General features: G+C 36.0%; 1 protein-coding gene across 1 annotated transcript; it reads left to right on the forward strand.

Moving 5' to 3' along the window:
* The first annotated feature begins 30,535 nt into the window (after window positions 1-30,535).
* On the forward strand, window positions 30,536-31,267 carry LOC131876710 (uncharacterized). The gene is made up of 2 exons (XM_059222172.1): window positions 30,536-30,926; window positions 31,110-31,267. The coding sequence occupies exons 1-2, from the start codon at window positions 30,536-30,538 to the stop codon at window positions 31,265-31,267; spliced, it is 549 nt and encodes a 182-aa protein (XP_059078155.1).
* Window positions 31,268-72,089: the final 40,822 nt, after the last annotated feature.

Here is a 72,089-nt window from a genome sequence, read left to right on the forward strand (position 1 = left end):
AGGGAGGTGAATTCACTTCTGATGAATTCAATATGTACTGCAAGGAGAACAAGATTAAGAGGCAATTTTTCTGCCCCAAGGACACCACACCAGAATGACATAGCAGAAAGAAACAACAAGACTGTAGTTGAAGCGGCCAGAACTATGTTGATCCAAGGAAATGTTGCTCACACATTTTGGAGAGAAGCAGTGAGCACTGCAATCTATACCATGAACCGAGTACTCATTAAGAAAGGTAAAGATAAAACCCCCTATAAGTACTGGAACGAGATAACTCCTAATGTGAGTTATTTCAAAGTGTTTGGGAGTAAATGTTATATTAAGAGAGGTGAGCACCTGAGTAAGTTTGATGCTAAGTGTGATGAAGGAATATTTCTGGGATATTCCACTAAAAGAAAAACTCTCAAGTGCTACAATAGGAGGACTTTGAAGATTGTTGAGAGTATCAATGTCAGGGTTGATGAATCCCCTAAGAAGCCTGAGAAAACCAACAACAACCAAATGGAAGATGAACCGGGTTTAACCTTCTGGGAACTGGTTAAGAAAGAAACAAGTGACAAACACTACAAAGATCTCAGTGTTTCTGTACCGGGAGAAGCTTGAGAGGGTGAAGAAGAAGATGAAGTAGAAAAAGAAGAGGAAAAGCAAGCTGAACCAGCTACGGTCATTCGTAGGTATGTAAGACTGCATCATGATGCGAAGCTATTCATGGGAGACAAAGATGCAAGAATACTTACAAGGAGAAAGGTGACAGAAAATTATTGCATGATTTCAGAATTTGAGCCTAAGACCACTAGAGAGGCACTTACCGATGAAGACTGGATAAAGGCAATGGAAGAGGAGTTGGACCAGATAGAGAAGAATGCAACATGGTCCTTGGTACCCAGACCGAAACACAAGAATGCCATTGGTACCAAATGGGTCTTCAGGAATAAGCTGAATGAAGAAGGCACCGTGGTAAGGAACAAGGCAAGACTTGTATGCAAGGGATATGCTCAGGAAGAAGGTGAAGACTATGGAGAAACCTTTGCCCCAGTGGCTAGATTAGAAGGCACGTCCGAATGCTACTTGCATTTGTAGCATTCAAGGTATTTAAGGTATACCGGATGGATGTGAAGTCTGCCTTCTTGAATGGAATCTTGGAGGAAGAAGTGTATATTGAGGAACCAGATGGGTTTTCTTTGTCAGAAGATAGTGACATGGTGTGCAGATTACACAAGGCCCTGTATGGATTGAAATAGACACCAAGGGCATGGTACGAATGGTTACATTCTCATCTTGTGAAGATAGGATTTCAGAAAACAAGTGAGTATAGCAACATCTACTTGAAATATGAAGGTGATAAGATTCTGATATGTGAAGTATTTGTAGATGATATAATCTTGGGTGGAGATGATGATATGAGTCATGCATTTGCAGATGTGATGAAAAAGGAGTTTGAGATGTCTTTGATTGGAGAGATAAATTTTTTCATTGGTCTACAGATTCATTAGATGAAAGAGGGTATCTTCATTACCCAGTCCAAGTATATCAAAGAGGTATTGAAGACCTTTGGCATGGAGGACATAAAACTGGTTGAAACGCCGATGGTGACCGACTGCAAATTAACAAAGGAGGATGATATATTGTGGGTGGATGAGGAGGAGTACGGGTCAATGATCGGTAAGGTGCACTATGCGGTGCACAACAGACTATATATTTCTCATGTAGTTTGCATAGTGGCCCGTTTTCAGAAGAGTCCAAGAGAATCCCACTTGGTAGTGGTAAAGAGGATTCTTAGATATCTAAAAGGGACAGTTGATTATGGATTGTGGTATCCATACAATGGCTACTTTGATCTAAAAGTGTTTGCTGATGCAGATTGGGCAGGTAATGTGGACGACCGGAAGAGCACAACCAGTGGAGCCTTCTTCCTTGGTGGAAGACTAGTCTCGTGGACAAGTAAGAAGCAAAGTTGTATTTCCCAGTCTACAGTTAAAGCGGAGTATGTGGCAGCGTTTATGAACTACACTCAGGCAATCTGGATGAAGCATGTACTGGATGGCTTTAAAGTGACTCTATCTGAACCGGTGAGTATTTTCTGTGATAATACTAGTGCAATCGATATTTGCAAAAATATGGTATTGCATACTAGGACAAAGCATATTGAGTTCAAGTATCATTCTTGAGAGAAAAGGTTTAGAATAAAGAGGTTGTATTAGAACATGTTTCCAGTAAGGAGTGCAGCTAGCAGACACATTCACTAAGCCCTTACCGAAGACTACATTTACCTATTTGAGAGGTGAATTGGGGGTTATGCCCCTTCATGAAGTAAATTAAAGATGTGTGCACCACATCAGTCAGGTACTATCATGTCAGATCTTACAGGATTGATGTGTTGAAGGATGCTACTCCATAGGGGGAGCAACATACTGGAGCTTGGAAGCTTGTGCCTCCACTTTGGCATTGCTGTCAAAGGGGGAGAAGATATCTGATGATGAAGATATATGGGGGAGAAGATATATGGCAAAGTGCACACTGACCAGTCCAAGTGGTGGTGGTGGTGATATTTTAAGTTGAACCAGTATATGTTGTTGAATGTTTAACTGATATATGTTGTTGAATGTTGAACTGGTATATGTTATTGAGAATGGTGCAGATATAGAGCAATGATACACCGAGTATTGCCATCAATGCCAAAGGGGGAGATTGTTAGCATATGATGAAGCGGTGATAATGTATGTTGTCATTGATGTCAATAAGTGCTCAAGCAGGTGAACCGGTATGCACTGGAATGAAGATCAGAAGCGGTTATGGTCAACAAGATGAGTGGACCAGTGTCGGGGTTGACTAAGTGTGACTACCGGTTGGTAGTCTCAGTTCAGCTCTAGGGTTTCAGGTTTGGCTTGTGTGGTGCAACCGATGATCTTTTGTGATGAGTTAGTTAAAGAATAAGGATAAGGATCGAGATGCCACGTCAGCTGTGTTTGTGTGAAGGATTTCTTTGAGGATCTTGCGCGTGAAGATCGAATGCATTGAATGTCTACCTCGGGAATGTGTGTTTTTCTTAGCGGTATGTGAAAAGCGCGCAATGGGTTACTATTTTCCAGATGCGGTGAAGATTGGACGATGCAGAATGACTTGAGATCTTTTTTAGATCATTTCATTCTATGCAATGTATTTGACGGTCAGGATTGGACTGCTTGTAATTGTAAACCTAAAATGTTTAGGGTTTAGGGTTTATGGTACCGACCTAATTGTAAACCTATCATGGTAGCCTTCATAGCTAACTTCGCGCACCCAGAGATCTTAAATGGTTCATTGGATTTTGATAAAAAAAATTACTTGTCTTTGTATGCGACTTAACTGCTTATAGCTATTGATCTGGCTTCTGGGTAGTAACGATGCACATTGTGGAATCAGTTATGCAGACAAAGGTCAAAAAGTACACATTTCAATGTGTCACCTACCTAACTAAAGATGTTCCAGTAACCGTTAACTGAAAATCGCTAGTACTTGTTGACAAATATCCCAATAGTAGTGCACAAATGTTCCAATAGTGGTACACAAATGGGACAAATGTTCAAATAGTTGTGCATAAATGGGTCAATTAATTACAAAAAATGACTGGCTATTGATACAAAACAATTTTATTAATGGTGTTTTCACTATGATGACTATTGGGGGGTCAACATGACAATAAAATGATGGTTATTGGAACTATGTTATCTATTGGTGCTCTTCCCCTAATTCTATTCTATAAGGGAAGAAATCCAACATGCTACGTAAGGATTAAATCCAACATGCTACGTAGGGATTAAAACAACTCCCCTACAATGCGGCGTCAAACTGATTTGTGAAGCCGCCACCGTCTCTTTCACATGCTCTGTTTTGAACTCACTGGTTACAACTTTCAAAGTTGCGCTGCCTTTCCAAATTCACTCTTGAATTTTGCAATTTTGCAATTTTGCACCCTCTTTCTCTATGTTTTACGCCACTCAGTTTCCTTCAATTTAATTTGTTTGCGCAGCAATCTCTGGAGGCTAAATAAAATGTATCGCCCTCCATTCTCTACTGATTCTATCTATCCATCCCCTCTGTTTGAATCAACCCACACGCTTATTCACCTATGTCGTTGTGATTGCAATCTCCGCTTTAAATCTACAAAGAGGACTCCATCGTAAGCAGGATACTCCCTCTCTTCACCTTTTTAAAGAGAGTTGCGAACTTTCATTTCTTTCTTCCAAGGTGGTGCCTCTTTGTTCAAAACCTCTGCATTCAGGAAAAGCCAAAAGTCTTCGAAACATTGTGCTTAGCCTTCTTTCCACGATGCTCGTGAATCAACTTAGGAGCAGGTCATGGATATCCATCAACTATTATGACAGGCATGTATGCAAAATATGCAAGCATGGGCAAGGCACGTGGACATAGTTCCTCAAAGTAATGTTTGAGGCGGCTCTGTGAAGGCACTACTTTGAAAAGTATAAAGTTTTTTAATAATATTATACTAGGGAAATGTATTATTAGTCCCGCCTATATAGGCAGAGAACTAATGTTTTCAATTCAGCTCTTTTTATTACTTCGTGCAAATTGAAGGTAAATTTTTTCACTTTTCTATAGTTTCTAACATCTAAATTTGGTAAATAATATTTTTGACGATTTTCTTGCCTTTTTCTAATTGCTTCCTTGTATTTTTGCTAGTGGTTTTTTTCATTTTAATTATGAAAAATCACAAGAAAAAAAATGTTCACGTGGTACTTGTACAACTATAGTACACACAGTTTATCATTGCTAATGCAATAATTAAGAGTCACATTAGTGATAGAATTAATGTACTAATTAAGAGTCACATTCATGATAGAATTTATTTTGATGGGATCTTAGCTCAATATGGAGGAAGGCCCTCCATAGTGATAGAATTTATTTTGATGGGATTTTAGCTCAATCTGGATGAAGGCCCAGCATAGTGTTCTCCCAGCATGGATTGCTTTGAAAAGCTCAAATAGATTGGAGAAGGCACATACGAGTAACTTAAAAATTTATTCTCCTTTGATATCCAAATGAATGGAATTCTGTATTTGTTTATTTCATTATTTGAAACCTGTAATTAGATTTTTAGTTTCTTCGACCTTTCATGACTGAAGCCCTAGTTTTGTCACATAATTCATTTTGCAGTTTGTTAATAATTATGGAATTCAAGTGTTAATGTTCCCTTCAGTCCCAAGGCTTAATTTTTCCGCTTCTATGAACATGCCTTCCTTTCGCTATCATTTTGCTACATGTAGGAGGATGCAGAGAAAGATATTTGCTCTCAATTGAAAATTTAGTTATCTAATTGCAAACTTTTCCAATCTTATTGTTAGTCCCTGCCTTTTAGGTGGGGAGACTAACATTTTCGGTAGGCTTCTTCCCAATTAATCCGCCCTCGAGAATGGTGTATACACGACTTATCCTATGGTTTGAGAAAATTCGGTATTTAATCTCATTTTTTCAATATTTCTTTCTGTGCTGTGGTTGGTTGCTGGGGTTTTTCTGGTGTTATTTTTCGACCACCTTGCAAATATTATTTGGAAAATCAGGGGCGTGGCAGCTATGGAGTGTAATGGCTTTGCGTGGAATTTTGCGGGAAGAAAACGTGCCATTGTTTGTTGGTTGCTATCTTTCTCTCCATTCTTACCACACTTAGCAGCTGCCTTATTAATTTCAAAAAGAAATATTGTATCTTTTTCATGTGCACGGGTGAGCTCTTCGCAAAGGCGAGTGCGGAAAAGACCAAAAATAGTTCTGGACAGGTATGTTCTTTTCCGAAAATTTAAAGAATTATTGACAGGTTCTGTATTTAGGGTTTTTGTCTATTTCTATAATACTTAAAAGATTTAATCCTTATCTGGTTTTCGATGCCCTTTCCATTAATAGGTGTCTCCTTAATCTTATTTCCATCTGCATTCTTTCTTCCTGTGCTAATATGGGTACTTTGAAGTGGGGCATGGAAACTTTAAGGAATTATTCACAGGTTCTGTCTCTAGGGTTTTGTCCATTTCTGTAATACTTATCAGATTTAATCGTTATCTGGTCTTCGATGCCCTTTCCCTTAATAGGTGTCTCCTTAATCTTATTTCTATTGACCATTGCATTTGGCAGAACAATTTAAGAGCCTTGATATTCTGCCCATTCTGAGCATAAGCTGATATCATGGTCGTCCACAACACTAGATACTGTCAAGCTTTAAGCATGCCTTCAGAACACTCCCAAAGGTAAATTAATTTGGCTTCACTCCCATGGAAGGCATTTGTCTATTTATGTCCAAGACTTCTTCATTGTGTCTATTCATAATCCTCACACATCTTGCAAAGATGGTGTTGCATGAGATCAAATCTTGTTCAGACATTTTGTCAAATAGTTGGTGTGCATCATCCAAACAAACTCATTAGGAATACATGAAATAGTTTTTGTTCAAAGCATTGCCTTCGTTACTACAAGTTTTAATGACTTGGGCATGGATTCCCTTAATTTGTATGACTTTATTGATCGAAGATGAAGACTGCAATACTATATCATAGACGTTGTGCTCACCTTGATTTTTGTTCTAATATGGTTTTTTAAGTACTTTCTCAAGTGGAATTTATTTATCCGATATATAATTACTATTTATATGATTGATAAACTCTATCAAATACACAACTAGCTGTGGATTAGTATCAAAATCAATTTTTTTTTTTTTCTCTAAATCCTTTTGTACAATATCTCTGCAAAAAGATTCTGTGCACGCTAAGTCCTATAGAGATATTTTACATTGAGTCATTTTTATTTGTTGGCCTATATAGCATCTAAGTCAATTTAGTAGCATTTCACTTTTACTTCTTGGCCTTATACGTAAAGAGTTTTGAACATGTACGTTACCTTAAAACATGTTTTATGCACCAACTTTTCCAAGAGCAACCATCCCGACTGCATAAGGTATGATAGAAATAAATTTTCCTGGGTATGAATGAAATTAAATATTGTGGAACAATCTTATTTTCTAGTAAAATACCTATAAAATATATCATTCTGCAGATTTAAACACAGCTACAGATGATTTTATTCCATTCCCATTAAGTGATAAATGCTTTATTTGAATACTATAAATGTTTTCTTTGATTGGACATCATACAATCAAAAATGTTCTTGATGTTATGAAACTCTATAGATTATAAATATAAATCTCATACAAGTTAATTGTGGTTTTAAGTGGCTATTAGGTTTAATAGTAGTAGTAAAAAAATTGTGAAAATATCGTTGAAAAATATGGAAGAAGGTGAAACAAATATAAACTCAAAACACAATATCAAATAGCAAAAAATTATAACAGTTAGAAACATGCATCTCTATTTTCTCTTTTCTTTGGAGTACAATAGAATGACCAACATTTTTGTCCAACCTCCATTCAGGATGCATGAAAATTCCCAAGTTCTAAGCTATGCACCATTACAGTGATTCGGTCTTGACAAAATGAGAAATTGATGTTTAAAATCTTATTAGAAATTGACAATGTTGTGAAATGAGGGCATGAAAAATAATTTGGCTAAGCTTTGAGTTCTATCCCAACAGGTTTTGAAATTATAATACAGTCACTGAATTTTTCCCTACTACTCAAATATATTTCACTGCCCATAAGTTTGGATATTAACTAGCTCAGATATCTTAAATAACTGAGGAGCCTTGTAGCTGATATACCTCAGAATGTAACAGAAACATATTTAAAATATTTGAGCTTAGTTAAAATCTTCTCTACTTAATGCCTTTTAAATTGTTTTCAAAACAGTTTAAATGCCTAAATAAATAAACATATCTTTGGCACATAGTAGTGCAATTTAATCTTGCATTGAAAATTTAATTCATTGACGTGCACAAATAATGGATCAAATTTTGCTGTACTTGATCTGTTAAATTTTTATATTTATATTATTTATACGTGTCAATAATTAAAACTTGAAAAGTTTAAGGACAAACGCTGCTTAACAAAGCCTTAGCTACATGTAATGCTTCAACCAATGTCATTTTACTTGTTTGCAATCGAGGATAATCCCATGGAGCATCATCCACTACTTTTCTGTATAGCTCTAATTATTTCATAATTAGAAAATAATATAATTATAATTTTAAATATTTGGTGTTATTGCAGTTCGTTGTAGTGACTTTGTTGTTGTGTGCATTATTCATTTACGTTGTGTTCACAAAGATGACCAAATAAAGACCTGGGAAAGGCATTCGTCAGAAGGAAAATGCATTGAGATTCACAAGCCACTCAGAATTTTTTTTAGGACTAAAAAGAGAAATAATCTAGATAGAACTTAAACATTGCTAACATGAACGTGTAAATAATTTATTTCAATGGATTCCTTGATAGTTCAGACTTTGAAGATTGATGATTAAATTCAGCTAAATAGACCAATATATGTGACTGATCTGACAAATATATGTTGTTAACCCAAATTTCATCTAGCCTTGCTACTACACTCCCTTTTTGGTACAACAAATCCCCTCCAAATTAAGATGCTTTTCTCACTACTCTACATATAATGGTAAACCCGAGTCTCTTGGCACAAAATCTATCAATGAGCCAAGAACCTGATCTGCTCCCTGACATAAACTGGAATCCAAGTTTGGATCTTGAACCATAATTACTGACCTGTAGAGGACATATAAAAAATTTATTCTCATAGACAGGAAATGAAAGAACTTTCCGTAAGAAAACAATTCCACATAGAACAACAATCTTATAATTGGCCGATTTTTCATAATTCTAGTAAAAGCATGAGATAGTGTTGGTTTATTGTATCTTTTCGGTTTTCCAAACTTAAAAAATCATATTAATCCAAAGGGTTGAGTTCAATTAGTTAAAAAGTTGGGGTCTCTATTTTTATGAATTTAGGATCTTTTGCTTGTATTGTATTTTTCTCTTTGTTATGCAGTTGATTGAGCAAGTTGTTACTTTGATTAGACTTTTGAAGGCTCTTGCATTAGTTGGAGGCTTTTTATTGCTGCAAGTTTATTCTAAACAATGGAGATTAGCCACCACTAGTATGGTACTGGCATGTGATTTGCATCTTTTAAATACCCTTGTACTTTTCAATCTAATTTATTGATTTTTCATATCATCCTGAATGGAAAAACTAGGGATGAAAATTATAAATGAGTACACATTGGATATCTCTATCCAGAAAGTTGGGTGTTGTTGTTTTCCTCCTTTCTATTTAATAGAATAATTTGTCATAATTTTTTTAATGTCTTAATGTTGTTCATTTTGCAGGTTTTTTGAATACAGAAGCTGAAAACAATTAGGATACCCATAGAAAAAATTTACTTAAATTTGATACTTTCTAATTTTTGCTTGACTTCTTTGAAGAGATTAAATGTAAAAAGGAATTTACAAACCTTTGATCTTTTTCTGCTTCAACAAGCTATACAAAGAATTATGATACTCATGTGCTCCTATTACCATTGACCATGTATGGTTCACTCACTATCCTACATCACTATATCTCGTTACACTCACTGTGAATAGGTTAATGCACCTACTATGGAGCCTCATCTTGTTTCATGCCAACTTTCTTCATTTTTATTTAGCGGCACTATATCTAATTGCAGTCATTCTATTTTGTAACTATAACCCCAACATTGTTAAAAATCTCAAATTTATTGCAAATGGTAGGGACTTCAGCTGCATCGCTGCTCTTGTTGATATTAGTTTTCACATCTCATTCTGTAATAGTGTAGATTTGATTTGATTTTTTTATTTGTATTCATATGGGAGATATGATTTTAGAATGATGAAATTTGCATTCTATTTTTTTTAAAATTTTTATTTATTTTAGAGAGAATCTTTTTTCTTTTTTCTTCTAAGTGGAAAAGATTTAAATTAAATATAACGATGTTTATAATATACATTTTATCATTTAGTCAAGTGTCCTTAAAAATGATATACACATTTTTATTGATCTATCGTCCATCTTATTTATTCAAACATATATTTTGATATTTTTATTTTTATTTCAAACACATCCCAATATTTACTTAATTGTATCATTTCCATGTGTTGAAGTGTTACTATGTGTGTGTAGTGTCATAAATTTGTGACCCCCCCAATTTTAACCACATTTGGGGTCCTCACCTTGGCGGTGACATCTCCTTCCCTAATCGAGACCTATTTCTGCATTTTCACCCCTTCACCCTTCCTCCTTCATGTCTTGTGGCTACTCTGTATCTTGTCTGGGGCCCAAAATAGGCAAGGATAGGGGTGTGGCGCTCTTGTTCCCCATAGGTCAGGGGCATGGCACCCTTGTCCTTACCCCTTAGGGTGGCCCTATGTTCGGTCAACCTGGTCTCTTATGCATTGTTCGTCTTCGGGGTTTGTAATTCCTCTTTGTCAGTCTTTGGTGGTTGAAAATTAATCCTTGAGGCATGTATAAAAAGGAATTCAATACCCTCATTGAGTAGGACGGATAGACGGATGATAAGGGATAAGAGGCATAAGGATAAGATATGAGATTTCAAGGTCATCATCAAGCATTCAAGCATTCAAGTCTTCTTCATTCATCCATTGGAGCAACACTACAACATTCATTTGCAAGCATGTATGTGTGTTAGAGTTTTGTCATGTTACATGCCATTTCATGCAATATTTATGGTTACATTCAAGAAGCAAAGCAATCATCATCAACAAGTTGCAGATCTACAAGATATACATTTTCATTGTTTACATTCAAGCATTTGCAATTACTTTCTTTCAAGGTTGATTACTCAATTGGGGTTTGATTGAGGCAAACCCCTATCCATAACCATTCTCCCTCTCTTTTTCGTGTGTAGGTTGTAGGTGCACAAATGTAATTGCGGGTTTGACCTCCATTTGCAGAGATAGAACTCTTTTCATTTCGCAGATTTTGTGACGGATCATGTACATTACCGCCATGGTCTTGACAAATTTTCTCCAAATTAGTAGGGCAAATCCACATCAGTCTAATTAGATCAGATCCGAAGTTACAGCGCGATCCCAAACTGGTAGCTCCTCATTTCACTCATTTCCTTTCTCTTTTCCACATAGTCAACAACTCAACTTTCTCATTTACAAAATAGGGTAAATCACACTTCAACCACCTTCAATCCACTCAGAATTTACATCCTTGTTTCCCTCAGGTTTGGATCTAGCAGATTAAACCCCTCTTTTGAATGTAAAGTTCCTTTTCAAGTGAAAATCATCTCAGTGGCTTTCTTTCTCTCTCCTAGGTGGGGAGTCACTAGGATCCAATTTTCCACTTTACAGCGTGACATAATTATGATTAACTCTTACATATGCTTTTCCCACCAAGAACCAACTAAACAAAAGCTCACATAATTGAATACATTTTCTTGTATTTAAAGTTATTATGTTGTGTCTATTTATTATATCCTCAACTTTCAACCTTTATTCACATATCATTTACACTTTAGGAAATTAATGGCTCAATTTGGTGCTCTAAAATAATTGTAGATTTACCCATTTATCTAACAAAATTTGCACAACTGAGACTTGATCTCTCTAATCTATTATGCTAGGTGAAAATATTTGTTTTCAATATAATAACAATCCGTCAAAGATGTCTTTCAATTCCAATAGTCCTAAATATTAGAAAAAATGCAAAAAAACATAAGAAAATTACGTAATTTTTAAATTAGAACTATAAAAATTTATTGATAGATATGAATATTTTTTAGTGTAGATTTGATTTTGATCTATGATTTTTTCTTCATACCAGAGTTACTTTAAAATTTATTTCATTTTATCGTTCAGATTATGTTCAAGAGTGTAATTCTATATATTTCTATGTTATAATCTTTGAAAAAACCTTGGAGTTCTCTCATATTCTTATGTATGCCTTACTTAGATGCTTTTCTCTTTGTGTCTATTTTATCAATGAGTTGTAATAGAACATCTATAGTATAACTTAACTCGTGTTCTTTTGTATTTTATTTTATTTTCTCTAGTATCTTGGACCAAGCTACTTATCCCAATTGTTATGTTCACTTTCTATTAGGAAAGGTAAGTCAATTTTACTCCTAATATTGAGTATATTAAGAATGCAAATTTTAGACTATGAAACACAAAAACCTCTTTTTCTAGGCTATAGACTTTGTTCTTGGGAAAAGTAAAATTATTTGGCATCACTTCCAAGGATTCATTTTTCAGGAATATTTTCAAGCTCTATAATTTTAAAATAGAGCCCAAATGGCCTCCTAGATAAAAGATGATGGGCTCTAGTAGATTTTTCTACTACAATGAAAATTAAACAATGTAAGTTCATAAAAATATGTTGTAAGAGGAAGTTACACTTGTTGACCAGATTATGATGCATGTTATGTGAGGTTAGAATCTTTCATGGTCTATCTAGCTTCTTTATAAAGGTTATATGAAAGTTTAGTGGAATTTGTGCTCCAATTGAGGAAACAATAAAGGGAAATAAGAAACTACTTCAATGGAACAAGGAAGATAAAAGAAGCTTTCAGTTACTTAAGGAAAATATTATAGAACAACCTATTCTAGGCTTACTTGATTTCAATAACTTTTACAAATGAAATGTGATGCTAATGGGACTGTAGTAAGTGCTTTCTTAAGTCAGACAATTTCTTACTAAAATGAAAAAGATTAATTATGCAAAAAAGAAGTGTTCTTCATATTAAAAATAATTTTATGTTGTTGTCCAAGCTTTGAAAAAGTGATGGAATTATTTAATACCTAAATAATTTGTATTATATGGGTATGTGGAATATCAAAGGGGTCTAAAAAGTGGAGATGCGAAAAAAAAATGTGTTTTTCCTTTTCCCAAAAACATGATTTTAAATCTACTTTGACTTTTTACTTGGGTCGGGAAAAGTACATGTTTCCATGGTAAAACCCAAAACTAAATAGATATCCATTTCTAGTAGATATCCATTTCATACACCATATATATGTATATATATATATATATATATATATATATATATATATATATATATATATATATATTAATTATAATATATAATATATCATAATATATAATATATGATATATAATGTATGTATATTCTTAATATATAATGTATAATGTATAGTGTATAATATATATTATATATTAATATATGATATATAATATATGTATATTCTTAATATATAATGTATAATGTATAATATATATTATATATCATGATATATAATTTGTAATTTAAATTATTATAATAGTGTCAATATGTTATATTAACATATTAATCATGGAAATTAAAAAAAAGTGTGTCAAGTAATGATTTTTCATTACCTAAGACAACTATAAAAAAATAAGACCCATAAGCCTCATTTTTACCAATTTCAATGACAAAATAGGCATGGGGGAAAATAAAACATATCAAATATCTATTTGTATTTGATATTCATTGCAAAAAAAATATTTTCTTTCCCAAATTAAAAAAAAGGTATGTTGATATCCCTTTGAAGGTGTGACTGCATAGTGTGGAAAGGGGAGTGAGATTCTTGGAGAAAGCTAAAAGAGAGTATCACTAACTATTTTGATATCCCTTTGAAAGTTAAAGATCAACTTATGATGGAGGCTAAGGAGCTCTTAGATATTCTATCTTGTAGGATTTTGCCAAGATCAAGGGCACAATGAAAAGCATAAAAAGAGAGACAATAAAATGACAAGAACAAACTGTATTCTCATCAATATGCAAAATGATCAACTGGATTAACCAATACAATGAATATAGGCCTTCTTATATAGGCAAGGCCATATGGATGTAGGAGCACACAATCATGACATGTGGCTCAATGAGAAACAAGGGTAGGTAAGAAATATTAGGGGTAGGTAAGAAAAATAATATAATATTCCACAAGAGGTGGATGACCCACCGAATGTAGAGTGTAACAACAAAAGAAGACCACAAAAGGTGGAATTTCTCCTACAAGCTCTATCCCTATGTGCACACTTCCCTAAGTGTCTCAAATCCAAACTACGAAGAGATGCATTATCTTAAGTTAACTTAAGTAAAGTGTAATAATATCCATAGTGAATATTTATTTACACCAACACCCCCCCTTAAGTGCAACTTAGGGGAATGAAGAATCAAGTCAAAAATGCAAGATGGGTCCCAGATACTAGGCCATGATAGCTACCCATGTACAAATGCAAGCAAAACTATGCAAAGTAATCTCTCACAAACGGAGAAAGGGAGAAAACCCAGTGGGAAAAAAATCCCCCCCAAAAGAGAGATTAATATACAAAAGACTCTCAAAGAAGAAGGGCAAAACTTTAAAGAGGAAAAAGTCCCCCCCATAAGAGAGGAAGGAGAAGTCAGCTGACCCCCCCTAATGACACATCCCTCACCCCCAAGAGAGCTCGCAACTGCTGGAACTTACTCTCGGTGAAAGGTTTGGTGAATACGTCATCAACCTACTCTGTTGTAGGACAATACTGCAAATCAATGACCTACTCCTAAATCAGCTCTCAGATATAGTGCATATGAATGTCGATGTGTTTGGTCCATTGGTGTTGGACCGGGTTCTTCGAGATTGCAATAGCACTCTGATTATCACAATGTAGAACTGTCAGCCATGGAGTGGTGAACCCAAACTCTGTGAGAATCTATTGGAGCCAAATGGTCTTAGTCGCTGTGTTAACAGCGCCTCGATACTCATCCTGAGTCGAAGAGAGAGCAATAGCATGTTGCTTCTTGCTCTGCCAACAAATGGGGCCTTAACCAAGGTGAAAACTATAACCGGAAGTAGACTTATGATCATCAAGATCGCCAGCCCAATTGGAGTCTGTGTAACCAACCAAGCGAAGTCCCGTGCTTACGGCATAGTGAATCCCACAGTGATGTGAACCCTGGATGTAATGAAGGATATGTTTGGCGGCTTTCCAATTAAGCTCATGTGGTTTCTGCATGAACCGGGAAACCATGTCAACTGCAAATGAAATATTAGGGCGTGTATGGGTCAAGTAGATGAGACTACCCATAAGCTGACGATACAAAGTGGCATCAATTGGTGGAGAAGAACACTGAGCCTCGAGCTTGACTCCTGAAAGAAAGGGAATCGGGGCAGGCTTACAATCAGTCATATGAAAGTGTGCAAGGAGATCAAGAGCATACTTGGGCTGCGATAGTGTAATCTCAGAAGGTGACTGTGAAATATCTATCCCGAGAAAGTAGTGCAAAAGACCCAAGTCAGTGATAGAAAATCTATCATGAAAAGCAGATTTGACCTTGCTAATGATGGATGGGGTACTCCCTATAATGATCAATTCATCAACATAGAGCACAAGTATCAAGTGAGAGTCATCCTATCACAAAATGTAGACATTCGGATTAGAATGACACCTGGTGAACCTTGCTGAGAGAAGAAAGGAATCCATCTTGGCATACCAAGCTTTGGGGGCCTACTTAAGGCCATAGAGAGATTTCCTTAGTCTGCAAACCAAGGAAGTATCCTAGATGAAACCCTGAGGTTGCTCCATATAAATCTCCTCATCAAGATCATCATGAAGAAAAGCACTCTTCACATCCATCTAATGTACAACCCAACCATAAGCTGCAGCAATAGCAAGTGTCAAGTGAATGGATTTCATCTTGGCTAGGGGTGCAAAGGTTTCAGTATAGTCAACACCTGCAACCTCAACACCTGCAACCTGAGAGAAACCTTTCACAACAAGCCGAGCCTTGTACTTATCCACACTACCATCCATTGCAAACTTGGTCCGATAGATCCACTTACATCGAACCATCTTTCTCCCCTTAGGGAGATGGACTAAATCCCATGTGTTGTTCCTCATCAAGAAACTATACTCTTCCTCCATAGCTTGGTTCCACTCAGGAACCCCTGATGCTTCCCAAAATGCCTGTGGATCAGAAGCGGTAGCAATGAATGCATGTGGAAGATCCTAATGCTGTGATCGAGTCCTCCGTGTATTTGAAGGATCCCCAACAAGAGAACTCGTTGACTCATGTGTCTATCGAGCCCAACAAGGTGGAGGTGGAGGTGGAGAATGATGCCCCTCAACTACAAGTGGACCTTGTAGAGGTGTAACCCTGTAAGTCGGAGTTGAAGGAGTCTCATCATCTGAATCACTAGCATCACTATCCACAATGGAGGAAGGTGGAGGAGGTAGAGAGGCTAAGCTAGGAGAGCTTTCCTCAAAGTCAACACTCCTCTCAATGAACACCTCATGTGTCTCAGGGTCCATCAATCTATATGCCTTAACACCCTCAGGATATCCAACAAATATGCAAGGCCGACTCTAAGGTTCCAATGCCTTGCATTTCTGTGGAGGAATGCGAGCCCATACTGGACACCCAAAGACTCTGAAATGTCTCACAATCAGTTTCCTACCAGCCCAAGCTTCAAAAGGAGTAATACCTTGCAAAGCTTTGTGAGGAACCTGATTCTGGATGTGTGTGGCACAACTGATAGCCTCTACCCAAAAGGAAGGATCAAGAGAACATGCATGTATCATACAACTAGCCATTTCTTTGAGAGTTCTATTCTTGCGTTCTGCAACTCCGTTTTGTTGTGAAGTGTATGCAACAGAATGCTAAAGATCAATTCCCTCAAGTGTACAAAAATCCTCAAGTCTCTTGTTCACATATTCCCTTCCATTATTTGTACGAAGAATCTTGACCACTTTCTCGGATTGCTTCTCCACATGAGTCTTGAAGTCCTGAAACCTATCCAATACTTCACTCTTATGAATGAGAAAGTAGACCCAAGTGAAGCAGGAGTAGTCATCAATGAAGGTGAGGACATAATGGGCCTTGCTAAATGAAGGTGCTGAAAATGGATCTGCTACATCGCTGTCAACAAGTTGAAGAACTTCCAAAGCTCTCCAAGCTTTCCCCTTATCAAACTTCTCCTCGGGATGCTTGCCCATGGAACAACCTGAACATACACCCTCTGAAAAACTGATTCGAGGTACACCTGTGACCATGTCTTTAGTGCTAAGCTACTAAAGATAGCGGTAGTTGAGGTGACCAAATCGCTCATGCCATAGCTTACTTTCAGAATTTGAATGAGTAAGCAAGGCCCTAGAAGGTGAACTTGGCACAAAGTGGGAGAATGAATAAATCCTTGAGTTGTCATGGACTTGTCCCACTGCTACCAAGGCATCATCATCAAGTTCCTTTACCACAACTGAATCTGGTGTAAACAAGTTAGGAACATAGAGAACATTATCAAAAGTTCCATCATCCATGTCAACTGAACCTTTCCCTTCAACCTCTACTTGTGTATCATCACCTATGTAAATGTGAGGTACCTTAGATGGCTCCAATGAGGAAAACTGCTCTTTTGTAGAACCCATGTGATATGAGGCACCCAAGTCAAGTATCCATTGCTGTGAATAACCTGTTGTAGCCACAAATGCTTGCCCTTTTCCCTTAGAATGTGAGGAAGAGGAAGAAGATGAATCCTTCTTTGTGTAGAAGGATGGCAAGTTGATGTTGTTTTTCTTAAGAAGATTAGCTAACTCATCAACTTGCTTTGTGTTCCATCGATGCTCATCATGACCATACTTCTTGCAATATGCACAAGTTGGTTTATCCTTCTTAGGTGGTGTCTCCTTCTTGGAAGAGGATGAAAAATCACCTTGTGATGGAGAGGATGATTGTCCTTTTTCCTATTGTGGTTTAGACTTGGAGTGCTTCTTCTTCTTGTTGGAATCTTTGCCTTGACTTCCTTGATTCCCTTGATTAGCCACCAAAGCCTTGGACTTTGAAGACTTGAGAAGTCCCATGTTCAACAACTTAGATTGTTCCAATATCAACATTTTTGTGAAAGCATCAAATGAAGGCATAACATAGGAACTCCCCACTGTCAAATGATGAGTTTGGAAGCTAGACACAAATGCTGCATATTCTGGTGCAAGCTTGTCCAACAAGTTGAATATCAACTAAGCATCTTTTTTGTCAATTCCACAATCCTTAAGATTTGCTCTTAGCTCATTTTCTTTGGTGACATAATCTTGGATTGTATAAAAAATCTTGCAATCCAAGTTGGTGAGCTCATTGTCAATTTTGTAACCTCTGATTTCATCAACTTGACCATACAATTTCTGAAACATATCCCAAGCCTCTTTTATTGTTGTACACTTCTCAATGTGAAAAATGAGGTCATCTGATACGTACTTGCGCAAAGTTCCAAGAGCCATGCAATTTTTAGTGAGCCATTCTAATTGAGCATTAGGATCAGCCTTAGGATAAGGTGGTGCTGCTATTGTTCCATCTATGTAATGCATGAGACCTTTTTCCATTAATTTGCTCCATACTTTAATTTTTCATGATGCATAATTATGTGGAGTTAAAGGTGGAAATTTATGAGGACTCATTACAACAAAAAATGAAAGAGAACAAGGAAAAAGAGGCACAATCGCATAAGACACCCCCCCAAAAGTGATGATTTGACACTTTATACATAGTGTGTATACAATGGGCCACTTGTAAAAAATGACAAAGTGGGCTTCTGATTTCACTTGCCTCAATAAGGCCAAAAGAGGCTCAAACTAATAATGCAAGAGATCTAAACTAAGACCCAAGCAAATTACAAGTACCAAATAGGGCAAATAAGACCAATATCTGAAAGTACAACTTCTACTCAAAATCTCTGAAATTTGATCATAGAATATGAAAGTAGACAAACAAAACATGCACTTTAATAAAAAACGACACCTGAAAAGGAGGTCGTATGAGCTCAAATGAGGCCTTTGAAGTTGTAAAATTGGAGATTGGACATGTACAACTGAGAGAATCCAAAAATTCCGAAAAAATTGTGCACCAAAACCAGAAAATAACCACACGACTACAAAGAGCACGAAAACTTAGGCCAAATGAAAAAAAAATTGGACCCAAAAAGGAGCAAAATTGAGAAAGTTATGAGCCTCCAAAGTTGGCCCAAAAAACCAAACAGCTCAATGGAGAGGGGTCTGTGAATTTCCAAAAAACTAACTGGGCGTTGACTATGCAAAAAAGATAGGTGGCACTGACTGGGCGTTGACTATTGGCGGTTGCCAAAAATTTACCAGTTCATTCTCGGAAAAGTTTGACAGCGACTGGAAAATTTTGGCGATGGCTAGATGGTTGCTTGAGGGCCGGCAGGAGGTGCTGGAGGCGGGGTCGGGAGGTCCTGGTGGTGGAAAGAACTCTTGGGAGCTAGAGCTGGGTGGCATGGGAGCTGGAGCTGGGCAGCACGAGAGCTGGATGACACCTACGGACTGCGCGGGCGGCGCGCAAACTGGGCAGGCGGCGAGTGCGGTGGGTTGGGCAATGCCGCTCCGTGGGTTGCTGTTGGCGGTGGTCGTTGGGCGATAACCGCTGGGGCTGCTACAAGTTGTGGGGGCCGGAGTGGCCCGGGGAGACTACACGGAGGATGATGCTGACGCTGCACGGACCTACAGTGCCTGCGAAAAACAATACGGTGAGACAAGGGGGGGGTCTACAGACCCACAAAAATAATTTTTCCTATTTTTTTCGAAAATTATGTATTTATTTTTTCAAAAGAAGTTTTCAAAAACTGGAAAAATTTTCAGAAATTTTTTTTTCTTTTTTTTAAATCCGAAAATTCCGTACCATACCGCCCAAATTGGTCAAAAGATTCCTCCACCCCCAAAAGTCAATTTTCATTAAAAATGGTCGAGTCTATACTCGATTTTAATGTAAATGGCCTCTCGCACGCAATGGTGAGGTCGAAAATGCTCTAAAATGCCTAAAAAAAACACACTCCCTGAGATCCAAAATAGAAGCCTTCCACGATGTTTCCAAAAACCAATCAATGAAGCCCCAATGGCTCTGATACAATGTAGGATTTTGCCAAGATCAAGGGCACAATGAAAAGAATAAAAAGAGAGACAATAGAATGACTAGAACAAACTGTATTCTCATCAATATGCAAAATGATCAACTAGATTAACCAATACAATGAATATAGGCCTGCTTATATAGGCAAGGCCATATGGATGTAGGGGCATACAATCATGACATGTGGCTCAATGAGAAACAAGGGTAGGTAAGAAATATTAGGGGTCGGTAGGAGAAATAATATAATATTCCACAAGAGGTGGATGACCCACCGAATGTGGAGTGTAACAACAAAACAAGACCACAAAAAGTCAAATTTCTCCTACAAGCTCTATCCCTATGTGCACACTTCCCTAAGTGTCTCAAATCCAAACTATGAAGAGATGCATTATCCTAAGTTAACTTAAGTAAAGTGTAATAATATCCATAATGAATATTTATTTACACCAACATACCTAATTGTTTTTTTTTCTCCTCTCAAATGGATGATGAATGGATATGGTAAATCAATTCTTCAGGAACCTTCACAGGCAAATCAGCTTACTAGGATATGGAGGAAGAAACTACAGAGAATTTCAATTAGAAAGAAATTTGGATCAAAGGCCTGATTCCTAAAATAAACTGGTTTTGGTGGGCTATAGCTCATGGGAGGATTTTGACTATTGATAATCTTAACAAGAAGAGATTCTCCTTTGCCAACAAATGTGAGCTTTGTTATAAGGACATGGAAAGTGTAGATAATATTTTTCTACATTGTAGTTATGCTCAGGAAATTGGGGATGCTATTCTGAAGGACTTGAAAATTTATTGCATTTATCCTAAAACTATGAGAAACTTCATGGATTCATGGACTGTGTCCCTCTACTCTCACCCTGTTGCTAAGATTTTGTGGCTTCAAATTCTCCCAATTATGGCTTGGAACATCTGGAAGGAATGGAATAATAGAGTTTTTCAGTGAAGAAATGAAAAATAGAAATGTTCTCTTTAATATCATAAAATGGCAGCTGAGAGAGAATGTCAATGCAGGCTCCCCAAGTATCTCTAAGGTCTCACCTACTTTGTTGGACCTCCACTTAAGAAAAAAATGGGGTATTCAACATAACTTCTTGACCCTTATCTAGAATAAATTGTTATTGAGAAAAAACTGCTCTTGGCTCCCTCCAGATTTGGGATGGATCAAGTGTAATTTTGATGGTTTATCTAAAGGTAACCCTGGTTTGTTTGGGGTGGGCGGCGTAATTAGAGATCAAGGGGGGAGGTTGATTGAAGGATATGGAACCAATTTGGGTATTGGCACAAATAACAGAGCTGAATCTATGGCGGTCTGGATGGGCATCTCTAGGATTCAACATAACTCGATGGAGAATGTAATCTTGGAAGGAGATTCAAAGTTGATCATTGATTATCTTAATAACTCTATTTCTCCCCCCTAGGAGATCAGAGGGATTATAAACAATTGTAAATATCTCCTTAATCTCTTTGGGAACATTGATGTTCAACATACCTATAGGGAAGGAAATATGGCAGCTGACCTTATTGCCAATCAGGGTTTGAGAAATGCAGATTGGCGATTTTTTAACTTTAGTGAAAGTTCTAAGGATCTCAAAGAGATTCTTTCGCGTGAAATTCTTAAGTGCGAACAGGGAAACAATGGTAGATGTCAGCAAGGGTTTTAACAACCAGGTTTTTAAATACTTGTTTACATGACTGCGCTTTTTTAAATTTTCAAAAATTATGTGGGCCCCTACAGTATGGCAGGTAGCGTTTGGGTGATTTGGAGTTGTAGGCTTACACGTTCTTTTTCCAGTTGGACTGTGTACGGTGAAGATGACATGGAACTTAACTATATATAGGAAGGTACATGAACAAAGCTCATGATTTCGAATGGATCTCTTTAGATTGGGTTTCTATTAAAAGTAAAGGCGACATTTTTTATTTTCATGGAGCCTTAAAGTTTAATGATTTGAAAGGGAATCAAACATGTGATGACAATAGTGTGAAAGAGTTAAAAAATGAGCTTTCCAGAAATAATTCTTCATGTTTTCCTGTGATTGTGAAGAGCCTAAGTTGTTTCTGGGGTCATTTTCATAGAGATAATCTGCCCTATGTTTTTCCTACTTTTGACATGTGGGGACCTCATAAGAGAGATCAGCCTAAAAACTATGATGGACTACGTGACAATGTGGAGATTTGGGAGCTATTTCAGAATCTTGGTTTCACCCCATTTTTTTTGGCTTTGAAGGGTTACAATAAGGCCTTGATGGCACAATTCTGCAACTCTTGGCAAAATGGTGTCGTGACTATCAGGAGGATCTCCTTCATGGTGACGTAGAATTACATATCTGAGGTCATCGATCTGTCGAATGATGGTGAATGGGTGGAAAGATGCAATAGTGGTGACTACAAAGGGTTTATGAAAAAATTCTTTGAGAAAGGAGAAGCCGGAGGTGATTCAGAATGGGTATGGTCGCTTGGCTCTGCCTAAACCATTCTACATAGTTATCTATTATGTTATGAAGTATTTTGCACTTGGCTCAAAAAAGGTATGGTTGCTTGGCTCAATTTTCCTTTCTTTCTGATTTCTTCCTTATAGTCTTGCATTCAAAATGGTGCCAACCCCCCACTCCACCAGGGCCTTATCTATTTCTTTACAAGTTTTTTGTGGACCACTCTCCTAGCCTCAATAATCTTTCCCTTGCACTTGGGAATGGGGAAAACCCTTAGAAAAATGTTGGTAAGTCCTCCAATATTGTGCTTGTCAACCCTTTGTCCCAATGTTTGCCTGGCTCCACCTCCTCTGCTAAGAATAGAGGAAAATAAACCCTTTCTCTCTGTAGCGTCCTAAAATTGCGACACTTGCAATTTCGACTGCATTTCGGTCTTCACGATGGTGACGCAACACGGAACCTGAATGGAGACCCTGAAACTTATCCATGACACCAAAAACTGCATTTTTCAAGCACCCTGGCCTGAACCTCCTTTGCACCCTGCTGTCCCGGGAGGTGGGACCAGGGCGCCCAGTGCCCTGGTCCTTGGCCCTATTTTCGGCCCGGTCTCCTATGGGACTTCGGGTCTTTTTGTTTGCAAATTGGAAATTATCATTTCCTAGTCAGCCTAAGGTCGGGAAAATCAGTCTATCAGCCCTAATTGACAAGTATATAAACTACATTTTCCTCTCTCATTTGGTAAGATGAAAGAAGAAGGAAAAGGCGTGGAAACTATACTCAAACATTCAAGCATTCAAGCATTCAAGCATTCAAACATTCTTTCAAGCTATTGATCATTCTAAGTCTCCATTCAAGGCTAAGTGTTGCATTCAAGACAAGGATTCAACCATTGAAGAGGAGATCACTTACTACAACATACAACAACATCTATACCTTCGCACATAAGGATACAAACATCCTTACAACAAGGTATTAGTACTTGTTTTACATTACAAACATTTACATTTACAGCATTTCTCATTTCTTGGTTAATTCCAAAACTGGGGTTTGACCTAAAGGCAAACCCCTAATCTCTAACCCCCCAATCGTCTTCTCTTTTCTGTGTGTAGGTTGCAGGTACGCAACTGAAATTGAAGATCTGGAATCCTTGTGCAGAGACGAACAGATCCCCCTTCGTTTCGCGGATTTTTCGGAGGACCGTGTGCACGCCGGGCGCCATCGTCCCGTCAACTTTTGCTCAAATTTGCAGGACAGCGCCGTATCGACATTTTACTATTAATTCCAGGTCCGCAGCTTCATCCTATATCCCTATCTCAGTTTATAAGCGAATCTTTCTCACTTTCTATGCATTCCTAGCTTAATTCTCTTATCAACATTCTTTACAAAAGAGGGTAGCCTTGCTGTCTTAACCCTTGAAACTCATTTAGCATCCAATCTTGCATTGTGTGGGATTGGATCTTGTGGGTTTCAACCCTTCTTTTGAATGTAAAGTCTCCCCTAAGTGAAAACCATCAACCCTAGCAACCTCCCTTCTCTCTCCTTGGAGTTGGAAGAGGGGAGAGCAACTAGGGTTCGATCGATTTTCCGCTTTACATTTTGGTGAACTCGACGTGAACATCTTTTCTAATTATTCATGGTTAGATCTAAAAATTGGATTCCTTGATTGCATTTCCGTGATTGATCTTTTGCAAATTTTAGAGGTTAATTGCATAAAAACCCTAAAATTTTCTTTTTGGTAATTGAACTTGTGAAATATTTAATTGTTAATGCTTGTTTCAGATATGCCCTTCTATTACAAATTATCAATTCATATTTGTGCTTTAATTTTGAAAATTAAGTGGTTAAGTGTCAAAACCCTAATTTTTGAAACCCTCTTGATTCAACCTTTGTCCGACAATTTCACTGCTCAAAACATCTCCAAATCAGCTGTAACTTTGGATTCCGCAATAAAATCACAATATCTTTCATCCCTGAAAATTTGGAAAAAAGTTGCGAGGACCGTGTGCACTCTGAGCGCCATCGTCCCTGACATTTTTTTTGAAATTTTGGGAGCAAGATTTTACTGTATTTTCTTGCTAAAATCCAGAATTTTGGCTGATTTTATCAAATCTAACACTTTCAAATTTACAGTCAAAGTTGGTCTTGTGATTGCTTGGTTTAGGGCTTCTAATTATTCAAAAATCATTGAAATTGAAATTTTGTATCAAAATTGTGTTCTTACTGTCATAAATCTGAAAAGTGTGTTTGCATTCATTCAAAATTTCAGTGCTTTATTCAAATTCTTGCAATTTGTGTGACTTTTGAAATTAAGTGCTTAATTACAACAACTTTGATTTCCGCTTTCAAAATTGAATTTTGCGTGAAATTGAGTCAACTTTTAAATTTCAAAACTTGCATTGCTTTTGGTATTCCCTCTAAAATCATAAAATTCAAAATTTCAGTTTCCCTCTCTTTTTCAAAATTCAAATTTTTGCATTTTTTCGACAATCTTGGTAGGGTTCAATTTCGAGATTGCAACTTTAATTTGGCCTATCTACAGATCGTAAAATCACTCAATTTTTTCAGATTAGCTCTAAAATCATCATAACTTTCATCCTTGGAAATTTCAAAAAAAGTTGCCGGGACCGTGTGCACTCCGAGCGCCACAGTCCCTGACATTTTTTCTAAAATTTCGGGAGATTGTCCTGATTGTATTTAACAGCTTAAATCTAGAAGATTGGCTGATTTTACTGAAAATTGCTACCTCTAAATTCAAAATCTTCTCTCTCTTTCTAGTGCATGATTTTTACAACAATAAGCCCTACTTACACTATTCCCGTTAGATGAAGCCGTAGAATTAAGTCTTTCCGAGGTTTAATTACTGAGGAGATGGAACCTAATTTGAATAGCCTTTTTAACGAGGACATGGGTAATTCCTCTAATCCTCCTAATGATGAAGAAGCTCTCCATGAGGTTTCTATAGAACAACTTTCAAAATTGGATACCCAATTTGACGATTTTCGACAATGGATGTCCCAAGAATACCCCGATAGTCAAGCTCTTCCTTTAATTGAGGGTCTAAAACATATGCTTCAAAGTGATAAGAATGGAATTGATATTTTGCATGGTATTGCACACATTGTGGATTCGAATGTGATGCCTATGAAGAGTTGTGCCGAAACTTTAGGTTATACACAACCTCCCACTCAAGTCAATCATTCTATTCCTTTAACAACTTCTATTGCTAGCATACCTACCTTTACATCAAACATAATGACTACTTCTATTCAAGACATTCCGCCTATGATTACCAGTCATGGGGGCAATCCTCCCTCTTCAATTAACCCTCTTCCTTCATTCAATCCGACTTCTTCATTCATTCCTTCAATGAGTGTCCCTATTACATCTCCACAAATGAACATGATGCAAGGGGGCAATTCATTCAACCATTCCATTCCTCCTTGTAATGTTCCTCCTTTCCAATCCTCTCCTATGACTAACTATCATAGAGTCCCACCACCTTACTCTCTACCTTCTTTCAATAACATAACACCTCCATCTCAATCTAACACATCTAATATGAATTCTTCGACTGAAGTGACCATTAACAATCTTGCACAAAACTGTCTCTTCTTTACAGCAACAAATTGCCTCTATGAATCAATCTAAGTTTAGTGTGCCCACATTTGATGTTGCGAGCCCACTTTCTCTTGACATTGTTCGAGCTATCCCTCCTAAACATGTTGAAATCCCGTATTTGGAGCTTTATAATGGTAAAGGTGATCCTCTAACACATGTTAAGACTTTTCAAACAATATGTACTGATTTTGCTTATGACCAAAGGTTGCTTGCGAAACTGTTTACTAGAACATTAAGAGACAAAGCCCTACAATGGTATTGCTCATTGCCTTCTTATTCTATTACTTCTTTTGAACAACTTGCAAATGCTTTCATTCAACAATTTCAAAACAATATAAGTCCTAAAGTTACTTTGATTGATTTAATGCATTGTAAACAAGGTGTTAGAGAAAAAGTGACTGATTTCATTGGTAGATATAAGCATTTGTATGCTCAAATTTCTTTTCCAGTTCCTGAAAATGATATTCAAAGAATCTTTATTTCTAATTTACAAAAAGATATTCGAGATAAACTTTTGTTTTCTGAGTTTACTTCTTTCCAATAGTTGTGTGCAACTCTTCACAATTATCAACTGACTGTGAGTCAAATGGAACAATCACATCCTATGGCTCCGAGTGATAAGGGTGATAGCAGTCAACAACCATTTGGAAAGATTAAACTGAACAGAGATTCCATCAAATTCAATGAAAACATCATCAACAACAATGTGAATGTAGCATCAGGTGTGCCTCCTATTTCTAAATTTTTCAAGAAAGAAAGAAAGTATACTCCTTTGAATGAATCATTGCATAGTATTATGAATAAGTTATTGGAACAAAATGTGCTTACTCTTCCTCCTATAAGGCAAATAGATCCTGCAAAGATTACTTCACCTTATTTTGATAACAAATCTTTTTGTCAATTTCATCGTCAGCCTGGTCATGATACTGAAAAATGTTTTTCTTTAAAGGGTAAAATTCAAGATTTGATTGATAATAATACTATCTCTGTTTCTGGAGTGAATGATAAAGGCAATACATCTGTAGCTCCTCCTAACCAAAATCTTCAGATTTTTACTGATCCATTACCTTCTCATACCTCTAATGCGATTGAGGCTAATGATTCCTCTCTCTCATATGATGGTCTTGTGTCTATGACTCCAAATGTGATTAACTTTGTAGAGCAGCAAGAAAACCCTAAAGAACCTTCCATCACATTTGATTCTAGTGAAACTATTAGGGCACCCGATGGTCCTTTATACATAGTTGCAAAAGTCAAGAATACACCTTGCCGTGGAGTGCTTATTGATCCTTCATGCATGGTTAATGTTATTACTGAAGAATTCCTTTTTACTTTGCAATTGAATCAAGTGATCTATGACAAAACAAATGTGGTTGTGAAATTATTTGATGCATTTTCTTCTCCTGCAATTGGTTCTATTACATTACCTATTGAGGTCCATAACAAATACCTTGATGTGAACTTTTCTATTATTCCTTCGTCTAAACAATTTCGTGTGAAGCTTGGCTATCCTTGGCTATCTTCCATGAAAGCTATTGCTTCTCCTATTCATAAGTGTTTGAAATTTCCCCATAATGGTGAAGTTGTTACTGTCAATCATAGTCTCTTTAAACCATCTGAAAGAACTTCTAGTGTTCCTATTGATTATTTTTGGCCTAAACAATTCCAATCTCTTCCTCCGCGAAGTGATCATCTTTTCAAATCTTATCAAAAGTGGAAAACAGATATGATCCTATCTTTAAGTGAACCTAGAGCACCCAAACTTGATATTCCTATCATTCTTGAGAAGGAAGTTCTTCCTTTGAAAGATAAAACTAATATCTATCCTCAAGAAGATTCCCAACCCGTTCCTATGGATGTGACTATGCCTAATAAACCTTCTAAAAGTAGACCTATACCTCCTCGTCATGATGGACTTGGTCTCCTTCCTAAACCAAAAATTCCTCCTTTATATGGAGCAGTTCCTCCTCCTTCTTTTTATAGAGAGAAGAGACCTTCTTCTTCTCCTATTATCCAGCCTAAGAGACCACAACCTAAACACCGAAGTGATAAGGATGAGAACATTCCTCCTCCTCAATCTGCTCCACTTCCTACTAAGACTAGACGAAATCATTCTGCATGTGAACGCCGACGAAAGCGTCGTCTTAGAGCTCAAGCAGCTGCTTCTCAAACTTTGCAATCTCCAAAAACACCTTCAACAAGCATTATTCCATTTTCTCCAAAATCTCCTAAACATAAGATGCATGATGGTTTTGATCTTGTGCGAGTTAAAGACCCTATTTTTATAAATCTTGATGATGATATAGATGAAAATGTTACTCCTCTTGTTTTTGACAGTGAATATGAACTTGTTGATATTGATAACTATTTATCTAACGAATTTTCTAAAGCACTTATCCTAGCTCCTAGACAAGAACAACGTGGCTTGGAACATGAACATAGCCCTTGTTTGGATCTTGTGATAGCTCCATCTGCTGTGTTGGATGTTCCTCCTCTAGCGTGTTCCCTGCCTTCTCGAAACATTGATCAGCAAGATCGGGGGGTAGATGACGTGCTAGACTAGTTACATTAGCATAGCAGATTCTCTCCTCCTCTCTTTTGTTACTTCTTCTATATGTTATTCTCATTCTTCTATTTGTTGTCCTTAGTGTTGTCTACTTGAGGACGATGCAAAGCATTGAGATCTCTTTTGGTCTCTCTCATGTTGACTCAAAAGACACATGTGTTCCCTTCTTCTAAGGTGACCTTCCTTGATTGGGGAATGAAGAACAATTATGCATACATACATATGATATATATACATGAATTATCATACAGCATACTGACCCCGAGGAAAGCGAAGTCACCTCGTGCTTTGTGTTTTGTGTCTATTATCCTTGGGTTTATCTCACACTTGGGGGCTAAATCTTTGTGATAACGTGCTCCTTTCATTTCTCATTTCTTATGTGTATCACTACATTAAAACAATCACCCCCGTTGAGGCGTGTGTGATCGATTTAACGTATGGGGGCATACACCCTGTCTATCCCTTTAGGATACTTGAAAATTTCTTGGCGAACTTAGCTTTGCCTTGAAAATTTTTGGTATTTCTCTTGCATGACTCATAGTGAGGGAACCTTACTACTGACAGTCATGGTTCTCCCTCATGATCTTCCCTTTTACTTTGTCAATCGAAGTCGTAAGATCCTTAGTCCACTGGGGGCTTGGTGTGTCTTGCCTCCTTGACGTGGTGAAAGTCTTTCAATGTTGTTTACTTGTACTTTACCAGAAGTATGAGCATACATACTCCCGCTAAAGTGGGGGCTAAATGTAGCGTCCTAAAATTGCGACACTTGCAATTTCGACTGCATTTCGGTCTTCACGATGGTGACGCAACACGGAACCTGAATGGATACCCCGAAACTTGTCCATGACACCAAAAACTGCATTTTTCAAGCACCCTGGCCTGAACCTCCTTTGCACCCTACTGTCCCGGGAGGTGGGACCAGGGCGCCCAGTGCCCTGGTCCCCCAGGACCATGGCGCCCAGCGCCCTGGTCCTTGGCCCTATTTTGGGCCCGGTCTCCTATGGGACTTCGGGTCTTTTTGTTTGCAAATTGGAAATTATCATTTCCTAGTCGGCCTAAGGTCAGGAAAATCAGTCTATCAGCCCTAATTGACAAGTATATAAACTACATTTTCCTCTCTCATTTGGTAAGATGAAAGAAGGAGGAAAAGGCATGGAAACTATACTCAAACATTCAAGCATTCAAGCATTCAAGCATTCAAACATTCTTTCAAGCTATTGATCATTCTAAGTCTCCATTCAAGGCTAAGTGTTGCATTCAAGACAAGGATTCAACCATTGAAGAGGAGATCACTTACTACAACATACAACAATACAACATACAACAACATCTATACCTTCGCACATAAGGATACAAACATCCTTACAACAAGGTATTAGTACTTGTTTTACATTACAAACATTTATATTTACAGCATTTCTCATTTCTTGGTTAATTCCAAAACTGGGGTTTGACCTAAAGGCAAACCCCTAATCCCTAACCCCCCAATCGTCTTCGCTTTTCTGTGTGTAGGTTGCAAGTACGCAGCTGAAATTGAAGATCTGGAATCCTTGTGTAGAGATGAACAGATCCCCCTTCGTTTCGCGAATTTTTCGGAGGACCGTGTGCACGCCGGGTGCCATCGTCCCATCACCTTTTGCTCAAATTTGCAGGACAACGTCATATCGACATTTTACTGCTAATTCCAGGTCTGCAGCTTCATCCTATATCCCTATCTTAGTTTATAAGAGAATCTTTCTCACTTTCTATGCATTCCTAGCTTAATTCTCTTATCAACATTCTTTACAAAAGAGGGTAGCCTTGCTGTCTTAACCCTTGAAACTCATTTAGCATCCAATCTTGCATTGTGTGGGATTGGATCTTGTGGGTTTCAAACCCTCTTTTGAATGTAAAGTCTCCCCTAAGTGAAAACCATCAACCCTAGCAACCTCCCTTCTCTCTCCTTGGAGTTGGAAGAGGGGAGAGCAACTAGGGTTCGATCGATTTTCCGCTTTACACTCTCCTAGATAAAGAATCCCTGGATCTTGCTCTACTAAATGTGAACCCAGATAAGAGGAATCTTGAAACCCCAAGGATTCCTTGGTTAGAGGTAAAAAATGAACAAAGAGTCAGCTAGTAAAATTATCACCATAAACCTAGACTTGCACAATCAGGATGATGAGGAGGAAAAACCTTTAGAACATGATAAAACTAAAAGTAGCTTGAGGGAAAGGAGGTCCACTAGGCTTTGGGCTGAGGAAAGAAAAGAGGAAAACATAAAAGTTGATAACACAACCAATGTTAAAATTCAGGATGAAATTTATGATCTGGAGAAGGATGATAATTTTGTGGACAATCTTGAGGATGAGGATTTCCAAGAGGAGAAGGATGACACTGAAGAGGATTTCAAAGAGGAAATGGAAGAAGATGAAGAATGGGATGAGATTAGCAAGATTGAGGAGGACTCGGATACGTCGGAACAAAGCCTTGAGGTCCCCAATTTATCAGGTGATGAGGAGATGGTCTCCTATTCCTAGGACTCCTCTATTAACAATAATGATAATAATAATTTGTATGAGAATTTATAGGAGATAGAGGAGAGAGTTGGTACTCTTGAGATGAAGAATGAGGAATAGAATTTGAAGGTCCAAAACCTATGTGCTACCTTAAGATCCCTTTATTGCATTACAGATGTGGTTATGAAGAATGTTGTTTTGGGCACGACTTCTAGTGAGGGGAGGATTAAAAAGAACAAGAATAAGCTAACGAAGCAGGGTCATATGGAGCAAGCTACGGGTGATGAAGAGGAGCAAATAGATACATGGAAATATAATCTCAGAAGACTCTAGCAGGACTTGAATCTGCTTAAGAAGGATTAGTTGTTCTTTGGGTTCTAGTTTTTTGTTCCTTTTTCTATATGATCATATTATGGATGTTGTGCTAGGTATGCGTAGCCTTTAATGTTAACTTTTATTATGATAGGACTAATAAGACTTTTATTAATATGCATTTCACAGATGTTACTGTAAAGACCTTTAGTATTATGCTAACTGATGATGTTTATAAGTGATATGATAAGTCTAGACGTTCGAGGTTAGTTAGGATGTGTAGAAATAGCTACAAAACTATGAAAGTTTTTCATTATTTTTGAAGGGTGGGCTTTGTTTTTGGTCTTTGGGTGGTTGTTCTTTGCTTGGTGATTTAACTTAGTAATTCTTCGTTGTTCTTGGTTTAGGGTCATATCCTTGCTTATATAATCATAGACAAAGGTATGTCGATATCATTACCTTTTAAATATTTTTTAAATTTTTTTGCTTCATTTTTTTGGTATTTTTGAAAAAAATAGGTGTTTTAATATAAATTATGGTATGTAGTTTAAATTTTATTTTTTCTATTCAATTTTCTACTTGAATTACATTTACCAATGAATGAGAATCAAAACCCTTCCCGAGAAAATCCTCCTACACCACCAAACCCTCCCTTACAACATCCACCTTCAATTTAAGACCTTGTAAATGATCATTTGAATGAATTGAGAGATATTTCTCAAATTTACTATAGGAACCTTCATTTGTCTCCAATGATAAATGACTTAGATACCATTATTTCTAATATGCAAACCCTCACATCCCAGCATGGTGCATTTCTATAGTGGCGAGATGCCATGAAGCAACAATATGCTGATGGCTTATCATATGACCATGTTAAGTATTTGCTAATATCGAAAGACAAATTATCTACACTCTTTAAGAATTCTATTACAAGAAATATTATTAATTTCTAAAAGCCCAAATATGAAAAATTAAATGGTACCAACATCAGGGTATAGTGGATAATTTTTGGGATCGTTGGTGGATGGATTTTGGTAAACTACCCAACAATAATATTGGTGCTCCCTAATTATTTTGAGGAAAATATAAGATAAATTTATCTTGGCTAAGAATGTCAAATACTCTGACATAAGAAGTTTCCAGGGTTTTGGTGGAGCTATGGCTTAGGATAGACCTAGGCCAATTTGAGTTGTACAAGTTCCATATGTTTCCCCTCCAATTCCTTTCACACCTCTTCTACAACATCCATCCATTGTTGATGATGCAAATATAAAGAGAATCATACTCATACTCTCGCTAACCCATAATTTGATCACCCACTACTCTCAGTTAGCTCGACTACTTGACTTTGATAAGCCAAGTGGATTGGTTGATGGAGGTGTTCCCTTGTCATCTCCACATATTTGTGTGCCACATACTTACAGTTTCAACAATCACACATTTTTTATCCCACTTGAAAATCCTACTGAGAATCCCATTGATATAGCTAAGTATGAGGTCCATGACATGTAACGTGTAGGAGATGAGATGAGAGGGATAAGAGCATATGTTGGAGAGTCATCGAGTGCCAGAGATGAAAATGTGGTAAGAGTTAACTTGTAATTTCACAGTACATTAAATTATACAAAAAATTAATATTTATAAGAGATATTAGTGTACAAACATTTATATTTATGTGATATTTAATAGGTGATGTCTGAGGATGGTTTGAGGTAGATGCATTAGGCCATGATAGTGGCCATTTCATTGTGCCTAGAGAGTTACATGGTATTACTTTTTTCACATACATGTTTACATATTTCAATTAAGTTGTCATTGAATAAACTATATATTGATTTATATATGTCGATCTCATTTTAGTATTGTAGGAAACTCCTATTGTGGGTGACGAGCTATGTTTCCCAACCTCAAACACCACTACTACTGATTGAGGAAAGGTATTTTAAAACACAACTTTTGTTGAATTATCAGTTTGAAGAGATTGCATGTAATTTGCATAAGTTATTGGAGCATTCAATTTATATGTTAACTTTTCAATCATATGAAATGATTATACATGTGGACAAAGATTGATTGTCTCATATTATTGTCTTTTTTATGCACCAACCTATTGGATTTACATCATTGTTGAATGATCCTAACACAGTTGACTTAACAACACAAGGGATACGTGTTTATTTAATATTCTCGACATGTTTAGATAGAAGCATCTATATATCTAGTTTAGTTTAACATTCATTGTCAATAAAATTAATTACTAACTTGTATCAATTTTATTTTGGTCATGTTTTTTATTAAGATAAATGGTTTTTACAGGGACCCGAAACCCAAATTCAACAAAATATAAAACACAGAAATTAGAGTCTAACCAGCCGCTAACCAGCTACAGAAATAGGGGCATCACCCTATAACAAAAACCACAAAAAAGAAAACTAAACAGGATGCAACAACATAAAGACGTAAGATAGAGCTTTCATAAGCTCTACATTTTTATGGATTATTTTGTTATTAATCTGCTAGATTTCCTCCATAAAAAATATTGAACTACCAGTAACTTGATGCTTGTTGTTGGTCCTAGTACACAGTCCTATGGACACCTGCACGTCCTGATTCATCTTAGTCAAGTTGATATCTGGGGGTGTCTCTGCATCGGCCATTTGCACCTTCTGCAAAGAAATTTCCTCATTGACTCTCTTAAGACCCTCAACATTGTTGTACATTGCTTCCTTGATGACCTCCACCAAACCCTTTAGTTTACTCTTTAGTTTTTGTATCTCTTTCTCCAGCCTATCAATTTTTTCCTCATTCTCACTCTTCATGATCTCGATATCTTTCACAATTTGCTAGAATAACTTTAGGAGTTCATTAGTCTTATCTAGAGTAGGAATCTCAGTGAAAGTGGCAATGGGATCTTTAATCCCCTATTTCAGAATATTGAGATCTTTATTTTGTTCATTTTATAGTCTTTTACCATACTTGATGTTGTCATGGAGCATTTTCCAATAGTATATCAAAGCACCCTAATTGTCATAGGGAGCCACCACCTTTGGGTCATCTTTCAAATAAAAGACCGATAGATGAGGTAATCAAAATTTGAATACAGAGCAATTATAATTCAACATACAATTCTATTTTCATGTTAATTTGGTATAGTTATAAATTACCTAGTACATCATTAATCTAATTTGTGGTTTGTATTGTTATTATGTAATCATCTCCAGAGGCACAAAGTACTTTGAAGAGGCTCCATTTTGACAATCCACTAATAGTTTAGGATTTCCTAAAGATGTATTAGTATAGCATGAATTTTGGATCTACATGACATATGCCACACATTGTATTTAGATCTATATAGCATGTATGCCATTATTTAGATGTTTATATGAGATATGCAAAATCTTGTAAATTTTTTATTGAGTTGACATATATATGTCATTTGTATATATGTAAATGTACAATTATTATACATTTCAATAATGAAAAGTTGATATTTGATCTAATTTTTTCCTTGTGTGCAAGTGTTCCTACTTTGAAACTTTTATTTTTAATATATAATCAATTTAGAATGGTTTAGTTATGAACAATGACATGTTATACAATCTTAGTGATATTGCACTTGAATATAAGTTTTGAATTATAATTTGTAATCCATTTATGTATTCTAAGTGTTAAATTTGGATGCCTTGGGAAACTTCACCAAATTTAATGACTATCTTTCTAACAATATCGATCACAACATGGATTCTTAGTAATGATAGATAATAATTAATCAAAATTGGTTTCAATTTTATATTCTACTTGCTCTACTATTTTTAAATTTTAATGACATTATTAAAAAAATTAATTATTATGCTTAGATGATTATATAGAATAGTTACTTTGCCTATGATCATGTAACTATTGAACACACATGGCATGATATGACATAAAAAAAGTTATGATTTTACCTTTACACTAGGTGGCACCATGGTGACAAGTGAAACCTCGACCAATAGGACTATAATACTTGGAAATTGTGAACTCATAGCGTCATGAGATTGACCATGCATTGGAAAAATGAACAAAAATAACATATAAATAATATTCATGGAGAGTTAAAACAAATTTGCAAAATAGTGATGCATAGAGTACACAAAAAATTGTAAAAAAATAATAAATAGTTGCAAAATGTTACAACAAGGTACAAATTATTGCAAATAAGTTGCAAAAGTTGCAAAAAATTGCAAAATGTGTCATGGTCATGAACTATCAGCATGGGCAAGTCCAGTTAGGTAGGTTTATGTTAGGAATGTTCCTATTTTTCTTTCTAACTTGCTTGAACACTTAGAGCCAAGTTGTAGAGGCACTCTCTTAAATGCCCTAAGTTCAAAAAGATCAAATTTTGATGAACTATATCTCAAAATTCATGGCACATACAAGTCATTTGTTTGAACTTATGAGGTCATGTTAGGACCCTCTACAATAACCTATCTCATATTTTGAAGACTCAAAACCATATTAGTAGGGCAACTGTTTTTCTATTGATACAAAAATTGTCAGATGTATGCAACACAAAAGTGAAAGGTAGCCTAATTTTCATTATGTTCATCATCGTCACAATTTGTCAGTGTGAGAAAGTCTACATAGGAAATTTTATGCCAAGCATACTCCTATTTTAATTTCAAACATGCTCAAACATTTAGTGCCATTGCATATCAATGGTGTCTTTTAAGTGACCTAATATCTCAAAATATTAAGCACATACAACCAATCCATTTGAACCAACAGGGTCACATGAGGAACCTCTACAATAATCTATCTCATTTTTTTTAGACTCGAAACCATATTTGTAGGGCAATTTTTTTTTTTTGATGCAAAAACTGTCAAATGCATGCAATGAAAATGTGCAAGGTAGCCCAATTTTTGTTTTGTTTGTCATGCTCATGGACCATCAGCATGATAAATTCTTGGTAGGCATTTTTATGCTAGGAATTCTCATATTTTTCTTCCAAACTCGCTCAAACATTCAAGGTCATGTCATAGCGGTGTTGTCTCTTAAGTGCCCTAAGTCCAAAAAATTGACAAAATTTGATGATCTATATCTCAAAATCTGAGGCACATACAAGAAGTTCATTTGAACTTATGTGGTCAAATGGGGACCCTCTATCAAATTTTGAAGACTCAAAGCCATATTAATATGGAAATAATCATTTTGTTGTTGCAAAATTGTTAGTGCATACAATGCAAATGTGCAAGGTAGCCTATTTTTTGTTTTTTTTGTCGTGGTCATGAATCATCAGCATGAGCAAGTCCAAGTAGGTGGTTTTATTCTATGCATGATCCTATTAATCTTATAAAATATCTCAAGCATATAGGGCCATGTAGTAGCAACATTGTCTCTTAAGTGCACCAAGTTAAAAAAATTGTAAAACTTTGACAATCTATATCTCAGAATCTAGGGCATATAAAACTTATCAATTTGAAACTATGGGGTCACATGAGGTCCATCTATATAAAACTATCTTATATTTTGAAGAGTCAAAACCATAATTGTAGGGCAATAATTTTTCAATTGATGCAAAAATTATCAGATGCATTCAATACAAATGTGCAAGGTAGCCTAATTTTTGTTTTGTTCATCATGGCCATGAACTGTCAGTGAGAGTAAGTTTAGGTAGGTGATTTTATGCTATGAATACTAGTATTTTTCTTCAAAACTCACTTGAACATTTAGGGCCATAACATAGTGACAATGTCTCTAAAGTACCCTAAGTTCAAAAATTTGTCAAACTTTGACGATCTATATCTTGGAATCTGGGACACATACAATAGATTTGTTTGAATCTATGGGGTCATGTGAGGGCCCTCAATAATAACCTATATTATATTTTGAAGAATCCAAATGATATTCATACGGAAGAAACTTTTTCTACTGATGCAAAAATTGTTAGATGTGTGCAATGCAAACATATAAGGTAACTTAATTTTCATTCTATTCATCGTCGTCATGAACCATCAATGCGAGAAAATCTAAGTAGGTAGTTGCATGCTAGGCATGCTCCTATTTTACTTACCAAATTTCTTGAACGCTCAAAGCCATACTATAGCCAGGTCTCAAAATGATTATGAGGATGAAAATGATAAACACAAATGTACAATCCTATTTTAAACCATAATGAAGATAGGACTACCCTAATGCATATAGTATAGCTAGGTACAAGTATTACCATTAAACATTGATAAGAATGCATTTAACATTCATGAACATTTAACTCATGTAAAGTTGTTTTACATCCTCTAGGGAACATATAACTACATCATATTGTACTCATGTACAAATACATTGTATATCATCAATTCAACTACATCAATGCCATCAGTACAAGTATGCATTAATGCATTGTACTATCAAGCTATCCCTAATACACAACTAATAAATATGCCTCTGATATCCTCACATCCTACTCCAAGCTTGTGTAGAGCAGTAACTACATATAAATGAATACCTACATAGGCAATGTAAACAACATAGTTTTATAAACCTAGGACAACCCTAATGTAAATAGGACAACTATAATGAGCCATTAGGGCATGTTATGAATAATGCATTGTACCTTCCATTCCTTAGATTCTCCAACCAAAAGGACATCCTCTCTTCTTTGATTCAATAGTTGAATCATATTTTACCATCATTTTCCTAACCCCTGCATTGCTAAGACATGAGAAAAACTAAGTTTCTTAACCAAATAAATAATTAGATTGCATAAATTTAATAGAATTTTGTTAAGGAACATTTCCAACATGAACAAAAATATTTTATATGATACCATGAAGATACCTCCTTATGATTTACAATGAATTTAACCACAATGTTAAAGAAAAATGTTGACACATTAGCATTATCCATGAAAAAGACCTATGTTTGTTAAGAATTATTAATAAAAATATAAACTCCAACATATATTTCAGTCAACAATGGTTAAAATTAAACATGAACATGAATATAAATCTTCTTAAGCTTTACAATTCATAATCATCATACATGTCCCATATGGTAAGAGCTACATATGCTACTCAAGTGTGCTTGAAGCATCATCTCTTACTCTTATCATATCACACATTTATTCATGATCAATACTACTAACTATCCATAGTTATTTTGTTCTTGGTTTGGCATGATGCTTTAATAACTTAACATTTATTTCTATATCAAAGTGTCAATACATAAGAATGGTTTTGTCTCTCTCATAGTCTTCAAATCCAGCTATTCCATTCTTCCTAATCATATATGTTTGCAACCATGTTCCAACAACAACAACTAATCTTGTAGGATCTTTAGTATACATTAAGCCATCATCATTTGTCATTGGTTTAGATAGCTTATGCTTTCCTCATACACATTGTGCCAACTAATATTATGATCTCTAATCACTGCCTTGTGGTGCAACAACTGCATAAAGTTTTCCTAGTTGTACAAGATTTAAAAGATGATCATAGTCAAGTGAAATTTCTATTTCATCATGTGAAGATGATGTGGTTGGAGATAAAGGAGTTACATAATATGGAATCCATGTATCTACCCATTCACTCCGAATACACTTATGACAAGAAATATCCAACTCTAATGTCCAAATGGTCCATGTCCTTGCATCTGAGCTTCACAATGAATGCATCTTTGAATCTTCTCTAATTATCTCACAATCCAATCTATCTCCCACTATTCCCTCATCAAATAACCAAAAGAACCTATGCACTTCTGAATTGAGTGTCCCTCTAAATGAAAATGCATGGTTACACTATTCAACAATAGAATGTGGATCTATGAATGTGTTGGCAAATGCACACTCCAATGAGAAATTGTAGGTCATTGAAGGTTTTGTCATTGATGGCAACCTTGCAATCATATGATACCGGCAAGACAAATATATTAGCACTAACAACGAAAAACTCTACACCAGCAAAGAGAACACCGACAGCAAAAGGATGGATACCGACACTCTAGCCGATAGGAATTTTGTTGATAATATATTTTGTAATTAATTGTAAAATCATTGTAAGTCGACATGGCGAGTTGTAATATGACTCATATATGTATGAGATTATTGTAGAACATTTAGTAACAATGTGATAGGTGAAATTATGCAGACCTAATATGTGAATTATAGGTTAAGTGTTTATGTATGAAGCAAAGCTAAAACTAGTACTAGATCTGGCATAGAAGATCCTAATTTGAAGTAGTACAAGACATTGGATTTGTATAATCCATTTTTGTAAGTCAGTGTGACTTCCTTTGTAATTGAGCAGGGAGCTCTAGGTGGTTGGCCTTCCGGTAGGTGCAGACCCCTCTTGTAAAACAATAATATTCCCTTATTGGCCAGTAAGTGAATATTGTGGGTCACAAATCCCACCGAGGTTTTTCACACACTGGGTTTCCTCGTTAAACTACTGTGTTATGGTGTGCTTTTCATGTGGTTGTTGTTATTCTTGTTTACTATATTATTTTTAGTTTACCAATACACAATATTGATATGCTTTACATGTTTTAAATCAAGTAAATTCATTAACCGGTTAGATATTGATTCACCCCCCGCCCTCTCAGTATCTTTGGGAATCCTAACAAAATGATGCACCACCTGTAATCTTTAGTTGTTCCATAACTAGATATCTCTTCACGCATGAACTTGATCCATCATGCTCCCCTTTTCCATGTCCATCTTCAAAACAAATCCATATATGAGGTACACCCCTCTCTACATGCATTTTACTCAATTAATAAAACATATGAGCATTCTTGAATTGACTCGTGTAGTTATCTAATCAAATGAGATGTTGACCTAGTGCAATATCCTTTTCCTACAACTCAAAAAATTATGAAAGTAATGTTGCACATACTCCGATGAATGATACCTGACATTATTGATGTAAAAATGGTACTCCTTGATTATCTTATTTTCCTCTTCTCTTCTATCATGGGAATATCTATATGTTGATGGGAATACTCAAAACAATGGATCAAAAAGTCAGATCAGAATGTTGATGGGAATACTCCTCCATCGGCAGAACAGTGTAACACTCCACCGGCAGGAGACTCCTCATCTAACTGAAGAAAAAACTTTTGAGGGTTTAGCAACAAATGAAGTACATGCTATTATTCCCTCGGTTGATGGTGAGAAGTTGAAATTACTTCTATACTGGCAGACGAGTTAAGTTGTAACTTAACCGACAAGCATTAAATGTGGTAGTTGGCAAAAATAACATTATAAAGCAAGTATTTTGGTTCCATTTTTCATTTACCGTGCATTCAAATCTTCGAGAGCGCGAAAATTCCTGAGCGAAGGTATTTCAAGAAAAGAAGCAAAGCAATCTATCAAATCATTCATCCTTAAGGAAGATCAAAGTATGTATAGCTATGGCATCTTCATCCACTCCTGAATTTATTGCAAACCCTACTGTTGTTGAACTTGTTAAGTGACCTAGACACGGTTTTCAGCTAGTTCCCAAATTTTTTAAGAAAGATGATAGCATAGGTGCATTCTCTCATATCCCTAAAGGAGTAGTATATGCTGAAGACCCTAGAATGTATATACATTGTCATATTGATGAGCTAGGTGATGATGAAATTAAAAATATGTATAAAACTGTAATCTGTGATGAATCTAGAAATGTCAAACCTAAACACAAGATAATAGAAACCCTAGGTTTCACTGAAATTCTTAGTATCCCGAATTTCCCCAAGGATATCATAAGAATTGTGTTAAGAAGGGTACATGGTGAATTTTTCTGGTTAGACTCTATTCACAAGATCACAAAAGAAGCGGTAAGGGTAGTAACAGGGTTACCCTCCACCAGCATCAGACCTGACAAAACTAAGAAGGTCTCAAATGACTTAGTTACAAGCCTAACCGGTGTAAAATTTGATAAAAGATCACTAAGGGTAAACGATGCAAAGGATACAAATATCAGATTTATTAGTATGATCTTAGGTTACAAGGCTACACATGCAAATAGGTTAAACTCAATTTCTAGCCTATGTATTAAAAGTGCCTATGATATGGTAAATGATAATTCAAGGATAGACATATGTGAATGGCTTAAAGATGAGCTAATATACAATCTAGGAAAGATCAAAAGGGAAAAGAAAGGAACATTTAGATTTGGAAACGTACTTGTTTGTCTAATGCTATACAACCAAACAAGTACCCTATATTGGTGCTAAAGATTTTGGATTTGATATACCGGTAGGAAAACAACTATCGGAATTGCTGAACAATATGGGAGAGAACAGGGAGAAAACCATAAATGAGCACTTTCAAGAACTAAAGACTCAAATGAAAACAAGAGTAAGGTTATCACAAGTTATTGTGGATAAGTACCAAAAGGAAATGTATTTTGTAATAAAGAAAGATGAAATTTGGATGGAGGCAGTTATTCCTAGAACCATCTGGGTAACTGAAATGGGGTATGAGACTAATGACAACATAATAGAAACTTATGCAAAAGCACTCCTTGAAGCTCCTAAGCAACTGGAAGAAAAAGTATTTGATAGTGTTGAAACTATAGAAAGCCAAATTCAATCAAGAAAAAGAGTTAAGAAGGTTGAGGCAACTGTTAGAAAAGGAACCCGACAGGCAAAAGCTATTAAAGAAGATGTGCTAAAACAAACCAGTATAACTAAAAGTGAGTTGGAAGCACTTCAACCGGAAAGTAACCTTTCATCGGTTGGAACTTCTTCAGAAAGTGACATACCTGTTGTATTTAAGAGAGTTGAAAGGAAAAGAAAACCTTCACCAGCACCTTCTCCTAAACCAAAGAGGACAAGACATAAGAAACAACCACTGAGGCCCCCAATAAAGAAATTAAATCAAAAGAAAAAGAAGATGACTCCTAAGAAGAAGACACAACAAACTATTGCTCCCATTGATAAACTTCTTAGTGAAATTACAGAGGATGGAAAGTTGAAGAACATCAAAAAATTATATGACACACTATCCACTGATGACAAAGAGAAAGTACAGAACAATGTAATCTTACACTTAGATATTTTCAAGAATTTTTTGATGCAAGTTGTTGATGAAATACCAACAGATCTATATAATAGACTAGAAGCTATAAGAGTAGCTATTGTTGAGCTAGATAAGAAAATAAAGATTGAAAAACTACTTGCAGTGCACCCTGTTAACTCACTTGATGATATAGATCAATTAATCTTTGAGGCTAACTGATTAGTATTCTCAACTGCTCACTGACATGTAGCACTGATGGCAGGAAGAGTGAATCAGGTAACAAAGGAAACAACAAATGCATGGGACATATTCCTAGTAGAAAAAGAGAAATAGGAAGAGTACCTAAAACCTAAAACCTTAAAGGTATATCAAAAGGATAGGGACAAAGGAAAAGGTAAGGTAGGTGGACCTCTTAGTATAAAGATAACAGACAACTTAACCCCACTGCCTCTGGATACTCCACCGGTAGAGACTACTAACAATCAACTGACAACTGAGAGTATGGACACACCACATGAGGATACAAATCCTGATTTTGAGGTGTTATATACAATGAACATTGACACTCAGGAAGTCAATATTGTGGTGGATAAGGAATCAACTAAGAAATCATATGTGGCAATAGAGCCACTGACAGGAAATATTGTAGTAGAAAACATTGAATTTGGGGAACTAAAACAAACTGAAGGATCAAGTGAACCCCCAAATACTGGAAAGGAAAAGACCACATATGTGCATACTGATGCATCCACTGAAACTGGAAAACCAACTGAGTCACCGACAACAGGCAGCACAGATGAAAAACCGATAGTAGACAACACAGAGAAACAGGCAAAGCAACAGGCTCCTTCACAAGTACAGACAGAGATAGTGCCATTGGCCCAAAATGAAAAGACTAACATTTTGTTTGTAGAAATGCAAACTCAAATATATCCTCCAGAGAAAGATGAAAGAAAAGTTATAACTACAACTAGCGGATTACAGATTGTAAAAACTATTGGACAAACATCCGGTACAACCATGACAGAATTCAAACCTACTAATGTAATTGAGGTCTTATTAGATTCAATAAAGAAAATAACAGAGTGCAATACACAAGCCTATAAGGCTATAGATGACACTTTACCAATTTTGAAGATGATAACACCAAAGTGCAGTCTTGAGAATAAATATTCTTTGAGCCAATTAGACACATTGTCTAAGTATATAACCGACAACCTAATAACACTAGAAAAAATAAATGAGGATACATTTAAGGAAAGAATGTTAAAAGAGAAAGGAAAATTCTTTATGGAAATTGTGAATAAGAACAAAGAGGGAATGGATACTCTTTTACAGGAACTCAGTGAAATCATTTTTGACTTCAAGAAATTATACAGGGACACTTGCAAAATGGATGTATTAATAGAGGATCTTGACAAAGAAATCAGAAAAGCACAGGATAAGATTAATAATATTGCTGATAATCTAATTGGAACATCAAACTCATTTTTGGTATTAGAGAAGAAAATTTCAGAGCAGAAAGAGAAAATCAAGAAACTGGAAAATGAAAAACAAAGAATAAAGGACAAAGCAAAGGACTTAAGATGTAGACTTGGTCCAAGATTATAGTATCTTATCTCTTTGAGAAAAGAAATATCTAAGGCTCTAGTTCCTAGACTAAAGACACCGGAAGAGAAAATGCATATACTCACCGGTACAATGCAGAGGACTCAAGAAGCCATAAAAGACTGCAAAACATTCAGCAATGGAATAAATCTAGTTTTGACAGACATTTTTTAGATTGTAACCCACTGGTTACAAGAATCCAGGCAGGACTCCACTGACAGCAAATGACAACCTTTGTCATTGATGTCAAAGGGGGAGTAGAGGAATGAGAAAAATGGTTCATTTGCTCAGGGGAAGTACACAATTTTGAGCATACAGTTTTGGTAAGACATTTTTGGCAGACTATTTTTCGATATCATTTTTTGAACACTTTTTGATTTTTCTCATGAGTGTTTCCATCAATGCCAAAGGGGGAGATTGTTGGCAAATGCAAACTCCAATGAGAAATTGTAGGTGATTGAAGGTTTTTTCATTGATGGCAACCTTGCAATCATATGATACCAGCAAGACAAATATACCGACACCGGCAATGACAAACTCTACACCGGCACATAGAACACCGACAATAAAAGGATGGATATTGACACTCTGGCTGACAAGAATTTTGTTGATAATATATTTTGTAATTAATTGTAAAATAATTGTAATTCAACATGGCGAGTTGTAATAGGACTCATATATGTATGAGATCATTGTAGAACATTTAGTAACAATGTGATAGGTGAAATTATGTAGACCTAATATGCAAATTATAGGTTAAGGGTTTATGTATGAAGCAGAGCTAAAACCAGTACTGGATCTAGCATAGCAGATGCTAATTTGAAGCAGTACAAGACATTGGATTTGTATAATCTATTTTTTTAAGTCAGTGTGACTTCCTTTGTAATTGAGCAGTGAACTCTAGGTGCTTGGCCTTCTTGCATGTGTAGGCCCCTCTTGTAAAATAGTAATATTCCCTTATTGGATAGTAAGTGAATATTGTGGGTCACAAATCCCACCGAGGTTTTTCCCACACTGGGTTTCCTCGTTAAAATACTATGTTATGGTGTTCTTTTCATGTGGTTGTTGTTATTCTTGTTTACTACATTATTTTTGGTTTACCGGTACACAATATTGATATGATTTACATGTTTTAAATCAAGTAAATTCATTAACCGGTTAGATACTAATTCACCCCCCCTCTCAGTATCTTTGGGAATCCTAACAGAATGATGCACCACCTATAATCTTTAGTTGTTCCATAACTAGATATCTCTTCACACATGAACTTGCCCCATCATGCTCCCCTTTTTCCATGTCCATCTTCAAAACAAATCCATATATGAGGTACACCCCTCTCTACATGCATTCTTGAATTGACTTGTGTATTTATCTAAGCAAATGAGATGTTGACCTAGTCCAATATCTTTTTCCTACAACTCAAAAAATTATGAAAGTAATGTTGCACATACTCTGATGAATGATACCTAACATTATTGATGTACAAATGGTACTCCTTGATTATCTTATTTTCTTCTTCTCTTCTATCATGGGAATATCTATATGTGATGTGCATAAAAATAGAAACCTGAGTAGAATTATAATATTGACATTGTACCTCATTTGGTGGTTGCATAGTGTAGTTTTTTAGAAAAACCGACCATAGATATAATATTACCACTAAGACCTATTCCAATTCCTTGCATACTTGTATAAAATATTTTCCTTTAAATTTAATATAAAATCAACAACATCGATTTCTCTTGTTACCAAGTCACATCAAGAACCTTCACCTCCACTCTTCAAATCATATTTCAATGTCTCGTACCTCTTTTTTTGAACAATTTAATTTCCAAATTCATGCTCCCTATCCTCATGAAAACATGATACAAACTTTGACAACCTACCACATTGTAAATACTTCTTATTTAAACAACCGTTTTTGTAAAAAAAAAACATTATATTTGTCACATGTTTTCTGTTAGAGAAAATAATGTGGGGACCATTGGAATGTCAAAATAATCTATTTGTCCATTTTTATATGAAGCAAAAATCATATATCTATTAGTAAGAGAGAGAGAGAGAGAGAGAGAGAGAGAGAGAGAGAGAGAGAGAGAGAGAGAGAGAGAGATCTAGGTGTAGTGGGGGATAGAGGGAGCTAGAGGGAGATGGAGGGATCCAAAGTGAGATGGAGGGAGATAGAGAGAGGGAGAGGGAGGGAGGGAGTGAGATAGAGAGAGAGAGATGTATATCTAGGTGTGTGAGAGAGAGAACTATCTAAGTTTGGTGGGCGAATAGAGGGAGATTGAGTGAGAGGGAGAGAGGGAAGGATATTGAGAGATAGATAGAAGAGGAGGATTGATTTGAGAGGTTCATAGATGGAAAAAATTAGAGAGATTAGAAACCTAGAAGGGGGAATATGTAAGAGATGTGAGAAACCTAGAGGGAAGGAGTAAAGAGAGAGAGGTAGACTATATAGATAAGAAAGGAAAGGGGAAAGAGATCAATAAAGAGGGAGAGAGGTGAGAGACCTGGAGGGAGGGAGGAGGATCCAAAGAGAGAGGCCTAGGGTGGGAGGGACTGAGAGAGGGAGAAAATATCTAGAGAGATAGAGACCTAATAGAGAGGGGGGAAGGATGTTGAGAAACCCAAAAAATATTGTACATAAGAGAAAGGTTTAGAGATATAAAAAGATATTTATAAAATAGAATATTTTTTATTAGGGTAAAAATATTTTGAGGGGACCCAAAACCCCTTACAATAGGTTTTGAAGGGACTCTAAACCTCAGATTTTACCATAACTATTATCAAAACTATTTAACTCAAAAGCAGTGAGTTTACCAATCAAAGAATCAACAATAACCTTATCCTTAGTAACGGACCTCAACTCTTGAATATAAGACACTCCAAATGCATAGGCAGGCAATAGGTTTATGAGAATCTTACTTACCACAGTGTCTTTTTCTATAGTACCATGAGCACTTTTGATTCCACCGACAACTTCTTTAATCCTCTTTCCGTACTAAGTAATATTTTCTCCTTCCATCATTCTCATATCATCAAACTTTCCTCTAAGACTCTCTTCCTTAGCCTTTTGAACATGCTTATCACCACCATAGATTAATTCTAATTTATCCCAAACTTCAAAAGCAGTCTCTAAACCATGGACATCAATATATTTAGTATGAGATAATGAACTTACTAATGCTTTCTTGCTACTCCTTCAACTGATCTACAGTTAGAGGATCGATAGGAGGTACATACTTAGTAATAACATGCTGCCAGAACTAAGCACACATACCTTTTATATATATCTTCATTCTATTACTCCATATTCTTTGGTTGTCCTTAATGAATTTGGGGCTCTCCTTCTTCACCATTTTCCTCGGATGTTTTCCTCAAGCGGTTAAGCTTCTACACAAAGAGGACCTAATGCTTTGATACCAATTACTATTGTGAGGATCCGATTATTACTAAGAGGGGGAGGTGAATAAGTAATAAGGATAAATTAAAACTTTTCCCCAATTTGAATAATACTTCACAAAACACTTTATAACTAGTACTGGTATCTACTTAATCAATCACTTAAGGCAAATTTATCAAAAAATTATGGGTAGCATCTCAAGTGTTCATCATAAAGTAACGGCATCAAATACATAACTCAAAAATCTACCCACAACATGAACACAAGGAGTTTACACATGGAAACCCCAATGGGAAAAACCACAGTGGGAATTAGTACCCACAAAATTTGCACTCTTTCAAAATGCACCCTATTAGGAGCCTAGCCTGGTTAGGAGCTTTAGAATAATGCCCTGGTTAAGAGAAGACCCTGTTAGGAGTCATTGAGTCAAGGGATTTTACAACTTATCTCTTTTAGGAGCTTTACCCTATTAGGAGTAACCTCATTGGAGGATTTAAATCCAACTTAATGAGCCACCCAGTGAAGGAATTTACAAGATCAGGCCTGTTAGGACCTACTCGGTTAAGTTATTTTAATGTTGTTGCAACTATTAGGAAACAATAGATAAATGATCTAATCAATGCACTTCTTGCTAATATAGTTCCTTGTTAGGTCCAATTTGCTTCACTCATGCAGACATATAAAACTAGTTCAACACACACACTTCTCTAGTCATCGACACAATAAACCTTCTAAAACTTTACCTAAATAAACTTAACAATTAGGTCAGTTAATAAACCCCAATCTACAATGAATCTATATCATAGATCATATCAGATCATTACAAATCATTACAATTCATCATACAGATCATTATGACAAATTTCATGACAATTACAGTCATTGACTGATCATAACTCATCACCGCACATCGATCTGACAATTTGTCAAATTCTTATCACATTCTGCTAAGTACTTCATTGCTTCCCAAGAAATTCAATCCTTGAACGTGCCAAAACAATATCTTATATTTTCACATGGATTCTGACATGTCATCATCAACTTATAATAATGAAAAGAATAATTGCCAAACCATAAAACATCACTGGTCAAAATATCTTGATACTGGTTCTCAAACCTTGACTGATTATATAATAGTCAATTAAAAACATGATGTGGTTCATGGCATAGACTCATTATGATGTCATAAGAACACATTCCAAACCATGACACTTAACTCAACACAGATCACAACTGCAACCATCTCCTTCTCTGTTCCTTCTTACCGGTTCACTATCACTTGACAAATTTTCTTTCCAACTCAACTCATTTCAATTCATTACTAGTTAGACTTAACTAGTAGACTTAGAAGGCATACCAATGATAAACAAACATGGACAAATATGGTTGCCATCAATCACAACACAAATAACTAATCATATCACAATTATATAATCACCAACAGTCCATCAATATATCATCACCAATAGTCCTTTAATATGTCATCACCAATGGTCCTTTACCAATACACTATCATCTTGATCAATTATGCCAACATGCCAACATCAAGAACATCCACCTCAATATGAACATCATGTAAACCGATAACCTACAAATAACATTCTCACACCATGTCTCCAACATTCTCCCATGTTCTCCACACCCTCAAAAGAAAGAAATATAAGAACATCTATGCCATCTCCCACATGACAACACATGAAAACAAAACTAGTGAACACATAGCTTCAAACCATCTCTAGACAATGTAATGTGAATACGAACATCTAGGAACATAACTAAAACAAAGAGAGAAATATTGCAAATCAAATCATGTAGTATGTCCTTCTACACACACATCTAAATCCTAATTATGTCAAGTATGATCTCCTCCATAGAACCACACATGAAAATAATAACAACACCCAAAAACCATTCAATACATTGGAATAAACCAACATATATAACATGGATGCAAGCCTCTCATAGCCAAGAAGATCAAACTAAATATCACGTCCCAAGCTTAGGGAATACACCCAATAAACTATCTCTCAAACTGATATCATTGACTACCACCATCATAATAATAAATTAAATGCACAAGGAGATAACCAATGCCATACATCTATCAAATGGACCCTCAAGAACTGACAAAGTCCTTGTAGCTCAAGACCCATATCAATTAAAAATAAGCATAACATAATGCACATGAAAAGAACAATGGGAAATATCTCCCAAGTAGTAAAAAAATGAGTAGACCAAGAGTAGGAATGAGAATGCTCACAAAGATATCTAGGTCACCAATGACTCACTCTAAGAACAATCTCCTCTTAAGTCCATAAACAAGGTGAATGCTCCTCGATCTTCCTACTAAAACAATAACAATCTCAACACATATCTATAATCACAAGAGAATACCATCATCACCTGCATCTCAATGTATCCATAAGCACCTATAATAGATCAATCCATGTAAAAATCCAATTGCAACACCACAATATCATAAAGTATCAAGAAAATGATCATGTACCCAATACAAAGAGAACTACCAAGATCAATGTCAAAAACTCCAATCTCGAGAACTAGGAACATAAACATGACAACATGATCTAACCATCTCCTCTAAGGAGATAACATGCTCCATATGATCATATCAAATAACAAGTACTTTGGTTAACAAATTTTCCTTCCTTTAATATTTATAATGATGACTCATGCATACCCCTGATGAAAAGAAAAATAAAACCAACAGTTGGGTAAACCAAGTATTGGTTTACCCTTTGCATAAGAGTGTAGCTCCCCGTATGATATCCAATGAATTTTTATGCAAATTAATCACAAAGAAACACACTTTTTACCAGAAAGTGAGAAAGGATTTCACATCCATTTGTCAACACAATATGAATGCTACAAAATAATTATTCATAAATGCAAAGCTCACAGACTTAAACTTTGAACATTTCACTCTAATGTAAAACTCATTTCACCAAGTATACTCAATATAGCATAAATGTTGATCGATACTCGCTCATGTCTCAAAGGAAAAGGGGGATCAAAATCATTTAAATGACAATATACAACTAATTTTCTTAAACAATGAATTCATAGACTTATAATATGTTGATAACAAATGAAGTAAATTATTCTACACACAAACATATATCGCAACAGAGATTTGATCTATCATTCAAACACACAGATTTGAAAGCCATGCAAAATATATCATTTCATTCATATATAAAATGTCTTCACTAAAAATTCAAAAGAAAGTTAAGTCTACCAATTCCAATCAAAGTTTTTTGAACCTCTAATAAAGCTTGCTTAATTACATATATAGCCTCTAGGTCGAATAGTTTTTTGAAAATTAACCGAAGTTCTTAAACTTTATTCTAGAGTTAAGAGAAATTGTTTGCTTAAAATTGGATAAAACTTAAATGACCAAGAACCACAAACCAAATGACATCTCATCCATAAACCGATCAAAACTCCAATGTGGTAGAGGAAGCTACTGATTTGTCCTATTTTTCTGCAGTACCACATACATTCTACCACTCCAAGTGTATCGTTGAGAAATTGACTATGAATTTATAGTACGGGAGTCCAATATGTAGGATGTGTTGTTTACATACTTCTTTATCCATGTTCACCCACATGACCTTAATTTTATGCACTTCTAGATGATCAAAGCAAACTGCTAACATTGATTCTATTCTGGACACCTTGGAGAAGTCATCCATAGTTAGCGATTTTGTTTCTTTGATGAGTTGCACCCTCTCTTTAAAGGTTTGGACCATATCTGCTACTAGTTCGATCATTTGTCCATCATCCTTCAGGAATTGCATATCAATGCATTTCAAATATTTCTGCATTGTATCAATGAGCTCTTTTAATCCTTTTAATAACTTGATGGATTCTTCATGACCTTGTTGAATGATAGAATTCCTCCATTCAAATTTTTTTCTTGATACATACAACACATTGTCATCCAGGTTATCCATAGGCTTCTCTGCAAGAAATTTCATGATGCCAAACTTCTGTACATCATTCATCTGTGCTAAGACTGCTACCCATTTATTTCTTTCTTTGTCCCATGCTATAGATTCCAACTCCAACTCTGTACTCACAGTTATAGTATTATCATATACCTTAATTAGGCTAGCAATGTAGTATGTGCCTTGTTGCACTATGGAATCAAGCCACTCATCAAAAACTTCAGTTATCATATGGCTTCTTTGGACCCGATCCAATAGCTTTTGATTTATTGGTGATTTGGGGTCAAAAGACAATGTCATCTGTGTTAGAGGTTGAGGACTCAGGTGATGTATGGCATTGATATATTCTGCCATCTAATTAATAACTTGTTTCAAATCCCGTTTGTCCTTCTCATGTTTCCAGGTTCTAGATATAATTATTTTAGTGGAGGATTCTAAATATTTGGCATCTGTAACTCTTGAAGCAACTCCTAGGTCAATTTTGTCAATAATAAAATCCTTTTCAGTGGCTTTTTTTGGGTCTTTATCTAAGATTGGCTTAGCTACTTCCGCGGCCAAGTGCCCTATTTTGTCATCAACGTCCATCATAGCCTTTGTTTTAATCTTTTTAGGCTTGGATATTTTTCCAAGGAACTTACTAACCATATCCTCCATGGGAATGGTATTGGGAAATACACTACATTTCTTTCCAATTGAAGGTCCAAGCCATTGAGAAGTACTAGAAGTTTCTTTAGTTGGAGGTGTCTGATAATCGGGTGGATCAACAACAGTCATGGTGCTCATCAGATTTGGATTATCTTCAGGTTTCTTTTCTACATCTGCATCCTGTACTGAAGGATTATTTAACACTTGGTCATCCATGGTCACCTAGGTTTCTCCGCTTGAATCTAAGTCCACAACGATCTGGTCGGCCATTGGTTCCCTATTTTTCTTTATGCTCCTAGAATGAGTAACTCGAATGGTTGACGAACTCAATAAAAATTTCTTCAACCTCTTGGTTTGAATCTCTCTAATTTTTGGACTTGTGGCACCTACAACATCAACAATTATATTAGAGAGGAGGAAGTAGGATTCCATGTTGTAGCATGGAGTGGACCAACTCTTAATTCTTTAGGTGTAATAATTAGCTCCTTTCTAAATTTATGGTCCCTTAACCACTTCTTCGGTCTTACATGACATTGAAGGACTTGGCATGGATAATTTATTCTTCTCTCATATCCCAATCAATTTTAGGGATGGGTTTCCCTTGAACCCTTACATTGAATTCATGATCCAATACATCTTCCCCCTCCTCTTTTTGTATTCTTGCTATATTGATCGACAACCTCATTGTAACAATCTGTTGCAGAGTGAACTTTGACCACAATCTTCTTCTCACCTCAAATTCATCACAACAATTTTCATAATAGTCTTCTGATTGGGCTTCATGAAAGAAATTGATATCAACATTTAGATATTCTACTACATAGCCTCTTCTATCAAACTTATGTCAGGCAATGTAGGGTTGTAAATTGAGTTTCTGGAACTCAAATTCTAGGTTCAAAGCAACAAAAACAAATTTACAATTATAATATCCAAGTTCAATTGGGAAGGCAACTCTAGATTTACTCTTCGCTCCTAACCTTTTGTCAATATGGGCAAGCTCTCTACAAACTACAATAAACACATAACTATCAAAGGCATACCTGGGCAATTTGAATGGTTCACCTTAAAAGCTCCCCACTCTAATGTAAGTAAATTTGGGAAATTGGATAAAATATCTTCCATATTTACTAACCTTCTCCATGGCCTCAGCTAACATTCTTTTATTTGTGTCTCCCTATAGTTCAAAGACAAGTCTTCCCATAAAAATATCATTCCATCTTGTAACATTTTCTCCATATCTCTGTTGTTGCAGGTGTGGATAATAATCATAAACCTTCATGCCATCTACCCAAGGCTCATGATGAAACCTTTTCCACTCTCTTGTATAGGCCACTATCTAAAACATATATGAGGACATAAAAACTGGACATTCCAAAAAAATTACTCAAACCCTCATGAAGCCTTTCAGCAATAACCTGTGCCCAGTCAAGATATTTCTCATCAACTAACAATACCTGGATGCAAAAATACATCCATTCTTCCCAGTAGAAATCATGTGAATTTCCTTTAAGTTTGTTTAACAAAATCACAATATCGTCCACCTCCGTTATGAAATGTTCTCTTGTAAGAGGTTTAGGTAATTGGGACCTCCCTTTTTGAACCTTTAGAAGCCAATTCCTTGCAATGACTCTTTTATATGTTCTTTTCTTCTCAGATAAAAATGTGTATGAGGTACCCATAGACCAATCCTCATAAGAGTCTTGATGAGGGATTCTGATTGCAGTCATTACCGTTTCTCTGTTAATTTGTACTAATAATTCACCACTGCTAGTCCTAATGCACTTGCTATCAGTATCATACCTGTTCATACATGCTATCACCAATTTTGGACAAGGGGCGACAGTTGGGAATGTAGCAACTTCAATCAAGCCACTTTAAACTATTCTTTGCATCATCAAGTTTGCTTGAGGGTTTCTAACTCTATCTTAAAAATCTACTAAGTCAGCTTGGGTAAAAGAAGTGTCACCAAATTCTAGAAGTGTACTAACTAAGAATGATGCGCAACTAAGTTTTGGAAGACTCGACCTCATAATGGTTTCTTTTGCATTCATCAAACAGTCTCTAGAAAGAACATAATTCTATTCCAAAACAAAGAATTTTCCTATGCTAACTTTCTGAGCTAGTAACACAGTGGAGAAGAAATTATCAAAATTCACCTGTTACCACCATCAAATCTGTGAAACTCTTGGAATTATGGAGTTGAAATTACCTTCGATGTCCAACGCTTCTCCAACATCAACAACTACTACTTTAAAAATTTGAGAATTCACATATTAAGAGGTGGAAAAAAATTGAGTAGTACCTACGCACGCCTCATGATAATTCATCCGAACATGTGAGATAACCCATGATTTGATGGGATCCTTACAACCTTCTTTATTATATATCAACACCACACAAATGGCTTGAGTTTTCATGATTTCTTTTTATAATTAGAATTTAAAAATATAATATGCCCAAAATATTCCTCTTGCCATGCCACCTTTGCATTATTAATGTCCTCAGGGCCAACTTAAAATGAACTTTTGAACTTTGAACCATTTAACAATAATTTTAATGGTTCAAGTTCAATCTTGAGAAAACAAAAGAAATTCCACCTTGCGGCTCAACACAACAACGGGAACGAGCGAAGACTTTTTAACAAACATAAATGAAGACTTTGAACTTTGAATCTTGAACCTCTATAAGAATGGTTCAAAAGTTCAAGTTCAAAACTGACTTAACACATTCGCGCTCACTCACTTAACAATAAAACAAAGCCGCAACCCACACAAAGGAATCAGTTGAACCTCAGAACTTTAACCAGTATGCAGGTTCAACTTACAAGTTCATTGGGACATAAAAAGTGAATTATAAAGAAAAAGGTGCATAGCCAAGGACAGATTAAACCGAATGAGGAAAGCAATATTAAATACACATTAGTTTCTTCAAAACAAATAATGATGTAACATCGGCTCTGATTGGGGACTGGGACTGAGAAGGACCAGGAATGAAACTTAGAATCTCTAGTTTCGCCCGCAAGTAGAGAAGGACCAGGAATGAAACTTAGAATGTCAACTTTTGCCCGCAAGAGGAGAAGGACAAAGATTCGACCACAACAAACACACAACAAGAAAAACAAAAAGCACATCAAAAACCGATATAAAAAATAGAAGAAAATCTACTTATAATTGATACAACTTTAAATCTTGCCCATTATAGGACAAGGGTAGTGAAACTATGTTAGAGTATTCAAGTTTAAATGAGTTATGACCTAATACCCATTTTATCATGAATGGTCTTTTCCACAAAGAATCAAATTTGTGATGAGCTCCTTTTGGTTCCCTGCACTTGTCCCATAGTAGGACTTGATCTCCCATTATAAATTGTCATGGTCTAGCTTTGTGATCAATTTTTTTTTTACCCTTGCTTGATGTGCAATGATGTGATCCACCAACTCTTGCCTCTCTTCTTCAATTTTTGAAAGGTACATAATTCTTTTTTCCAGAGCACTTTGAAAGAATTCACCTTCGATTACTTTCTACAACCTAGTAGATGATAATTCCAAGGGTAAGTATAGTGGAGCTTCTACTCCATATACAAATTCAAATGGTGTCATACCTATGGCCCTTTTATGCAAGGTCTTGTCTACCCATAGTGCTTCATATAGCCTCTTATGCCAATCCTTTGCATTCTTAGCCACTAATTTTTGCATAATAGAAATCAGATTCTTATTGTTGGATTCAGCCTAGCCATTTCCTTGCGGCTAGTAATATGAAGAATCACATAAGAAAATTCCATGATCATAACAAAATAGGTTGAGTTCTTTAGAAGAGAAATTTGGGGCATTATAGGTCACGTTCTTTTGGGGTACACCAAACCTAGTCAAGATATTTTCTTTCCAAAAATTACAAATAATTTCTGAAGTAGTCTTCGTGATGGGGACTGCTTCTACTGACTTCATAAAATAATCCATAGTTGTAATAATATGAGTATGACCAGCACTTGGTGGGGGGTTCAATGGGCCAATAAACTCTAATCCCCACTGTTTGAAGGTTTCATCTATAATTACCGGCCTTAATTGTAATGCAGCTAATTAGGGTCTTCCTAAGAATAACTTGCATTTCTCAAAGTCTGCAACCCATGTATATTCATCTTTAAACATACCTGGCCAGTAGTAACAACTCCTAAGAGTTTTGAAAGTTGTTACAGTAGATGAATAGTGTCCTCTGCATGCCTTCTTATGACAAACTTTTAAAAGCTTATGGACTGTTGTTCCTTGTCAACACACCTTAAGAATGACCCATCCAAGCCTTTCTTGTATAAGATATCACCCATACTCACATATTTAGCCATCTTCAATCTTAAATTTCTCTTTTCTTTTGCAGTTAAATGCTCAAGGAATTCTCCATATGTCAAGTAATGAGCCACATCAGTAAACCACTCATCTTGCAAGTTGACCAATAAAGTTAGTGGGAGTTTGTCTTCCTCTTCCTTCTTTTTAGCTATTAAACAACATAATCCTTGCCCCCAGACTAACATGGTCGGTCAAATATCCAGATCAAATTCTTGAATTTTTAAACCCTAGGCCACTCTATCATTCATTCCCACCTCTTGTTGAGTTAAGATACTCTTCACAGTAGGATTTGGTACAAAGACAATTGAATGGGAATGTAGTACATAATACCTAAAATGCTTAATAGCTTTAACAACTGCAAATGCCTTCTTCTCTACTAATGAGTAATACAATTCATTCTTTTTGAGTGGAATGCTCATGAACGCAATAGGGACTTCTTTATTTAGTTCATTCTTTTGCATAAGTATGTTGGACATTGTGTGTTCATAACAATACATGATAACATCTCTGTTAAAATTAGGATTTATTAATGTTGGGGCATGTGCAGTTGCTTCTTTTACCTCTTCAAAGGCTTTTTTTTATTCTTCCTTCCATTTGAAAATCTTATTTTCACTCCTCATCCCTACAATGTGTTTGGTAATTTCAGTGAAGTCTGGCATGAACCTCCTGAGGAAATTCACTTGCCCAAAGAATGATTTGACACTTCTATCTGACGACAAACTTAACTCCTGAATAGCTTCCAGGATCTATTTTGATACCATCTTGTGAATCTATATGCCCTAATAGCTTTCCCTCTGTAACATAGAAAACTAACTTCTTTGGGTTGAGAGAAATACCATGGTCTCTGCATCTTTGTAGCATAGTCTCCAAATCTCTTATGTGATTTTTCCTCCAGTTAGAGAAAACTATCAAACCATTGAGATAGATGATTATAGTCTTACCAATGAGGTGACCGAATGAGAGATTCATCGCCCTTTGAAAAGTTGCTCCTGCATTTATAAGGTACAATGGCATTCGATTGTAGGCGAAAGTTTCCCAAGGTGTTGTAAAGGTCATTTTGTGTTGGTCCTCTTTTTCTACACTTATCTGATTATAACTAGAGAAACCATCAAGCATTGACATCATTTCTCATCCAGCAATAGTTTCAAGAATATTATCCATCGCTGGAAATGAGAAATTTTGTTTTAAACTGGTCTGATTCAAGTTTTGAAAATCCACATAGATCCTTATTTTTCCCATTTTCTTGCGAACCAGAACAATATTGGCCACCCATATAGAATGGTGAATAGGATAGATGATCCTTGCCTGAAGCATCTTGTCTATTTTTTTGAAAATAGCATATGTGACCTTGGGATTATAATTTCTTAATTTTTGTCTAAAAGGATCCACTTCGGGCTTGAGAGGGATATGATGTTGAAACTGACCTTTTCTAAAATCCTTCAAATCCTCATAAGACTGGGCAAAAACATCTAAAAACTTTTGTAGAAGTTTAATAAATGAATAGTTTTTTTTAGGGTTACAACACTTGCTTAAATTGACCATCTATGGGTTATTTTCATCACCTAAATTAATATTTTCATATTCTCTTGATGTATGAGTAGTTTGAGAAACATCTTATTTGACATGCCTATCATTATGATCAAAGAGGCATTTTAAGGATACCAGGCCTTTTGGAATTCGATTTCCCTTCAATTGAAAAACTTCCTTTCTAGAACCTCCCCCTGCATCTGGACAAAAATCATTACATTCATTCTCATATCCTTCAAAGAAAGAAGAGGCAAGCATTTTAGCATTTTACAAGAACTGATTGATATATTTATCATTTCCAAACACTTGCCAGAAATTTGAATTGTTGGATACATTAGGACGATATATAACTTCTATCCTGTAAACATCTACACCAAAATTAGGATGTGGGTGTAATAAAGATGCTCATACTACAAAAGAATCTACAAGAGAATTCTAATCTCTAGGAATAGATTCAATTGAGAAAGAATCAAAATATTCAATCTCATCCCAAACTCTATTTCTGTAATATCTAAGCCTTTCATTCTTTATCGAGAAGAGACCTCGTACATGTTTAACAATTAATTCTGCATCGCCTTTGGTGCTCAACAATTTGATTCCTCTTTTCTTAGCTTGGTCTATTCCTAATAACAATTCCTCGTATTCTGCAGTGTTATTAGTGGTTTTAAATTCTAAATTGAATGAAAAAGGAAATTTTTCACCTTGTGGAGAAATAAGCACCACTCCAGCACCAGATCTAAGTGATGCACAACTACCATCAAAATCCATTTCCCACAAGCCTGCAGTAGGATCCACTACATCTTTTGGTGTACCTTTCTTATCATCAAAGAAGAGTAAATAATTGCCAAAATCACATTCTTGATACAATATCTGAGATTTTGGGTCATCAGAGGGAAACACAGTATATTTGGACTTTGGTTCAGGTTGAAGAGAAAATTTTCACTTACCAATGAGAATTATTGCCTCAGACCAATCCATTTTAATTTATCCTCCCAAATCCTTATAAAAAGTCCTTCTTAACAACATTCCATAACTTGCAAGAATGTCAGCAACCAAAATAGTCAACTTCACTCTTTTGTTAGGATGTACTACCAGAGCAGCATGTGCATCCTTGATTTGACCTAGTAAATGGATTTTCTTTGAGTCCATTGAATAACATTTACCAAATGTTTTAGTGCGTGAAAGACCTAACACTTTAGCAACTGCAGAAGGCATAATATTATCAGAGTCTCTAGAATCAAAGATGCAATTATTAAGTTTAAATCCATTGATGAATAAAGAAACATAAAATGGTTTGGCCCTTTTATTAGGTACTAATGGAGATTCAATTGTTTTATTAGCTAATGTCTTTAGGACAATACTAGACAACCCTACAGATTTAGCATCTTTTTCATCCTGTGAAGACTCAAGATTAATCAATGGTATTTTGGCATATTACAACTAGGAAGTTTCCCCCTATACGTATTTAATTATCTTTTCCAGCTCTTTAGGATTCAACAGGAGAAATCTGAATTTTTGATGCCTTACAAAATTCAACAATATCAAAAGAAGTATCAGGGTCAGCACACTTCAACATATGAACCTCTTGAACTCTTGAACCATTCTCTGAGTTTTGGTTTAAAGGTTCTTTACCTTTAGCTACGGTTTCGAGAAAGGTTGTGGTACTTATATTTTTGTTTTGATGTTGACCTCTAGTAAGGATGGCACAAAAAGGGTCTCCAAGGGTCACCAATATATCACCTCCTCTATTTGAATTTGATTCATACTCTAGGAAGTGTATTATAGAGTCGCCAGGTTGCCCATGGACTTCTTCTTTTGGACCAAGTTCACTTATGGACTCTTGTATTTATCATTTGTGCATATCGCACAATCTTTGGGTAAGAACTACCATCATGATCATCAGTGAGATGGAAAACATACATATTCCCCTTAAGTGGTGGAGCTTCAATTGCTAGTCTTTGTTGAGTTGGAGGCAATTGTAAGGCTTAATTCCCAGTTCACATAAACTAATTTTTAATCCTCCTTGGTATGTCTTGATAAGGCTATGGGTAAGATGTACTAGATTTGAGTAACTATCTTTTAATTGTTATAACATCATTCATCAGTCTTTGAATTACAGGGTCTAAAGAGGTAAAGGGTTATGCATTTTCCACTTGTACTTACCTTTTCCATTTTCCTGTGGTAATCAATTCATCTTCTAACTCAACAACAAGTGTTTTAACATCATTTAGAGTTGCAACTCTTTTTTATGTGAATCAAGAAACTTATCTCTAAGGGCATAGAGTTTATAAAAAAATATTTCAAGTTATCATTTGAAGGTCTCTGATTTGCAAGAATTTTATGGACAATTTTATCAAATTTGGCAACAAAACCTCTCATAGACTCAGGGATCTCCTTTTTTAATTGCACTAACTGGGCTAAAAGGGAATTCTCATCCTCTGCTACCTTGAACAGAGCCTCAAACCTAGTTTTCAAATCTTGCCAGTTTGTTATTACACCATTTGGCAAATGATAAAACCAATCTGCAGTTGCCTTAGTTAATGTCTGTACAAACAACCTTACTGCAACATCTCCATGCTAGACAGATATTACACCACATGCAACATTAAATGCATTTATATTTTCATCGACTTTGAGCTTCCCATCACCACTTAATTTAGGCAAATTATCCCTCGCTTCTTTGGGTAAAGCATTCAAATTTAGACTAAGATTTAACGGACCTACTACGGCTCCCCAAGAATTATTGGTTGCCATCAGAAGAATGATATTAAGGGGTGTTGGGTTGATTACATTGGGTAAGGTAGCACCATGAAAATTTAGGGCTTGATAGACTAAAGATACAGGGAATGAAGGGGAAGGAGAAGGAGGTCTATTTCTTGCTCATCTCCTGGGTGAAAAGGACAGTTGAAAGTTAATATTTTGCAATTGTTGAAAGATAGGATAAAATATTCCTTCACGCCTCTAAGATCTAGTGTATCTTCTTGGGTCAAGCCTATTCACAATGCACAAATTTGGTAGAACTAGGTAGACATTTACAAGTTCACAAGATAGTTCTATATATCCTCTCACCAGGCGACCAATCTTATTATTCGACTCCCCAACAGAGTCGCCAAAAGTTTGTTGGTTAATAGATTTGCCTTCCTTTAATATTTATAATGATGAATCATGCATACCCTTGATGAAAAGAAAAAGAAACCAATAGTTGGGTGAACCAAGTATTGGTTTACCCTCTACATAAGAGTGCAGAGCCGTATGATATCCATTGAATTTTTATGCAAATTAATCACAAAGAAACACACTTTTTACCAGAAAGCGAGAAAGGCTTTTACATCCATTTGTCAACATGATATGAATGGTACCAAATAATTATTCATAAATGTAAAGCTCAGAGACTTAAACTTTGAACATTTCACTCTAATGTAAAACTTATTTCAACAAGTATAGTCAATATAGCATAAATGTTGATCGATACTCACTCATGTCTCAAAGGACAATGGAGATCAAAATCATTTAAATGACAACATACAATTATTTTTCTTAAATAATGAATTCATAGACTTATAATATGCTGATAATCAATGAAGTAAATTATTCTGCATGGAAACATATATCCCAACAAAGATTTTCTCTATCATTCAAATGCACATATTTGAAATCCATGCAAAATATATCATTTCATTCATATATAAAATTTATTCACTGAAAAAAAATAAAATAAATAAAGTCTACCAATTCGAATCAAAGTTTTTTGGACCTCCAATAAAGCTTTCTTAATTACATATATAGCCTCCAGGCCAAATAGGTTTTTTGAAAATAACCCAAGTTCTTAAACTCTATCCTAGAGTTAAGAGAAACTATTTGATTAAAACTAGATAAAACTTAAATGACCAAGAACCATAGACCGAATGACAACTATCCATAAACTGATCAAAACTCCAATGTGGTAGAGGAAGCTACTGCTTTATCTTGTTTTTCCACAATACCACTTAAATTTTGCCACTCCAAGTGTGTCATTGAGAAATTTAGGATGACTTGATAGTGCGGGAGTCCAATATGTAGGATGCGTTGTTTACAGACTTCTTTATCCATGCTCAATTGCATGCCCTTAATTTTATGCGCTTTAAGATGATCAAAGAAAATTACTAACATTGACTCTACCCTGGCCACCTTGGAGAAGTCATCCATAGTTAGCGACTTTGTTTCTTTGATGAGCTACACCCTCTATTTAAAGGTTTGGACCATGTCTGCTACTAGTTCAATCATCTGTCCATCATCCTTGAGGAGCTTTATATCAATGCATTTTAAATCTGTCTGCATTGTATCAATGAGCTCTTTTAATCCTTTTAATAACTTGATGGATTCTTTGTGACCTTGTTTAATGATAGAATTCATCCATTCAAAAAAATTTCTTGATACATAAAACACATTGTCATCTAGGTTATCCACAGGATTCTTGGCAAGAAATTTCATTACTCCAAACTTTTGTACATCATTCATCTGTGCTAAGATTGCTACCCATTCATTTCTTTCTTTGTCCCATGTTGTAGCTTCCAACTTGAGCTCTTTACTCACAGTTACAACATTATCATATACCTTAATTAGGCTAGCAATGTAGTTTGTGCCTTGCTGCACTATGGAATCACACTGCTCATCAAAAAATTCAGCTATCATATGACTTCTTTGGACCTAAACCAATAGCTTTTGATTTACTAGTGATTTGGGGTCAAAAGACAATGTCATCTGTGTCAGAGGTTGAGGAGTCAGGTGATGTATGGCATTGATATATTCTGTCATCTGAGTAATAACTTGTTTCAATTCCCATTTTTCCTTCTCATCTTTCTAGGTTCTTGAAATCATTCTTTTAGTTGAGGATTCTAAATGTTTGGCATCTACAGATCTTGAAGAAACTCCCACATCAATTTTCTCAACAATACAATCCTTTTTAGTGGCATTTTCTAGGTCTTTATCTGAGATTGGCTTAGCTACTTTCGCTACCCAATGCTCTGTTTCATCATCAACCTCCATCATAGCCTCTGTTTTAAGCTTTTTAGTCTTGGATATTTTCCCAAAGAACTTACTAACCATATCCTCTAGGGGAATGGTAATGGGAACTATACTGTGTTTCTTTTCAATTGAAGGTCCAAGCCATCACGACATAATTGAAGTTTCTTTGGGCAAAGGTGTCTGATAATCAGGCGGATCAACAATAGTCGTGGTGCTCATCAAATTTTGATTTTGTTCAAGTTCCTTTTCTGCATCCACATCCTGTACTAAAAGATTATTTAATACTTGGTCATGCATGGTCACCTGGGTATCTTCGCTTGAATATAAGTCCACAATGATCAGGTCTGCCACTGGTTCCCTATTTTTCTTTCTTCTCCTAGAACAGGTGACTCAAAATTCTAAGGAACTCAATGAGGATTTCTTCAACTTCTTGGTTTGAACCTCTCCAATTTTTGGCCTTGTGGAACTTGCAACATCAATAATTATATTAGAGGAGGAAGTAGGAATCTATGTTGTAGCATGATGTGGACCAACTGTTAATTCTTTAGGAGTAATAACTGGCTTCTTTCTAAATTTATGGTGCCTTAACCACTTATGTGTTCTCCTTATGACATTGAAGGTCTTTTCTTGGATACTTTCTTCTTCTCTCCTATCCCAATCAATTTTAGGGATGGGTTTCCCTTGAACCCTTACATTGAATTCAGGATCCAATACATCTTCTCCCAAATTTACTTGTATTCTTGCTATATTGATTGATAGCCTCATTGTCACAATCTATTGCAGAGTGAACCTTGAGCACAATCTCCTTCTCACCTCAAATTCATCACAACAATTTTCCCAATAGTCTTCTAATTGGGCCTCATGAAATAAATTTACATCAACATTTAGATGTTCTACAACATAGCCTCTGCTATCAAACTTACATCAGACAATGTAGGGCTGTAAATTGAGTTTCTTGAACTCAAATTCTAGGTTCAAAAAATCAAAAATAGACTTACAACTATAATATCCAAACTCAATTGGGAAGGAAACTCTAGATTTACTCTTCGCCCCTAACCTTTTGTCAATGTGGGCAAGCTCTCTGCAAACTTAAATTAGCACATAACTATCAAAGGCATACCTAGGCAATTTGAATGGTTCACCTTCAAAGCTCCCCACTCTAATGTAAGTAAATCCGGAAAATTGGATAAAATAGCTTCAATATATACTAATCAGCTCTATGGTCTCAATTGAAATTCTTTTATTTGTGTCTCCCTGCAGTTCAAAGACAAGTCTTCTTGTAAAAACATCATTCCATCTTGTAAAATTTTCCGCATACCTCTGTTGTTGTAGGTGTGGATAATAATCGTAAACCTTCATGCCATCCACCCAAGGCTTGCGATCCAACCCTTGCCACTCTCTGGTATAAGCCAATATGTAAAATAGATATGAGGAAGTATAAAAACTAGACATTCCAACAAAATTACTCAAACCCTCATGAAGCCTTTCAACAATAACCTGCACCCAGTCAAGATATTTCTCACCAAATAATAATACCTAGATGTAAAAATACATCAAGTCTTCCCAGTAGAAACCATATAAATTTCCTTTGAGTTTGTTTAACAAAATCACAATATCCCACACCTTTGTTGTGAAATGTTCTCTTGTAAGAGGTTTGGGTAACTGGGACCCCCCTTTCTGAACCTTTAGAAGCCAATTCCTTGCAATGGTTCTTTTATATGTACTTTTCTTCTCAGAGAAAAAAGTGTATGAGGTACTAATATACCAATCGTCATATGGCTCTTTATGAGGGATTCCAATTGCAGCCATCATCGTTTCTCTATTAATTTCAACTAATAATTCACCATTGCTGGTCCTAATGCACCTCCTACCGACATCGTACCTGTGCATACATGCTATCACCAATTCTGGACAAGGGGAGATAATTGGGAATGCAACAACTTCAATCAAGCCACTTTTAACTATTCTTTCTATCATCAAGTTTGCCTCAGGGTTTCTAGCTCTTTCTAAAAAATCTCCTAAATTAGCTTGGGCCAAAGAAGTCTCACCGAGTTCAAGAAGTGTACTGACTAAGTATGATGTGCGACCAAGTTTTGGAAGAGTCGGCCTAATAATGGTTTCTTTTGCATTCATCAAAAAATTTCTAGAAAGAACAAAATTTTATTTCAAAACAAAGAATTTTCCTATATTGACTTTCTGAGCTAGTAACACAATGGAGAAGAAATTATCAAAACTCACCTGTTACCACCACCAAATCTGTGAAACCCTCGGAAGTATGGAGTTGAAATTACCTTTAGTGTCTAACACTTCTCCAACAACAACAACTACTACTTTCACAATTTGAGATTTCACATATTAAGAGGCAGAAAAAATTGAGCAATACCTACGCACGCCTCATGATAATTCATCCGAACCTATGAGATAACCCATTATTTGATGAGATCCTGTCAACCTTCTTTATTACATATCAACTGCACACAAATGGCTTGAGTTTTCATGATTTCTTTCCATAATTAGAATTTTAAAATATAATATGCCCAAAATATTCCTTTTGTCGTGCCACCTTTATGTTATTAATTTCCTCTAGGCCAACTTGAAATGAACTTTTGAAATTTGAAGCATTTAAAATACGTTGAATGGTTCAAGTTCAATCTTGAGAAAACAAAATAAATTCCACCTTGTAGCTCAACAGAACACCGGGAATGAGTGAAGACTTCTCAACAAACATAAATGAAGACTTTGAACTTTGAACCTTGAACCGCTATAAGAATGGTTCAAAATTTCAAGTTCAAAACTAACTTAACATATTCACACTCACTCTCTTAACAACAAAACAAAGCCGCAACCCACACAAAGGCACCAATTGAACCTCAAACCTTGAAACAATATGCAGGTTCAACTTACGGGTTCACTGGGAAAGAAAATGTGAATTATAAAGAAAAAGGTGCATAGCCAGGGATAGATTAAAATGAATGAGGAAAGCAACATTATATACACATTATTTTCTTAAGAAAAAATAATGAAGTAACAAGTAACATGCCATAACTCTAATGCATAATCAAGAGTGTACCATGACATAACAACAACCATGATAACATGTCAACTGAAAGCATAAAACCACACCTTAACCGAGGAGGCCTTGAGCCGTCAAGATGTCAACATCCTCAACTATCATGAAGATCACATACTCCAAGTGAACATAACATGGTCTCAAGAGAAATGTATCATCCCAAACTCTAAACCAGAAATCAAGAGTAAACCATGACATAGTAACATACTCTAAACCAAATATCACCTGTAACCATTTCCAATTAACAAGAAGATAACCATCTCCTGCTAGTGAACCCACAAATGTGAAAGACCCTCTGTAGCAATAGGATCAAGAGATCCTCCAAAATTTGCACACTAAGAAGATCATACACCATCCAATGGTGAATACACATCACTTCCAACAACTCCCACTAAACCGTGATACTGAGTAACACATGACATCATGATAACCATCTCCTACATGAAGAAAATATACGTCTAAACACATACAACTAAAAAATCTATAACATCTAGTGTAATCATGAACTCCAAGCCAAGTCTAGAGACATACAACCGCCAACAAAACCACTAATTAGGAATTAATCCTACATTGCCATTACATCACTGTCAAAAGATCACACTGAAAGTGTAACCAATAAATAACTAAGCTATCATGACATTGTGATAAACCACATGATCCAAGTCCCAACATGAACTATAAACATCATCCATCCTCTGATCTCAAAATAAACATACCAATGCACTAATGAACACAATTAATCAAACTTGCTTATTATAGATAGTCCACATCAGAGCCATCCCACTGCAGGTGAATGGGTGATCAACACACACAACTGAATAACTCGTAAGTGAAACATTGAACATGTAAACTCATCATCAAATTAGTAAACTACACACTCATATATCAAAAAGAATAATCGTGTAGACAACTTGACTCAAACACCAAATCAACATCCAATTCAATTTTCTAAACATGTCCACAATAAATTACCATAGTCAAGGAAGCAAATAAGCATCAAGGAGATTAATAACAACCTCCTAACATCAAACCAAATCACCACTAAAACACCCAAAACATGACTATGTTGTGTCAATGCAAAAACTGTACCTAGACACCTATGACACTATAATCATAACCAAGGTTGTACCTTCACTCAACTATGACCCACATGAAAATCCAAGTCTCAAACCATGTCCAACCATGTCCATAAACCTAGAAAAACTTGTGTACCTATCACCTTTAAAGTCCAACCCTAAGAAAAACCACCAAAATTGTACCAATGAGTACCAAATCTGATATTTAGTTGTAGCATCATAAATATCTTATAAAAATATGTACTCCCTCGAGGCTTCTCTTCTTGTCTAGTCCGAATGCAATCACACTTACACCCTGAATCTCAAGCATCTACAAGTGATAAAACAATTAAAAACATCTCCAAACTCATCAAGCTAATAAAATAACAATACCATACTATATCTAGCTGAAAACTTTCTCCAATGCCTATTCGAAACCAAAAATTTGATTTCGTATGCAAAAGTTATGACCAAAACTATGTAATGGAGGACATCAGGATTCAAGGCTCCAAAAAATATCAAAATGGAAAAATCAGGGAACCAAAGCTATACCAATTTGTAGTACTCAAAATCATCTTTCCAATGAGTATAAGAAGTCCAAAATCTGACATCCCAGGTGAAAATTATGCCAATTGAAAGAAAACATCCAATTTCGCTATATGGGCAGTACATGGACTTCAAAAAATTTCCAATTTTTTTAAATTTCATTTCCAAAAGTTTGTTAAAAATAAATTTTTGGGTGGGCCCACTAACGAGACCCCACCAACTCACCATCCAACTAAATGGTGGCAATTTAATTAATTTCAATGCGATTAGAATATTTAAATTTAAAACAAACCGTATTAAAAAGTTATCGGAATTTAATTTTTTTGTTTATTTTAAACATTGCAGTTTTATTTTTTTATGTTGAAAAGGTGGAACAAAAGGTGGTGGGGCCAATGACAGGAGAGCCCGACCCTTCCTGTACTCACCGCTAGTGGTACCCTAACGACAAGCAACTTTGGTCCTGCAATACTATAGGTACCGTAGTACCTATCATGACTGCGGCCTGCAATAGGAGGGCTTGTGCGGGGTGTGCGGTTATGTCCCCCCCCCCCCCCCCATGCAATATATATATATATATATATATATATATATATATATATTAATTTTTTTCAACAAAAATATTTTTGATTAAGGGAAAATAGGTTTTGAGGGGACCAAAAACCCCGTACACTAGGTTTTTTTTGGGACCTGAAACCCCCCAAATTTTGGCAGGATCTGGAACCTACAAAGAAACTTCTACTGGAAAGATAGGCAAATAAAATCAGAAAACTAAAACAACAAAACTGGCTAGAACCAGCCAAAAGCCAACACTAAACCTATTGGCCTCACAACCTAGAACAATAGATGAAGTCGATAGAATCCCACATCTAAACATCAGGGATTTTATGGGATCCCCTACCCATATTTAGAAAAAAGAGGTAGTAAAAGGCTATCCTGGCCCTTAACCAAAAACAAACACTAGCTAAGCTAGGCCCTTCAAAAATGACACCATCCAACCAAAGATAAGAAAGAGAGTTTTGAAAGGCACCCCTAACCTTCGAATTGGGTTTTACAATGGCTCCCAAAGCCACCATAAACTAAACCATAACATGGGGTTTTTGAAAGGAACCCCTAACCTTAGAAATAGGTTTTGAAGTGGCTCCCAAAACCATAGGTCTAATGCCAGCACCCTCAAAGCATCTGATAACCGCATCTCCAACAACAAAGCATCTATCGACCTCTATAGGATAGAAATACCTAGGCTGCAACACAAAACCCAACTCCACTTCAATAGGAGGGAGGTTAACTCCAAAACCATCCATCTCCGCTGATAGAGAAGGGCTACCTCAATAAGTCAATTTGAAGAGAACCCAAGTCGCAGAGAGAAGGCAGGCCAATAGATCTTACAGGAGAAAACATAGCTGGACCCAAGAAAACAACCCATCATCAGATCTTCCACCAAGCTCTAGGGAAGAACAAAATCCAAAAGAACTAAAAGAAACCCCAAAGGGTCAGCCAAATCAATCAAAAGAAAGAGGGGAAAGGGCACTGGAAGCAAACAATGCATCCCCACCCTTATGGCCTTAAACTGGGGTTCCAGAAAAGACAATGCCGCCAAAAGAAGGAACAAAGCAACATCAAACAACAAAACCCATCCCAAGGGAAAAAGACAACCTAAGGGGAAGGGAGAGCACACAAACCCTAGGAAAACCCCAGATGCAAAATATCCACTTGGGTCCCAAATCAAAGGGAGAGCCTTCCGAAAGAAACAACAGATTAGACCACACCAAGCCCAGATACATAATAGGCAGCCTCTACAAAGAAGGATAGCAAATCCGAGGATAGGAGAAAGGCAACCTAGCCAACCAAGGTGGGTAGTGATACCCAAAGGGGCACACCTTTGGGTGCATTACACACCAAGATATCCATCACAAATACCACCAATAGGATCCAAAAAATGGAGCAAAGACTAGTGACTAGCAGTACAGAGGCTAAGAGAGGCAACAACACCATCTGACATCCACGATAGACCAACATCTTCTGCAACCATGCCCACCTCCTCAACTTATCCATCACCATCGTCCCTATCGACCTCCCCTACAACACCATCACCAAAGGAAACCCTAGCAGATGACCCGCTCCTACCTGACGACCAGCTCCCGCTCGCCATTTTGACTAGTATGTTTCAACAAAAAAACAAAAAAAAAAACAAACTATTATCTCCACCATTTTTTAATTAATTCATTTTTTGTAGGTTTTAAATAATCTGATGGGATTAAATGTATATATATATTTTAATTTGTGCAGATCGTCTGTCATAAATTTGATGGTTGTCCCACCCATCAATCAACAGTTTTGCAATATTGTCAACTATGACCAAACTAGGGTAAATTATATATCAATTTTCATTTCTCGGCCAACCTGAATCCATCCATGAGGTCCGTTTTGTTCCACATGGCCAAATCTAAAAGCTCACCTCCAAAACCCTCATTTAAAGAAAAGTTTCAATATCGTAGATTGACCAAATTTGTCAAACCCCAAATCTACAAACAACCCATCATAATAGCAAACCAAAATAACATAGATCTGCAATAACAACCTATAAAACTATATATCTTGCCTTGTCTTTTCATTCTTTCATGCATTCATGGATTCCAACTAGGGTTATAAATTGTTGGTGTAATTGTTTATTCATGTTGGATATAATTACACTTTACTTAAGTTTACTTAGGTACATGCACCACATTATAGTTTGTATATGAGACACTTAGGGATGTGCATACATTAGGAGTGTGTATGTAGGATAATTTCCACCTTTTATGGTGTGATCTTGTTGTTACTTTATCATATCCACTTACTGTGGAGTGATAATTCCACCTTCGGTGGGTGATGCACCTCATGTGGAACATTTTACTATTTCTTCTACCTACCCCTACATCTCATTGAGCCACATATCATCATTGTGTTCTCTCTTGTTTCTTAGCATCGCCTTTATAAGAAGGCTCATCTACATTCTATGTAACACCTAATGGTCTAGTTGATTAGTATTTTCATCTTGATTAGAATACAATTTATTCTTATCAATCTATTTTGTCTCTCTATTGTGTTATTCATTGTACCCTAGATCTTGGCTATTTTCAACTAATTCTCACATGGTATCATAGCCTAGAGGGCTTCATTGGTTAGTTTATTTGGAGACATTTTGGAGGTTTAAATTTTGGATTTGGGGAGCTTCTCATTTTAGGTGCATCTTATGGTGATTTTGACCTCACTGTTGCATCCAGGATGTTGTTTCCATGAAAATTGAGTATAAACTTCACCTAGTTTTGGAGAAACTCAAATTTTGGGCTTGGAGAATTTTTTTTTGCCAATTGGGCATTACGGTACGGATTTTTGAAAATAATAATAATAAATTTTTTTTGCAAAAATAATCTAATTCTCATTTTTTTATTTTCTGCAGTTTTTTATAATTATTATTAAAGTCAATTTTAAAAAAAAATAAAAAAAATAAAAAATAAATATTTTACAAGGAGCTTCCTCACCCCCCCAACTTCATACCGCCATCTTTATTATTGCAAGTGGGGCCAAACAACAGTCGTACCTTCTTTCACAATTAGTAGTCATGTCACCTCCCTATGTCGACATTTGCTCTTTTGGCAGATTTATCCCTGTCAACCTTTGTCTTGAGCCCCCGCAACCCGTCGACATCCATCTCCGACATTGTCCTATCATTCATTCCTCTGTGATCTTGGCCAACATCATTGCTCCTATTTTTCGGCCCACCCTGTTCTCCTACCGCTGGCTGAGAAGCTACTACCTCTAATAGACACACAGGTATCACATGGCACTCTATCATTTTCCCATGCCACCAAACTGTACCGCCACGACAACAGCTATGATCTCGGTCACTCAACATGTGGAAAATTTTGATTCCTCCATGTAGTGCACGGTATACATAGTTATCGGTATTACCTACCCAGTTGGCAAGCCCAGTCAAAAGATAGAGTCAGCTGACACATCAATATCCAATCATCAATCATACTATATGGACTACACACTCAACAATCCACTAAGCGTACAAACCTCCAACTCACCATGCCATGTTGGTGAACACCTCAAAATTTTTGTATAGACCGCATGACATGTGTCAGGTTTTGATTGCACCACATCAGCAAGTCCATACACCCAGTGAAGGGGGGTGCGACAGCCAGATGATGGTCGAACGGTTGTCAAATTTAACATAGTGAAATATTGACATTAGCACTACGTTAGAAAAATTTAAATTTTTTGGAGCCGCCTCTCATTTGGCTTTTTGATTTTTTAGTTCAACTTCAAGAGGTCCTATCTTGCTCATTTTTTCTCCTTTTTTGGAGCAATTTTTTTATTTGGGCTAATTTTTCATTCTCTTCAAAGCGGTGGATGAATTTTATGATTTTGATGGATAGAGTTTTCAAAATTTACAGTTTTTTATGATTGTACCTATCTAATCCTCAATTTTACAACTTCAAAGGCTTCGTTTGGGGTCATACGACCTCCTTTTCATATGTCATTTTTTTTGAAAGTGCATAATTTTTTCTCTACTTTCATAATCTGCCATCAGTTTGCAGTGGTTTTGAGTAGAAATTATACTTTCAGTATTTGGTCATTTTTGGCCTATTTGGTACTTGTATTTTGCTTGGATCTCACTTTAGATCACTTGCAGTATTTTTTGGGGTCT

Source organism: Cryptomeria japonica, chromosome 6 (assembly GCF_030272615.1).
Source record: "Cryptomeria japonica chromosome 6, Sugi_1.0, whole genome shotgun sequence".
Taxonomy (NCBI): domain Eukaryota; kingdom Viridiplantae; phylum Streptophyta; class Pinopsida; order Cupressales; family Cupressaceae; genus Cryptomeria; species Cryptomeria japonica.

What these genes read in the sequence shown, in the direction of transcription:
- LOC131876710 (XM_059222172.1), top strand. Translation starts at nt 30,536, where the DNA reads ATGAACAAAGAGTCAGCTAGTAAAATTATCACCATAAACCTAGACTTG. An exon ending in TGAGGTCCCCAATTTATCAG is followed by an intron (nt 30,927 to 31,109) that starts GTGATGAGGAGA and finishes ATTGCATTACAG; the next exon opens with ATGTGGTTATGAAGAATGTT.